The sequence below is a fragment of the Silene latifolia genome, chromosome 5 (genome assembly GCF_048544455.1).
Source record: "Silene latifolia isolate original U9 population chromosome 5, ASM4854445v1, whole genome shotgun sequence".
NCBI lineage: Eukaryota > Viridiplantae > Streptophyta > Magnoliopsida > Caryophyllales > Caryophyllaceae > Silene > Silene latifolia.
Genome location: NC_133530.1, coordinates 70,287,630 through 70,359,718, shown reverse-complemented (window position 1 = coordinate 70,359,718; position 72,089 = coordinate 70,287,630). Strand labels below are relative to the sequence as shown.

Genomic DNA, 72,089 nt, shown 5'->3' with positions numbered 1-72,089 from the left:
CTAGGCTCACCTCTTGATATTCCAAATTCTCAAACTTGGTCACTATCTACAAATCCACGTCGCGACATAACTCTATCTGAGTTCACTATATACCCCTCTTCTCCATCCCTCTAAAGCAACCTTTCATTACATATATCCTTAAGCAACACAATGCTAACCGTCTCCCTCCATAAGTCCTTACACATCCCGAAATGTCACTATTCGTATCCCTCATCCCAATCTTTCATTCTCACGTTTCTTTAAACTTACATTACTTTTGCCCATATATACTTACTTTTATATTACTCAACACACGACTATATCACTCACCATATCTCACAAAACATGCTATTTACCTAGACTAGCTCATCATTCTTCCCTTTCCCTTTTTCCACTATTTCTCACAACCACATCAACATATGTCTTCCTTATCCAACACTTATCTCTCATAACCCGGCATTCTCCCTATCATAACATTTGGTAACTTACGTATCATGACCGTCGCATATAAAAGAATACTTTAAGACCCAAAACATACATGTATACATACCTTACGACTCAAAACAACCGTAAGAACATAACTACCGACTCAAATTGACCGCCCATCGAAGTACTCGATCGAGTACATGGCATACTGTCGAGTATAGGGTACTCGGTCGAGTAACTATATTACTCGGTCGAGTTTGCGACTCCAGAAGCAAACTCAACTGTCACAGAAGGATTACTCGGTCGAGTATTAGGAATACTCGGCCGAGTAGACCTTACTCGGTCGAGTATGAGACTACTCGGCCGAGTTCACGACTCCAGACGCTAAACAGTATTATCACAGAGATATTACTCGGCCGAATATGGAATACTCGGTCGAGTATAAAAGATACTCGGCCGAGTAGGGACTACTTGGTCGAGTATCGGCACAGTTCTCAGCACCGTCCAGTTTTCGTAAAATAGTCATATCTCACTCGTTACTTGGTCATTTTGGGCGTGTGACCTATCGTTAGAATCGTAAGAGGACAAGCTATCACCTCAACCTGGAATAACAGCAATATCAGTTCCAGAACTCGACTTATTACAGTTTTAAGACAACCCTTCCAAAATCGGTTTGTATACGAATCAAAATTTCTTATCAAAACAACTTAAACATGCATAAAACAAACAATAACGATCCAATACTTCTAAAAACCAGTACATAGTTGAACATTTATCATATTCACATTAAAATTAAACACGACATTTACATATACAGACGCATGACCTTAATCACATGCTTCTACTAACAATCAAGCATTAAAATCATCATGTTCATATGCACATGTACCACTACCATACTTCATGCTCAACATTGTATTAAACAGATAACATGATCACATTCTTCATACTCAATATCAATCAGATACAAATTCACAATTCACTTTTCCTATTTTACCATGTTCCAACACTTAACATGCCAACATATTCCTTCCCAAAGTTTAACATGAACAATCCTCGATGCATCTTTCAACAACTATCACATTCCACTTCTTTCATCATTTCACCCAACCATGCACAAGATTCAAACTATAGATATCAAACTCTCATGACTCAAACATACAACAGTTTCCCCCCATGTGACCGGCTTGAGATCGTAAGGGCCTTAATGCGACTTCGGGACGTCTCCCAAGTCTTTGCGGCGGACTCAAACAACTCTCCCGGGTTCATTTTATTTAGACTCCCTAAGTTCATTGGGTTCATTTGTTTTAGGTGCCGGAATCGTCGGCTCTGATACCACTTTGTAACACCCCCTCATACCAAGGTACCTTACCAGGACTACCCCAGCATGAAAGGTTGTTACCATCTCGGTTGCCCGGGGTTAGTATATATCAAAAGCAACAGTCCAAACACATTTATTAATGTACGATAGTTATAAAAGTTACATAGTCTCCAAAATCTAATAAACGAATTATCCAAATGGCAACAACTACCAAAACAATAACTAAGGCTCGTGGTGGTGTCATCTAATCCAGCGTGGTGACTCTCCCATAACTGCCCCAAGCTCAATAAATGTATCACCTGTGTGTCAATCGCTCACCATCCCCGAATGGATCACCGCGGGTTTTACAAAACAACAACACAGGGTCAAGTACTACTCAATCAATATAAGACAGAGCAAACAATACAACCAGTGATCATCGATTTCACACACAGTAACCGACTACACACCGAAGTGTGTAGCCCTGCCAGATTACCCATCGCAACAGGTAATCCTCACCGCCAGTGGGTGACCGCAGCCCATCCCCACCTAGTCCAGCTCATCAACGAGCGACTAACAATCCCTGTCCCTTAATGTGCACATCCCCTCCCGTGACGGGTTCCACGGAGGGCGAACTAGGGTGTGAAGCCACTCCCACAAGTGACTCCACCACAATCACACAACACCACAACATCTAAGCTGTCACAACACCACTACCGTCACAACACAACCACATCACCACCGTCACCACATCACCCATACTCCGATGATCAGCAGATAGTAACAATTACAACACAAGAACAGTCTTAAATCAATTAACAGTAACTAAGTAGGGAAACCCTACCTTTTCGCAATCCGCTTACGCTGCAATCAACCATACAAATGCATAATAATTACCACATCGTCACCTACAACAACAATCATATAGTTCCAATCACTAACTGCAAAACCCCATTTCCCCCAATTCATGAACAAAGACAAACCCTATAATTAATCAGCAACAACATAGGGATAAAGACTTACCGGCGAAAGAAACAAAGGATGAATGCACTTGCTATGATCACACTCACACACACACATAAGGGGAGATTTGGAGAGGATTAGAGCGTCGTTTGAGTGATTAGGTTTTATGAAATGTAATAGAAAACTGTTTTGCGTTTATAAATAACTCCAATCCTTTCTAAATCAATCGCGGAAAATATAACTCGTCAGACCGGATACTCGGTCGAGTAAAGTGTATACTCGGCCGAGTATCCTCTACTCGGTCGAGTATTCACCATACTCGGCCGAGTATTCCTCGGCATAACCCAAACAAACTACACTCTTGGCACTACTCGGCCGAGTAAGCTTTACTCGGTCGAGTACTTAGCTTATAAAATCCGTAGAATTACACCACTTCCTTATATTGATCAGATGTTGGAAAGACGAGCTTGTCATAGTTATTTCTGTTACCTAGATGGCTACTCCGGTTTCTTTCAGATACCCATTCATCCTGACGATCAGGAAAAGACTACTTTCACATGTTCATATGGTGTATTTTCTTACAGGAGGATGCCTTTTGGTTTATGTAATGCCCCAGATACCTATCAGCGTTGTATGATGGCCATATTTTTTAATTACATAGAGTCTATTATGGAAGTCTTTATGCATAATTTCAGTGTTTATGGTATTGACTTTGATGTTTGTTTGAGAAACTTGACTAAGGTTTTGCAGCGCTGTGAGGAGAGCAATCTTGTGCTCAACTGGGAGAAGTGTCACTTCATGGTTACTGAAGGGGAAATACTTGGTCATTTGGTGTTAGGTAAAGGTATCCAAGTGGATAAATCTAAGGTTGAGGTAATTGAGCAACTCCCGTACCCGGTTAATGTTAAGAGTGTACGGAGTTTTCTTGGTCATATAGGATTCTATCGTCGCTTTATTAAGGATTTTTCAAAAATTGCTCAACCTCTAACCCAGCTGCTTCATAAGGATACACCTTTTGTGTTTACTGATGAATGTGTTAAGTCTTTTGACAGGACCAAGCTCTTATCTCAGATCCTATAATCCGATCTCCAGATTGGAGTCTACCTTTTGAGATTATGTGTGATGCTAGTGATTATGCAGTTGGAGCTGTGTTGGGGCAAAGAAAAGATAAATTGTTGCATGCTATTTACTATGCAAGTAAGACTCTTGATGATGCGCACATCAACTGTGCTACTATGGAGAAGGAGCTTCTTGCAGTTGTCTATGCTTTAGACAAATTTAGAGCTTATCTTGTCGGCTCTAAAGTTATTGTTCATACTGACCATGCAGCATTAAAGTATCTTTTAACTAAGAAGGAAGCTAAACCACGACTTACTATATGGATTTTATTATTGCAAGAATTTGATTTAAAAATTCGTTATAAGTCGGGTGCTGAGAATCATTTGTCTCGTTTGAGATTTGTAGGAAGAGAAACTTTGCCTATTGATGATTCTTTTCTAGATAACCATCTTCTAGCTATTACTAGGGGTACTCCGTGGGTTTTAGACTATGCCAATTACTTGGTTGGAGGTATTCTTCCTCCTGACTTGTCTTATAACCAGAAGAAGAGATTCATGCGTGATGTGAAGCGGTATTTCTGGGATGATCCATACTTGTTCCGGGAGTGCGCAGACTGTATTTATAGACCGTGTATTCCAGAAGGTGAGGTACATGCCATTCTCTCTCACTGTCACTCTTCTTCTTATGGTGGTCATCATGGTCCATCTAGGACTTTTGCTAAGGTAATACAATCAGGTTTCTTTTGGCAAACTACCTTGAAAGATGTTACTACTTTTATCCGTTCTTGTGATGCATGTCAAAGAACATGTAATATTTCGCAAAGGCACAAGATGCCTAAAACTAGGATCTCAGAGGTAGAGATTTTTGATGTTTGGGGTAGTGACTACCAAGGACCAGTCCCTACTTCTCATGGGAATCAATATATTTTAGTAGTTGTAGATTATGTTTCTAAATGGGTGGAGGCAATTGCCACCCCTACTTGTGATACTAAATCTGTTCTAAAGTTGTTTCAAAAAATCATCTTTCCACGGTTTATAGTGCCTCGCGCGGTGATTAGTGATGGAGGCAAGCATTTCAATGAACGTCATCTTAACTCTTTGTTGAAGAAATATGGCATTATACACCGCAGAGGATTGGCTTATCATCCTCAAACTAGTGGACAAGTGGAGGTTTGCAACAGAGAATTGAAACATATCTTGGAGAAGGTAGTGAGCAAGAATAGAAAAGACTGGAGTCGGAAGCTTGATGATACTTTATGGGATTACCGTACTGCATACAAGACCCCGATTGGAGCATCACCATATCATTTAATCTATGGCAAATCTTGCCATCTACCTGTGGAGCTTGAGTACGAGGCTATCTGGGCCATAAAAGAGCTAAATATGGATCCCTCACTGCCGGGTGAGAGAAGATTGATGCAGTTGAATGAGCTTCATGAGTTTCGACTGCATGCCTAAGATAGTGCTCAAGCATACAAGGAACGAACAAAGAAGTGGCATGACAAGCATATCTTGCAACGAGAATTCCATATTGGCGAAAAGGTATTGCTATTTAATTCTCGTTTGCGTTTGTTCCCAGATAAGCTAAGGAGTATATGGTCTGGACCGTTCACAGTTGCTGAGGTGAATAAATTTGGGTAAGTTACACTGTAAACTGACAAAGGTAAGCCATTTAAAGTGAATGAGCAACGTTTGAAAATCTACTATGAAGGTTCCCATGTTGGGGTGATAAAGGCCGTTGTCCTCTTCACCATTGATTCCTCTTACTGATTTGGTAATACGGTCGTGCAAAACCGCTTAAACCAGCGCTACCGAGAGGCAGCTCGGAGTTTGCAATATAATAATTTATAATTTAGGAATTTAGATTTCATTAATCGTATTTTAATTATGTTATTTCATATGTTTTGAGTGATGTGAGGGAGAGAGTTAGACGTATTTCAAAGTATTGTTACAGCTAAGACGGATTGCAAGATGGAAAGTTAACGTATTTGTGAGAAAAAGGACGGCCACAGGTACCTCGATCGAGTGCAAAGAGGCTCGATCGAGGAAATAGCATGCTCGATCGAGTGATAGTGAGGCTCGATCGAGGAACCAACTTAATGAATTAAAATACGCAATGTCGAGAGTTGGGGTTTTTGAAAACTGATGCCTCGATCGAGTAACGTCAGGTTCGATCGAGGAACCATACCTGGACCGGGTTTCGCGTTTTAAACCGGATTTTCCTTCTTTCTTTTCTCATATTATTACTTGCTTTGCTTGTTTAATTCCGTCACATTCTTCATTCATTCTCTCATACTATCTCACACCCCCTACTCATAATCTTCATATCATCATCAAATCTTCTTCTAAATTGTGCTAAATTGCTTGCTAGTGGATTAAATCACTCCTCTTTGCTTATTTGTGTGATTCATTGGTCCAATTTGTCAAGTAAGCGTCCCGAAATTTTGCCCCCTTTGGTCCGAAGTTCAATTTTTGTTACTCAAGTCGTGTGTTTATTGCCTTTAATCTTCCAATGATTATATACAATTGCTATTTCCTTACTTTTTAACCCTCTAATTGATGAATTAAAGGCCTAATTTCAAAAATTTGGGAATTAGGGTTCATAAATCCGGGTTGATTATTTGCATTAAATTGGTTAGAAATTGTGTTTATTTGCTTTGAATCTTCACTTTTTGTCGTATATATATGCAGTTCCCTTGCCTTTTACATGGTTTATGTGTGATTTTCGACATCAAAATCGAATTTTCCGACTTAAGTAGTCTTAAAAACGTGGCATGTTTTGTGTAATTAAATTTGTTTGTGATTATATGCTTGTCTTTTACAGGTATGTCGAGTAGAGGACAAGGTAACAAGAGGCCACGAGAGAGGCGCACTCCTGTTCGTCAGCCGATGGTAGTAGAGACTTCCAAGGAGGAGGAGGAAGAGCTTCTACCAATTGACGAATTTCCTTTTGTTGAGTTTCGTGATGGTGAAAAACGGGCTAAGTTTGTGGAATTGATGGAAAAGAAAGTCAGGTTTCCTACTAGGTGTGTGGATCGTAAAATATTGCGTACTTTGGGTATAGAGACGACCATGTATGATATGTTCTATCAAATTGGGTTACAAGGTATATTTCTTTTGCATGAACTTTCCTACCGAGCTTTGACACTTGAGTTTCTTAGCTCATTAATCTATCTCCCGCAAAACCACTTAACTCGATTTAGGTTGTTAAATGTTGAACGTTCTTTGACCTTTGACCAAATTTATGAGTACCTGGGCCTTGATAAGCATTCTGATGGTGATTTGTATAATGCAGCTAGTTTATCTGCTGTTAGATTCTTTCCTTTATTTACTGGGTTTGATGACGCATATGTTAGCTCTATGACCCTTCATGATATGCAAAATGTTTGCCTTAGGCTAATTTTGAGGTATTTGAGCTGGTTGTTATTTGGGAGGCACTATAAGAGTAAGGCTCAGTACTTAGAGGTGTTTATCTTAGCTAGCTACGTAAACCCTTTTCAGGAGGCCACCTTCCAGTTTAGTCCACCGGCTCTTATTTTCCAAGACATAGACCGTATGACTGGGAAGCTTGCGGATTTATATTGTGGGCTATTGTTACTAGGATTGCACGTCATTTGTGTGATTTTCAGGGTGAGGCTCCTTACGAGCCAATGCAGGATCATGAGCCCTTGGCAGATGACGACTACTTGCGCTATGGTGTCTCCTATCTTGATATTTTTGGGGGTATCGACAATTACTGGAGGGTGAGGAATAACTTTTATATGTTATTGTCTAATGCTAAGTTGCCATCTATTTCTGATTTCGAGGAGGATGAGTCTCGGGAGACACCTGCACCCCGTACTTACTTGATTCCTAATGAGCTCCTGGTCACTTTCCCTTCACCCAGTACCACCACTACCACTGGAGGGCGTCGTAGGCCGCGCCGTCGACCTCCTACCCACTTACCTGGTTCCTACCAGCCACAGCCTTTTGCTTCTTCTTTTGCCTCTACTTCCCATTACGGTTATCATTTTGACTCAGTTATTGAGAGGGAAGTGAGGATGCATGAGGGGATTAACACTGCCTTGACACAAAGGCGGTTGTGGGAGCAGATGGATGCTATTACTATTTCTGGGGGAGGTCAGTATGTACACTGGCATTATTCCGAGTTTATACTCTACTCCTCGAGATGAGAGTCAGTTTTTCATCTCTATGGTGTTACTCCTGCGGAGTATAGGCCATTCAGTCGGGAGTTTCGTGCTCTGGGTCGTCCATTTTATACTCCTATTCGGCCTAGTAAGCCTTCTAATGTGCTTCCCGAGGATGTTGGGGCCCCTCTTTCTCAGAGAGGGCAGTTTAGCCAGTTTGCAGCTTCTACTTCTGGGGCAGCTGTTCGTGCTAAAGGTGGATTTACTAGAGGTCATGGTCGATGCGGTGGTCGACGTGGAGGCTGTGGTGGCCGTGTTCTTAATCTAGAGTTGGATGCCATGTTCGAGGAGATTGATGGGTACAATGAGGCCATCCATGGTGGCAATCATGATGATGATGATGATGATGATGATGATGATGGAGATGCACAGTAGTGACAGCTGGTCACTACATCCCTCACTTTCTAGCTGGTTTGGGGGAGCTTTTGCTACACGGATGGTACTATCTTTCCTTGTATTTATTTTATTGAATTTCTTATTTCCTTATTCCCTTTGTTAGTAGTGTCCTTTAGGTTGTCGGATTTGTTGTGTGATTGCTCTATTGTAGGCGTCACAATGAGGACACTGTGATATTTAGGTTTGGGGGAGTATATTTATTTTTGTTATGTGATTTACTTTCAGTTGTGTGTTTTATTTATGTTGTATGTTTTAAAATCAAAAATCCATAAAAATTGAAAAAATTTATAAAATACAAAAACATGTTTTTCTTTATTTTAGGTCGAGTCTTGGTGAATTGTTTAGCAATGATGACAATTTGCTTTGTCTTTGCATTTGAATCCCATTTAAGTTGTCCATGTACATTATTTTGACATGTTATTTATGAAAACAAAGCTCTAACTCAAGTCTTGACCATAACAATATGCCTTATGCCAAGTAAATTTGACAATATTATGTTCGTAACCTGTGACACCCCGCGATAACGCGGAAAATATAACTAATAAATTAAAGCGGAAGTTTACGAGATTTTTAAAAACTTTTTATTACTAGCTAAAGATTAACACGCGGGTACCGAAAATGAAATGAAACAAGTACAACCATAGACAAATTTAGGATATTACAACCCAAGTCTAGAAAACGGGGAAAAGATATCCCACGAATAAACAGATAAGGGGATTTCTAAACTAGCAAACTAAGGTCATAGGGTTTAGTTCTCGCTAGCCCACACGTCTTCCCCACGTAAGCATCTTCACGACCTGTAATTCATGTAAACATGAACACCACAGTCAGTGGGGAGTAACTCAAGGTTCTCCCAGCCATAAAATGTCAAGACGAACATAACAAAGCACATAAACAGATAATCAGATTAAGATAAGATATGAATAAATGAAATTATAGCTAAACATATGATCTTACATATTTAAGAACACAAGTATAAGAAAAAAAATGCGATAGGCTAGTAGGCAAGACATAAGCAATGCTAAATAATAGAGAAGGAATGTACTTGGAGTAATATGAAGACCACTTAATCTGAGTACGTAATTCAAGGACATATGACCAATGTAACCATCCAAAATGCAAACATTTACTACTCTTAGATTATAATTTCCCCGGGTAGGACTACGATAATGATACGGTCCCAGTCTAAATCTGCAGATTCTCGGGTGTACATCCCGATTCGACGTGCGCCAGCACAGCACGCACCCAAGACTCGACTACTAATGGAGACCGAGTACCCCAATCGCCAGAACAGCACGAAAGTGGCGGAAAGACTAAGATAAAACTCACTTGCTAGCACAGCACAAGTGGCAAACCATACTTGCCAGAACAGCACAGTAGACCAAACCCGTACTTGCCAGAACAGCACAAGCAGGGCGTAAATGTAACCCAAGCATATATGATAGTGTCATGACATTTCTACAAGAATACGACTCTTACAAGTAATTATTTATAATCATCTTTTCATACTTGTAACATATAAAATAAACATTTCATTTTATAATTTATCGTGCCGGTTAAATAAAATATAACAAGTGATGATGAATAATTTAAGTTATATGAAATATACTGGATAAAATGTAACTAACAACAAGTGGGTCAATTATAAGTCTAAGCCTTAACCCAACAACATGGAGCATACAAGCCCAGCTCATAAGACAGGACAAGCCCAATTAGTAAGACATAGTAAGCCCAACTAAATACATAAGACAAGTTCAATTAAATAAATATGACAAGCTCAATAGATAGAACATGTTAAGCCCAATAAATAGAACATGTGAAAGAGCGATATTTAACGGATCACGTTATACAAAACACGAAAAGGGAATTAATAATATTTTAAATGAACCAACTAGTTCCAAACAACTTAATAAAACGACTCAAAGCTAGTTTGGCAGCCTCAAACTCGGCCTCACAACCAACCACACGCGTCCTCAACCCGTGACTAGCTAGGCCACTGCCTAGGCCACGGCCAGGCCACTGCAAGGCCACAGCCAAGCCATTGCCAGGTCACTGCCAGGCCACAGCCAGGTCACTGCCAGGCCACAGCCAAGCCATTGCCAGGCTACAGCCAAGCCACTGCCAGGCCACTAATAAAACTGAGTAACAACAACCAAAACGAGACGAGCATAAGACGGTTACATACTTACGCATGTATACGCTCATTCCCATACGGAACTAAACAACCTTCACTACTCTCTCTCTCGTCCCAAGGCAGAGGCCAAACTAGTCTATGTTGCGGTTCTAAGGCTGGGTTCAGCAGCCCCATACAGCTCAAATTCAAGACAGAATTAAAGCAAGTTGAGACGGAAGTAAGCACGACTAAAACATGGTTAACCACCACAAATCTTACCATAGCCACGCTCAATAAAACCCAGACAAACGCAGCTGTAAACACCCGTCCTTTTGAGAAGAAAACAGCACTCAGATCAACAACCCCAAACCCATCTGTCACGGTTCCAACACAACACCCAAATAGTCCATTTCAGACGCTAACATAAGACGAGAATTTACCATATACATGAGACAAGTAAAGAACCAATCTTTATCAGAAAAGAACATACAAAACGACCCATAAGACGGAAATTTTGACAATTGTCGAGTAACCTATCACCGTTACCTCAGAAACGCTTTAAATCCTCAAGCAAACCTTTTACTAAACACGGGTCTTCGAAACCTTCATTACAGGGCAAGAAAACGAGATAAAGAGGCTGGAAAACGAATACTTTCATAAGACGGCGACTTTCGAAACTACTACAAAATCAAGACTTTCTTACCTTAAAAGAATGAGGAAAGAACGAGGAAGAGAACGGTGTAAAGATTATGAAATTTGGTTGAGAAATGAGGGAGGAAACGGAGGTTGAAGGTCGGAAAAAATGGTGTGGTACGGTTCTCTGTGTTTGTGTTGTTGTTGTTGCTGCTTTGTTGTTGCAGGAAGAAAGGACGAAGGGAGGAGTAAGGAATAAGGGGGGTGGGTTACGGTTCTATTACAACAACAATATAATAACAATAGTACATAATAATAATATATAATAATAATAATAATGATAATAATATATAATAATAATATGTAAGATATTTAAAGGTAGAGTGTAAGACACTACAAAAAAACGCGGAAAACTGACGGTACATGTGACGGAATTTGAAGTCCGTCAGATATCTAAAACTATTGACGGTATTGTGACGGAAAATCCGTCAGCAGTCAGTTACCGACGGAATATCCGTCACATTACGTCAGACAATACTAGCGCGTTAAAAATCCAAAGGCGCCATTAGGTTTTGACGAAAAAGCCGTCACTAATTACTAAACTCCTGACGGATAATCCGTCACATTGCTCAAAAAATAAGAACATCGGACGGAATTTCCGTCAGACGTGTTCCTCAATTATTAGCCTAACAGGCAATAATTTGAAATAAGCATGTGACGGATATTCCGTCAGGAAATCCTCGAACCTGACGGAATTTCCGTCAGGAATGTCAAACAGTGTTTGACATTCCTGACGGAAATTCCGTCAGAATCTTCCAAAAACACGGATTCCTGACGGAATTTCCGTCAGGATTTTTATTAATACCGCGACAGCCTCGTTCATATCGTCATTTGTTCTTTCTCCCCCAAATCGATTTTTTCCCTAAAACCACCCCAAATCCGACACCACCACACCACCACCACCACCCTCTCCTTTCGCCGACCACCACCACCACTCCAGGTTTGTCATTTATCTCTTGTTTTTCCTTTTCCTTTTACTTTTTCCTTTTTTTTGTCTTTATTTATTGTATTTGTATAGGTTAACGCGCCGTCCCACCACTAGGTCACCGCGCCACCGGGTCCATCCACCCTCCACCTTCTTTCTCATCCTTCCTTTTTACTTATTAGTAAAATTAATTAGGTATTTATAATCTCTTTTTAATTAATTTTTTTGTTAATTAGTTTAATTATCTTAATTAGTATAGTTGGTGTTGATGCATGTTGAATTAGGATAGAAGCCATTTTGTTGTAAGTTTTTGTGAATTGTTAAATTTTGTGTAGTAGTTAGTAGTAGCTTAATTAGTTTAATTAGTAATAGTTAGTAGTAGTTTTGTAAAGTGTTAAATTTTGTGTAATGTTAATGTTTTTAAAATGATAATTTGAATTAATGTTAATTAGATTAGATATTTAAAACGAGAAATTAGTCATGTTACTTAGTTTTTGTTAATTGACATTATTAAGTAAGTAGTCATTGTTGTATGTTTTGTTTTTAATATTATTGAAATTAATGTTCACATTGACTTAGTACCCGTTCAAAAATTACTCATTAGGAGTAATTTTTGAATAGTCCCGTTTTGAAGCTGTCTTTATGCGTTTCAAGTCACTTAGGTAGTAAACATGTATTTGTGATTTGTTAATGAGGAAAGAGCTCGGTGACAATTCCTTTAATGTTCTCTGAATGCATATGTGGAGTAATTATTTATTCTACATTGTGTATTTGGAGAACTAAGGGAATTCTTTCGAAATTTTTTCTCATTAATAAATCACAAGTGTGTGATTGCTAGTGACTTGAAACGTACATTGATGGGTTTAGGTTGGAGTGATAAGGACCCAATTCAAAAAAAAAGACTACTTGTTGACAATAGTTATTTGTTGGTGATAATGTTTATTGAGTATTATTTTTGGTTGTTATTGTGTTTTTATGACATATATACAAACAAATTGAATTGTAGATATATATAAACATGAAAAGATTAGAACGACAATGGATGTATGAAAGATTAGACGAAAAAAAGAAACCGAAGCGTGGATTTGCAAAGGGGGTGAAAGAGTTTATTAACTTCGTGGAACAAAGTAGTATGTATAAGAATTTTGGTGAAATAAGATGTCCGTGTAAGAAATGCAACAACAGAGCTTTTAAAGGGAAAAAAGTAGTTGAAGATCATCTTTGGTCGAATGGTTTTGCCGATAATTACTATGTATGGACGTATCACGGTGAGGAAATGCCTACCGAAGGAAGTTCAAGTAGTATCGTAGTTAGTGAAAATCCTTACCGTGAGCTCGTGGAAAATGCATTACGTGATAATGTTGAACAAATATTGGAGGAGCAACTGAATCCCGACGACCTTAGCGATGAAGAAGTGCGTTATGAAACCCCAAACCCCAAAGTTTCTTCCTTTTATAAAATGCTAGAAAAAGCCGAACAACCAGTGTATGAGGGAAGTAATATGAGTTTGTTGCAAGCGGCAGCTAGGTTGGTAACACTCAAATGTGAGAATAACATATCTCTTAAATGCGCGAATGGGTTTGTGTCGTTCGTAGGTGACATTATTCCAAAGAATAATGACATGGCGCGCAATTTTAATGAGATTAAGAATGTGCTTAAGGGACTCCAACTACCCCACGGGAAGATTGATGCATGTCCTCTTTGGATGCATGCTTTTTTGGGAGGAAAATGCTAATCTTGAGGAATGTACAAAGTGTCATGCATCTCGGTATAAAAGTACAAAAAATTCAAGTGGGAGGCGAATTCCTTGTACACCGTTAACTTATTTCCCGATTGCGCCAAGGTTACAACGATTATATGCAACCAAGCAGATAGCAGGTGAGATGAGTTGGCATCATAGAAACTCTCGATTAAGATAAAGGGGGACAATGGCACACCCAAGTGATGGAGAAGCGTGGAAACATTTTGATAGAGAGCATCCAGAATTTGCAAGTGAGCCTCGTAATGTTCGGCTTGGTTTGTGTACAGATGGATTTAATCCTTATGGGCAATTTGGGAGGAATTACTCATGTTGGCCTGTGATTGTCACTCCATACAACTTACCTCCTTGGTTATGTATGAAGCGACAATTTATGTTCTTATCTCTGCTCATTCCAAGTCTTAAGAACCCTAAGACAAATTTGGATGTGTACCTGGAACCGTTGATTAAAGAGTTGGAAGAACTTTGGGAAACCGGCGTGTACACTTACGATGTTTCTAAGAAACAAAATTTCCAATTAAAGGCTGCATTAATGTGGACGATCAATGATTTCAAGCATATGGCATGCTTTTAGGTTGGTCCACAAGTGGGTACCGTGCTTGTCCTTATTGTCAAGAAAAAGAACATAGATCTTTTTGGCTTAAAAATAGCAAAAAGGTTTGTTGGTTCGATTGTCACCGTGAGTTCTTAAGACCTGATCATCCTTTCTGCAACAATTGTAAGCATTTTCTAAAGAACAGAAAAACTGAGAATCGCATAGCCGCGTCGAAATTAACAGGTGATGAAGTGTGGGATTCCGTTAAGGATTTGCCAAAAATAGTTGATGCTTCTGATCAAGAATTGAAAAGATTGAAAGACAAGAATGAAGGTTGGTGGAAACAAATCATACTTTGGGAACTTCCTTACTGGAAAACGTTGTTAATTCGACACAACCTAGACGTTATGCACATTGAGAAAAACTTCTTCGAACAACTTATCAACACGATGATGGATGTACCAGGTAAAACTAAATTTGGCCCTAAGGAAAAACTAGACTTTAATGAACTTTGTTATAAAAGGCCAATATCATCTAGGTTTGTTTTAGAAACTGCGGAGAAAAAGGCTCTATGTGAATGGGTTGCTAAATTGAAATTCCCGGATGGTTATGCTTCATATTTGAGTCGGTGTGTTGACCATAAAAATAAGGTGTTGCATTCCATGAAAAGTCATGACTGTCATGTCTTTATGGAACGGCTACTCCATGTTGCCTTGAGAGAGTTGCTCCCAACTAATTCTTGGAATGCAATAACTGAGATCAACCAATTTTTTAGAGACCTGTGTACTTCTACGATTAGAGTTGATTCTATGGAACATCTAGAGAATCACATTGCGGAGATAATATGCAAGTTAGAGAAGATATTTCCCCCATCTTTCTTCAATTCCATGAAGCATTTGCCAATTCACTTACCTCATGAAGCGAAGGTTGGAGGACATGTTCAATATCGATGGATGTATCCATTTGAGAGATTTCTTAATCATATAAAAAGAAAAATTGGCAACAAAGCTCGGGTGGAGGGTTCCATATGCAATTCTTTTTTGTTAGAGGAAATTGCAAACTTCTATTCCCTATATTTTGAAAGTCACATTGACACAAAAGCGAAAGATTTAGATGTTGGTGTGAATTCCAATGACGACATAGATTCAATGAAATTACCAGAGTTATTCAATGTTGACATGGGTACTACAACTGGGAAATGTATTCAGAGGCACTTGAGTCAGAAAGAGTATGAAGATTCTCATTTTTATGTGCTACGGAATTGTGGGAAATTATTAGAGTCTTATGAAAAGTAAGTTATTATTTCGTCATTACTCAATACATTTTTAATTATCAAATAAGATCAAAATTATAGGTAATAGATAATTAAAACATTTTCCTGCTATATATAGGGAATTTGAGACACATATCAAACTCACATTTCCTGATGTCATGTCCTCTGATGATGTTTGGAGCAAACATGACAAAAGTTATCCGAAATGGTTCCGAAATGAAGTAAGTAATACGTTTCATACTATCATATACCAATCCATTTATTCTGTTTGTCCATATCATTAGTTATGGAGATTATTAATATATATAACACATTAATTAACATATTGTTTTATTGATAGTCTTATAGATTAAAGGACCCTTTAATAGTAGCTCTAGCATTAGGTCCTAGTAGCAAGGTGAAGACATGGAGACGATATTCTATCAATGGCTATAAATTTCGAGCTTATAAGGAGGGAGTTGATCTTTCGAAAGCTACCTCAAGTAATGGGGTTTGTGTGAATTCTACAGAAGGTTTGGACTACTATGGAACCCTAAATGAAGTAATTGAGCTTGGTTATTATACCGAGCAAAGGGTTTATAGGGTGATATTGTTTAAATGTGATTGGTTTGATAATTCTTAACTAGGACTTAATATCCATAAGGCATACGGACTTGTAGATGTAAATGAGAAAAAGAAGTTTCGTGGACATAACCCATTCGTGGCAGCTTTTCAAGTCGATCAAGTTTGTTATGCTCCTTATCCAACCACTAAGAAAGGTAATAAGCAATGGTCCGCGGTTTTTAAAATCAAGGCAAGATCACATGTTGATGCTTTTGTTGACGAAATTGTCTTCCAAGAGGATGTGGTTGTCAATGATCACGCAACTTCACCAATTTTGGTGGAAGAGTCAGAAACTGAAGATGAATATGAAGTGGTTGTGGAAATGGGTGAAAGGGAATATGACGGGGATGTCGGAGAAGAAGAAGATAATGAAGTTGAAATTGAAGAAAATAGAATAGAGGAAAATGGGGAAGAAGATGAAGAAGTCGGAATGCTTTTTTCAGATGATGATGAACCTCTTTTGATTCATAGTGATAGTGATAGTGATGAGTGATGGGAGTTATTGTAATTCTACTATATTAATGTATGAATTTTAATGAAATCATTTTTATGTATGAATTTTAATCATTGAATCAAATTGAAGCATTTTAATCATGACACTTCATTTTTGTTTTCATTTTAGTTGGACTACCAATTTGCGGTGTTAATTATTTATTTATTATATTGTTCATGACACTCCAATTTGTACTAACGATTTTTATTCAACTGACAATTTCTGTTGTTTATGATTAGTATATGGCAGGTATCATTCGAAAGATAATAGGGAGCGATGAGTGGGGGAAGTCGCGTAACGAGGAGAACGATGAGATTGATAATGATGATGACGAGGGTGTTCGGACATTTAATCCAGGAAACGGATAATATGCGAATAATTCTATCACAAAACAAACCAGATGGTAAATGGTAAGTGTTCTAAAATTTATTTTTAGCTTTATGAAATATATATCATTCAAATCATTTTATTTAAATTTTCAATATATATTTGTTTTAATTTTCAGGTGGAGTGACAAGTGCATAAAAAAATATGTCAGTTGGTCATTCACAAATAACATTTCAGATGAAGAGTACTTCACCAAATGGAGTGAGGCGAGCCAAGCGCAGCGTTTGAATATGTGGAATTGGTTTAGGGTAATTTAAAAGTTACCTATTATTTACTTTACGTTAATAATTTTTATTTTATTTTTATTAATTAAAGTCATCTTCTATTACTAATTAAATACTTGTTTTTGAAATAGAAACATGTGAAGTCCGTCGATAAAGAGTATAACCCTAAGCCCGATTGGCAAAAGGAGGTCATGAGGCGGATTACCAAGCTTATTAATGGACTCAAGTATCTAAATAACAAACCCGATTGGGTACCGCTCTCTTGGTTGGTGAATCTGAAGGAAAGAGAAGAAAAAGACCCTGAATTTGCCAAAAGTTCTAAGACAAATAAGGCAAATAGAATGTCGGGTGCTAAGGACGGGAAAGCACTAGGCACTTATACTCTAGGCCGTAAGAGTTGCTCCGATGCTTTCAAGGAATTGGTAAGTATTATACTCCCTCCAAATTTATTATTTTTCACAAATTGGTTACAAGTATTGATTGCCGAATATAATCAATTTACATTTTTATGCTACTTTCAGGGTGAGTCGGCCACACCATACAAGTTGTTTACAAAGACCAAGAAAAACAAGAAGGGGGAGTGGGTTAATCCTCGAGCCGCTAAGACCGACGTAAGTTAATATTTATTGTATTTCTCTAATTCATAAAGTTAATAGTTATTATATTTTCCTCATTTTTAAATATAACATCATTTTTTCCTTATTTGTTTTTCTTTTAGGCCATTTATCAAGAAGAGATGAGTCGACCAACGCCCCCCGGAGAGGCTCCAGACGAGTATCGTTCGTTCTACAAAGCGGTCGATGGTTTTGACAATCGTGGAAGATTTTTCGGGAATGGTGATGTAGCGGCCGAACAATGGTATGAACGTCCGTGTAACAAAGGTACTCGTCGATCATTCTCTTACATTCCTACCCAGTATACTCAATTTGCCACCCAACTAAACAATGAGCGAGCCGCACAACAAAGTCTTGAGGAAACAGTCCGTCTCCAAGCTCAGGAAATGGCAGAAATAAAACAAGCAATGGCTCAGATGCGCGCATCTCAACCCCTTCCCTCGTGCTCCGGTTTCGCCCGCCCTTTCCATAGAGAAGAGAATGAGGATGGCGGGCATGGCTTTGGTAGTGACTTTATTGAGCCTCTAGGTAATTATTAGTACCGTCGTCTATGTTCTTATGTTGGTAGTTTAGTTAAGGCTACTTTAGGACACTTATGATTATGGATTTTAGTAGTTTAGTTGGTATGTAAAAGACATTATTTTATGAGACATGTAAAAATTTGACCTTTAGCTTTTATGTAATAACTTCGGTCTTCCAATCGTGTTTGGTTTTCTTTCGATGCTTTCGTTGTCTACTCTTGATTCCCGCTCATGCGGTCGTTATGATAATGGATTCTCACTTGGCGGTCGACGGTTGTATTTGGTTTTTGCAGGTTTGGTGCGTAAAAACAATGCAAAATCCGCATTGTGGTGGCGAAAATTTTTTGTTTTCCATCGCCCGAGATATGTCCTGACGGAAAAACCGTCACAGAAGTCAATATTTTGTTGACCATTCCTGACGGAAAAACTGTCAGTATAGGGCCATTCCTGACGGAAATTCCGTCAGAGAAGTCAAACAATTTGTTGACTAATGTGACGGAATTTCCGTCAGAAGTGCCTCATTTCTGACGGTTTTTCCGTCAGGATTGGTCAACATTTTGTTGACTTGCTACGTCACCCTAAATGTGACATTTTGACGGAATAACCGTCAGGAGTGGAGTCTGTGACGGAAATACCGTCAGATATCTATTTTCTGTGACCATTTGTAGTGACGCTTCAATCGACGGCGGAAAAGCCGTCGGGAATGGCGATCTGACGGAAAAGAGGTCAGATCGACGGTTTTTTCCGTCAGTTTTCCGCGTTTATTTTGTAGTGAGAGGTAGGTGAGCGTGTTGTCGATTTTCGATTGGTCCGTGTTTAGAGTAGGTACAAAGTGGAATGTGACTGTCTAAAGTTAGACGGAAATTAAGACGGGAATTATTATTATTACCGTCACTATTATTGTCCGACCAAAAATATGTATACATAAATTCTTATATAAATTATGCCTCAAAATATAATTTAATAGTACGTATTTTTATATAAATGAGCTTTTATATATATTACTTTTATAAAAATCGTGTTTGACATAAAATTAATTAAATTGAATAATTCAAAAAAATATATAATAAAGTAATTAATCGGTTTAATAAATTTTAAATGTCAAAATGGGAAATTCGCGGGTGTTACATAACCACTTAAATTTCTGAGGTCTATAGAGCTTCCTAGGTCAGGAACATTAATAAACTGGTGTCATTTGTCAATTAGGCTAAAGAGTGTGATCTTCTTGTGGAATGTGTAATATCAAACTGCATAAGCGTGATATTAGTTTCTTAACTTTTTCCGTGTTCATATGGTTAAGTAGATGAGGAAAGGCGGTTCTTACCGTTCAAATAAGTCATACACTCACCTGTTTTGTTAGCCCATTTGAACCTTGGTGAATTGTTTAGCAATGATGATAATTTGCTTTGTCTTTGCATTTGAATCCTATTTAAGTTGTCCATGTACATTGTTTTGACATGTTATTTATGAAAACAAAGCTCATAACTCAAGCCTTGACTATAACAATATGCCTTATGCCAAGTAAATTTGACAATATTATGTTGGTAAACCACTTAAATTTTTGTGGTCTATAGAGCTTCCTAGGCCAGGAACGTTAATAAACTGGTGTCATTTGTCAATTAGGCTAAAGAGTGTGGTCTTCTTGTGGAATGTGTAATATCAAACTGCATAAGTGTGACATTAGTTTCTTAACTTTTTGCGCGTTCATATGATTAAGTACATGACGAAAGGCGGTTCTTACCGTTCAAATAAGTCATACATTACCCTATTTTGTTTAGCCTGTTTGAACCTTGTAGCCATTTCATATCCTATTTTCATAACTACAATCTAGAATTTGCCTACCTTTTCGGGAAAGTCGCAGTTGCTTGAGTCTCATGTTATTTTAGCTACTTTGGTTGGGATTTGGACTTTTATGTCATGTGGGTAGTAGCTTTAATTTTGTAAGCAATTGTGTTGATCTCTTATGTTGGAAAAAAAAAATTATGAAGCAAAGAAAGAAAAGAAAAGAAACAAAAAAAAGAAAAAAAAAAAGTAGAAAAAGTGACCGGAAAAAAAGAGGAGAAAAAGAAAGGAAAAGAAAAAGAATTACTTCATTCGGTTTTGTTAGGAGATTATAAGTGGTGTATACTAGAGTCTAATGCATTTTTGGAGAGTCTTTCATATTCTCTCATATGTTGTCAAAGTGGAGATGATTTCTCTAGTCGGGATGGTTTATGTTTATTATTATTAGAATTGATTATTGGTTTAGCGCTGCGACTACCGTCTTAGCCTCACATATCTATACGTGTTTCAGCACAAACCACTTCTATACCCTTGCTCATTTGCCACCCTATTGTCCTTGAATACCTTGATACATGTACTTTAATCTTTATTGTGAATGCCTATTAGTTGGAAAAATTTCTATTAAATTAGATTGCATGCATGTTTCATAAGTTGAGTTATTGTCTTAATTCTTTCTATCTTACATATATTTTACCCCTTATGAGTGCATGAGTGAATCCGCGAGAATCCAAATGATTTGTCTTGCAAGATTGAAAAGTATTTGACTAAGTCACGGTATCATGTCACATCTTGAGTTGAGCTGCGTTCTTCTATTACCCGTGCCTTTGAATTTGTTTTATTGGCAAAGTTTTTGGTCATTATTTTGTTATAGATATGGATTGCTTGGCATTTGTATGTGCTTCGACATTAGCTCTGAGTTATTCATTCACCATTTGTATGTTTGTCTTTTTTATGGTGTGATTGCTTTGCTTAGGGACAAGCAAAGGTTTGGTTTGGAGGAGTTTGATGTATCACTTTTATACACACTTTTATAACTCCTTTCATGTTGGTATTGATACCGTTTCCGTGTTTATTATGTTATTTATATGCCTTTTATAGTGAAATATCGATATTGCCGCTACTTTATGTTTTAATGCAGAAATTACGCATTATGAGGTGAATCAAGTAAAGATGAGCATTGCGGATATGGCAAAGGAAATACACGAGGCATGGCTTAGGATGCGGAAGAGGCTATGAGGGAGCGGTATCCGTCTCTTTTTGATCAGGTATGTGTGGTTACGGGACGTAACCATGTTTCTTTTAGGAGGGTAGGAGATGATCGCATAAGGTTTTGGTATGGTTTTATGTTAGTTTTTGTACAGTTAGTGGTTGTTTTGAGTCGGTTTGAGTTGTGGTTGGGGTTTTGTTTTGAGTTTTTGTTGCGTTGTTGTGTCATGGTTGAGTTAGTATGTTTGTTTTTAAGTATGGGTTTGAACTTAGGGGACGAATTTCATTTTTGAGGATGGAAGACTGTAATACTACGGTTTTATATACATTTGGGTACTCTATCAAGTAAGGCTTACTCTGTCGAGAAGTGAGTTTTGGTTACGAAACAGTGTACTGTCTGATAGGTACTCAATCGAGTAGGTGTCACTCGATCGAGTAGGGGGCACTTACTCGATTGAGTAAGTCGGTTTTACGGGTTGTTTTTTACGGGTTTTGTTAGAAATGCGAGAAAGATATATAAACTTAATCTGTCAGTTCTTTTCACTTTTTACCCTATTGTAACTTTCATAAAGATTAAAACAAAGTACCTTGCTTCTCTCTTTCGCATTGCCATTCAATTCCAAGGTTTGTGCCGTCGGATTTCTAAGTTCTTTACGCCATTGAGACCGTTGCATTGTGGGTAAGATTCTAGTATGATTTTTATGTCGTTTCATGGATTTTGGTTGAAACCCTAATTGGGTATTTTTGGGGTTTTAGGAGTATTGTGATTGCTAGATAGTAATTGTATGATTGTGTAATTATAGGAGGTGATTTCTAGAAGAACGGTTTTGATTAGCTGATTGTGATGATCTTGGTGATTGCTTTTCCAGGTAGGGTTTCCCTACTCAGTTATTTTTTTTTTTTTAAGAAAACACCCCTAAGGGTATTAATTCATTAACGATAAATCATACTCTGCTGCAGAATTCGCAACAGAAGGTAACACAGACGGCCAAACAGTTTTGCCACCTACCCTAGGTAAAACATGAGCTAAAGCATGAGCTACAGAGTTGTTAATACGACTAGTATGAGACCAAACAACTAAATCAAAAGAAATGCATAAAGATAAAATGTCATCAATTAAAAGAGAAAACGAGTTGCGTCCTTTGCGTTTCTCCAAAAGCGCATCGATCACTTGAAGGCAGTCACTTTCCAAAACCACCCGCCTGTGTCCACGTGTTTGAGCTTCTTGCAACCCGTCTAGCACCGCTACAGCTTCTGCAAAACGTGGTTCCCACTCCACATCCCGCCTTATCGTGAGACCCCACTTCACCCCTCCACGGTTGTCACGACACACCACCCCCGTACTAACCTCTTCCTCATCCTTTACCCCGGCATCCACATTTATTTAAACAGCCCCTACCGGTGCCGGTACCCACCCTTCTGGTTCCTTCTCACCAGCGCACTCCATCCTTCCTCGCCTTCCACCCCCAGCATGCCCCACCTTTCCATCCCCTTCCTGCAAAATATCCATAACACGCTGAACCACTCTGTCCGGCTCCACCCGCACCCCTTCAAAAACCACCTTATTCCTGTGTTCCCAGATAGCCCAACATCCGACCATAAACTTCCCGTAATCCTCCGCTATAAAGACGCTCCACCTATCCTCTATCCATCCCCGCACATCTCCCTCCACCCCCCTCGCAACGTCCTCTCCCTCCCTACTCAGTTATTGGTTACATTGTATTAGATGATTAGTTGATTGTTGATGGTTGTTTAATGTTGTTGATCTATATCGTTTTGGAATCGGTAATTGGTAATTGTTGATGTATAGTTGGTTGGTTGTGTTTGTCTGTGGTTCGCGAGGTGCGTCCTCGGCTGACTGGAGTCACTTGCGGGAGTGGCTTCATGCCCTTGATTCACCCTTTGTGGAACCGCCACAAAGGGGATGTGCACATTAAGGAACTTGGGTTTGCGCTCGGTATTGATGAGCGGGGTTTAGATGGGAACGGCTGCGGTCCCCCACTGGCGGTGAGGATTACTCGTTGCGGCCGTAATCTGGCAGGACTAGACTTCAGGCTAGTCAGGTGATTGAAGATGTGACAGAGTTGGGTGATTGTATGTATTGTTGATATTGCTTTATCTTATATTGTGTAATCAGTAACTGACCCCGTTTAATTGTTTTAAAAACTGTGGTGATCCATTCGGGGATGGTGAGCATTTCTTGAGCATGTATGAGATGGAACTGCATGGGATAGCTATGATTGAGTCACCACGTGTCACTTAGAGTCTTCCGATGTGTCGTTGAACTTAGATTTCTTTTAGGTTATTTTGATTTTGTATCAGTTGTATCATTTTACAGTTTTGGTATTTTGTTATGTATTCGCTTAAACTTATTTAATAAAGCACGTTCTTTTATGGTCCTTTTGATATACATTGCCTCGGGTAACCGAGATGGTAGCACTTCCATGCATTGGGTGGTCTTGATAAGGCACCTTGGTGTATAGGGGCGTTACAAGAAAGATATAGAACTCAAGTTGAAGCAAGGAAGGCTAAGAAACAGCATGATGCTGAGGTAATTGCCAGAGTTACTGGAGGCAGCCAACCTAACCTCAGCCAACCAAGTAAGGAGCAAAGCCAACCTAATCTCGCTCAACCAAGTCAGCAGCAAACTCAACCTCAAAGCCAGACACTAAGGCAGAGGAAGGTCATCAAGAAGAAGGTCAACAAGAATTAGACAAGTTCTAATCCTTTAGTTCTGATCATTTAGATTTCTTACCATGTAATTTCATTTAGTTTGGTAATTTACATTTCTAGTATGGATCAATGTTTGTGAAACAGCCTTTTAATTTAGTTTGGTAGTTGGACAAATCAATGGCTAGTTTGACTCACTTGTCCTGGTGTTCATACTTTTCCATTAATTGAAAACGAATTGATTGAAATAGCCTTTTCCATTACTTGAAAAAAAAACCTTACACAAAATGGCTCATGAGTACATACCATTCATGAGCTACACCTTACACCTTACATGAGAAACTAACTAATACTTAAACAACTTAACCAACAATATAGAAAAAATCACTAACAAATAATTGAAACTATCCTACAAAAGGAACTTTTTCCTTTTTGCTCATACAACATGAAAATTAAATCTCTTTCTAAATCCTTGATTTTGGACCTTACTAATCCATTTTCAGCCTTAAAGGTTTCAACCTTCTCCACCAAGTGTTGATTCTCAGATTTCAACATGTCTTTCTCACTTTGCAAGCGTTTTTTATGCAACATAAATAACATTCTTCTGCCATTCACTTTGACTTTCATCTACACAATGCCAAAACTGATAATGACGAAACTTGCAAACCATGAATCTTCTTCTAGGATTTTCACAAGTCCATGATTTCAGTATAGCAAAAGGTCCACGACAATGGCATTTCAGGTTTTGGGGAAGATCCATAACCTACTTCAATCAATAGGAGAGGAATGAATTACAGTTTAATGGTGTAAGTAATCGAGCAAAATAAATTCAGGGAAAAAAAGAGCATAAGGGAATAAGATGGACATAGAAGAAAAGAAGAGTAAAACAGAAGGCCACAAAAAAATTGGGAGAGTAATAAAGATACTCACCTTAAATGGTGAAAAGAGAGGAGGAAATTATAATACCTCGTATATTATGGAGCTAGTACAACGGTCGAGTGGCCGAGTACTCGACCGAGTGAGGGACCGAGTGAGTCTGCAATTTATTAAAAACTCCTGATCATAGGTCACTCTACCGAGTGGAGCTTCGTTCGATCGAGTGAACCGAACACTTGGCCGAGTGCTGCGGGAACCGCTGAGTTTTCATGCGTGGTATTTTCTATTGATGGGCCTTGACATATATATACCCTATTTTTTTTATTTCTCCCATTTCCAAACCCTATTTCCTTCTCTCTAAAACCCTCATACCTCTCTCTACAATCCCTCCTTCTCTAAATCCTATATCTACAACTATGTGTGAAGATTTTGGAAGATTCATTCACATATTCTTGTTCCTTGTCACTTGGTAAGTATTATACCACCTTTTTCCCTTTAATTTGGATAATTCGTTTTAAGACTAAAGCCCTAGAATTTGGGGTTTTTAATGGGTATTGTTAATTAGTGTTTTAACTAGTATAGATTGCGCGTAAATGCGCGGTTTTTTAGATAGAGATTTTAGATAATTTAACTATTATACTATTGGTATTTAATAGTGTAGATCCCGCACATTTGCAGTATATATAGAGGTTTTGTTTTTATTTATTATTTAAATATTTTAAATTGATACATTATTAATTTGTCATATACCACATCGTATCTCGATATGAGAAAAAAATGAACTATAAACTAATTAAGAGAATTTAGAAAAGTTATAAAATATGTTTAATAATTTTTATTTTTTTTAACATAAAACTAGTGGTTAAAAATAATATTTTTTTCTCAAATAATGTTAGTGATTTTCTTGTTATTTTTTTTTTTTGTGATGAAGCTAATTATATCAGTTTAATGGTTTGTTTTATAAAAATGTATCAATTATAGTGAATTTATCTTATATTAATTAAAATACTATAATTTAGATTTTAAAGAAAATACTATTATTTGATTAAAAGTTTATATTTTGATGAAGTGATTTAAAGAAAGAAGTATTTTTGTTTCCTTATTTAGCTTGATACCTTTTGGAGGGAAAACTTTAGAGAGTTTTATTGTCTTAGTATGTAGGAAGATTAGTATTAGGAGTAATTAATGGGTAATAATGAAGGGTTAATTAGTAATATTAGTTGTTGTAGGATGTTTTGTGATAGTTGTTATGGAATTATGTAGGATGAGACGGTTTTATGATATGGATACTTGGTGGTTTCGGATTTGCTTACGAAGAATGCTAAAAGGTAAGTTAATCCTACTCGGTTTCAATAATGTGGTCTTTACAGTTGTGGTTAATGTTGTAGTTAGTGTCTTATAATTAGAGTAATTGCATTATAACATGTTTAGTGGATAATAGCATCATTAAGGAGATAAGTATGTTGGTTGGATTGCAATATAACATGATATTGTTTAAGACAACTTGATGAGTCGGTAATTAGCATATTGTGTGGTATCTTGTATTATTGTATTTGTCATGTATATTGGATAATATGACGGTTGTGATGGTTTAGTTATTGTCAAGGAGACGAAAGGCGGTTGGGAGACCGTCTTTCGCTTGGGTCGCCTCTTGGAGCTTCCCACTCCAAGAGGGATGTGCACATTAATGACTTGAGTTTGAAGGGACACGTGTGGTTGAGACACGACTTCTGGCAGGGGATCCGGTTGGCTTTCAGACCCGGTACGTCTGCACGTATCCCGGTACCTATTTGTGGTTGTTAGTATGTCTGGGGTGTCCCAGTACCAGTGTGGTTGTCAGTATGTCTGGGCGTGTCCCGGTACCGTGGTGGTGGTTGTTTGATAGCGTCTCATTCATATCATATTCATGTTGCATATTCACACACTTGTGTCGTGTCACACTTTATTTATTGAAACTAACGTTTGTGTGTATGTGTAATTGTCACCTATTTCCGGGGTGTCCTGTGTCCATTCATATGATATTTCCGATCATATGGGGAGCAGGTTAAGTACAGGTTTACTTATTGACGTGATCGGGATTTGGGTCGCGCCTTGAACTCGGAGTCAAGTAGTGTAGCATGGATGACATAGTCATAGACGAGTTGTATTTCATTTATTCATTAGTTATGGTTTGTAATAACTAAACTTGTTATTTATAATAAATGTTTCTTGATTGTATCTCCGATTTACCTCCTCGGGAAACCGAGATGGTAACATCTCTCATTTACCTTTGCTGGATAAGAGGGGGGTGTTACAAAGTGGTATCAGAACGACTATTTTGGAACCTAAACCAATGAACCAAAATGAATCTAGGAGTGTCTAATAAAATGAACCCGATATGAGTACAATAGGAGGTCGGTTTTGGGTGAGAAGGATCCATCATTTCAAAACTAGATCCTACTATTTTGGTTGGTCACTATGTGGGTGGTTATGAGTGGGGAAACGTGAAGCGAAATGTTGCATGATTGTATGTGTGTTATGATTTTGTTGAACATCTTGCATGATTTAATCACTCAAATGAAATGTGACCATGTAACACCTCCATCTACCAAGGAGCCTTAACAAGACCTTCCCTAACAGATACGGGCATTACCATCTCGGTTTCCTGAGGAAAAGTATATCATAACGGCAATAAAAGAACTATTACAATTGTTTACATACTTTAAACATAGCATAAAAGAAAGATACAATTGAGGAATAACAACTACGGTGATACTATCCATGCCAAGACTCAGTGATAGACTCGTCCGTCCAACGCACCCAGCTAAGCTTCACATATCAACACCTGCTAAAACTGACTGCTCACCATAATGGATCACGATAGACACATAACAAGAAAGAAAGACAAACAACACCACACAAGGTCAGTAACTGATGAAGAATAACAGACAACACAAAACACAATTTCTAAGGTATACTTAGAACTCGTCACTAATTATTTCAATATTATTACTATCGATTAACATTACCTTGCATATAACACAATTACCGCAATCAAACATTACAATTTCTATTCTACTACATTTCAAACAACATATGATTCGATTCTGCCATTACGTACTTCAATTCACATATCTAATCATAAGAACAACGATATTCTACTCATACATGTGCATATCAAATTCTACTACACAACATGTTCATACAATTTTATCAACAATTAAAACCTGTAAATAAATTATCACGTACATGTCACCAGTCACCACATAACCTTATGTATACTTGCATTACATTCTACTTTTCTGTTCATATACTCTCACACATTTACGAGAACAATTACATATCACACATATGCTATCCTCTCCACACACAAGACATCACTTCTAAACATATACATATATATTGTATATTACACACACATGCACACACAATTCCCGACGCGACATCCCCATCCGAAGTGGCTGGCTTAAGCGTATTGGGGACGGGTTTTTGTATTTAATTATTTTATAGGATAACAATCGAATATTCTACATCACGTTTCAAACCAAACAATTGTTGTGACTAATCACATACTGCAAATCTGTCTAAATCTTGAAATAGGACGAATTTGTCTTAGCAATGTAAATCAAAATACTTAATGAATGCACAACATCTTCCATATTGGCTTGTTCAATTACATATTCTATATGTACTACCTGCATTTCAACAAAAAAAATACATGTAAGCAAATTAATCACCTTATAAGCAGATTACAAATACTAATCACGTGATTTAGAGATTAGCAAGGAAGGAACCACAGTTGGTTATTTGACTTCATAACTATGAAGTTGAACTTTTTTATTTTACGCAGAATTTAAATATATATATATTTTTTAAATTTTGTAGCTTTATGGTACGAAAACTATGAACAATCAGAAGAAATCAACATGCAAATAAACTAAAAAGTTTAAACTTTAGTTGCAATGTAGCGCCTTTGAGATCCAAAATTTATATGAAATTGAACCATTGATTTTCAAAGTACAATAAAATAGGGGAGGATGGAATGTTTGTCTGACCCATGGAGAATTAAGGATGAGTGATTTAAAATGTGTTTTGACTTTAGAGAGTTACAATATTGATTTTGTAGTTACTTGGTTCTCTTATTTCTCTATGAGGAGGTATTTATACAAACTCATTGAGCAACTGAAAAGTCACCACTAATACAGTTAATTATGCAAATTCATTGTATCATAATTTTACTAATAAACTTAATTATGATAATTCATTGTGTCATAATTTATACATATCAACTCATAGTCTCTTACTATTCCTAATAAAATGCAAAGGAAAATAACATAAAATGTGGAACTTAAAATTGCTTGACATGGCATACGTCAAATAATAAACTACTCATCTTGCCTTTTTATTATATTGTATAGATACTAATAGTTAAGTCATTTACAATACTAAATTTCAAAAAAAAAAACAATTAATTTGAAATAAATTTTAAAGGATAATTAAACAATAAAAATGGAATGGAGAAGGTCTTATTTAAATTCATCATAAACACACAATTATAAATATAATTATTTTAGTTTTACTTACTAATTATATTGCTTAACAATGCAATTTGTTTTTTTTTTTTTTGACAAAACCTTATCTTTTAGGTAAATAATTTCATGAACTAAATACATGGTATTACTACCCTTTTAAAAATCTATTATTAGTGTTTAATTTACGTAAGTATTTATAGAATTTGTTTGTAAATTATTTAAATTAAATTAATATTTTCTTTTTCATATATTTTATATTTTCCAAAACCCTACCCTTTACGTGAAATAATTTCATGAACTAAATACACGGTATTACTACCCTTTTAAATTTCTATTATTAGTGTTTAATTTCACTTAAGTATTTACAGAATTTTTATGAAAATTATTTAAATTAAATAAATATTTTCTTTTCCATATATTTTATATTTTCCTAAGAAAATATTTTATATGATCTTTAATACTCATTTGTCGATTAATTAGGTCAGTAAAACATCTTTTATATACAACAAAGTTATAGAAACAACAATAGTGAATTAGTGCCTTTAAAAAAAAGTAGTGAATTAGTGTCAATGCATTTTTTTTTCAACTTCATTTATTCTTCTTCGTTCTTAATTTCTTATGCATTCAGTTTTTTTAATTTCAAATACATATAATAATACTCCATATGAAATATCTTAAAATTATTAACTTATAGTTAGTGCATATTTTTTTATTGTACTTTTTTTTAGTTAATTACTAAGTTTAAAGTTATTGGAATATTGATAGATTTTTAAAGGAAATAAGTGATATAATAGTAAATTGATAATCCATGTCATATTAGTTTGCCAAGTCACATTGTTATTGTGTACGTGGCTTTTTTTCATCCCATGTGGCATTGTCTACATGGCATTTTTAGGCTAGACTTTTAATAATATTGTATAAATGTGGAAATATAATATAGAATTGTGAGAAGAAATGGACAAGAAATGGAGAGTAGGAAATGGAGAGGATCCCTGCTCCTAGGGATGGTAGTGGGTTGGGGACCCAACCCAGACCCTTCGGGTTGGAGCCTAATGGGTCGGGTCTGGATCTGGATTTTTGAGACCCGAACGGTTATAGATCTTAGTCAAATGTTTTGGGTCGGGTCTGGGTCTAATTTATGGGACCCGGACCCGACCCTAGACCCGTACAATTTAAAAAAAAAAAAAAAATCCAACAAACATTCAACTAAGCTATCACCCGTTCTATGTGAATATTATTTCATTTCATTCTCAATTCTTGTTTCAACTTTCAACCCTAAAGCCTAAACTCACCTCAAACTCTCAAAGGGTCTAACCCTAATTACACACCTAGTCACATCTACCCTGTAACGATCTTCAGGGATCAAGAATCCGGAAAGAGAGTTACGAATCAGCAATTCAATCACAGGAGCTTCGAATTGATGAAGAACAAAGCTCGGATGTTGAATTAATGGCTTCTTTTATTATCAATGAAAGATTACAATTGTCAAAGATTACAAATTATAAACTATTCAATGAATTGTAGAAAATTACAGAGAATTGTAGAAAGATGATGAAGTTTGTTGTAACAGAATTTGTAAAAATGAATGGATGAATATGAATTAGTTACAATTGCTTTATTTATAGTAACTAACTCTCTAATCATTGACTTCTTCAAATAACTTTGACTTTGCTGGAAATTAGTTGAGTGGCGTGGCATAACAAACTCAAAGTTTGTTATAATCCTTCCTCCTTCAATAAAACTTGACCTCAAGTTTGGTTCAAATTGAAATCAGGGAATTTCTTAACAAAAGCATCAAATTCTTCCCAAGTAGCATCCTCCTTAGTACCATTAGACCACTGTACTAGCAAGTGTACTTCATATCCCATCCCTTTCCTGGACATCTTTCTTTCCAAGATCACACAGTTTGAGAGAGTCAGTAAATTGTCATCCACCATAGGAAGGGTTACTGCTACAGGATCAGGTCCATGATGTCTTCTCAGTTGTGAAACATGAAACACAGGATGGATTTTAGCATGAGTAGGTAGCTCCAATTTATAGGCCACTTCTCCAACTTTTGCTGTGATTTTGAAAGGTCCAAAGTACTTAGGTGCAAGTTTGTTGCAGATTTACGTAAACCATGATTGCTGTCTGTAAGGCCGCAATTTAACATAGACCAACTCCTCCTTTCGCTAGCCGCACCTCGACTGTCTTTGGTCACTTTGGTTCTTCATTCTAACTTGTGCTCTCTGTAAATGGAACTTGAGCATTTTGATACACTCTTCCCTGGCTTGTAAGCTCCTGTCAACTGCAGCTACCACACTATCTCCAGTAATGTAGGGCACATGCAAATGAGGGGGCTGTCCAAACACCACTTCATATGGAGTAGTCCCAATAGATGAATGGAAATTACTATTGTACCACCATTGAGCTAAGGGAATCCATTGAGCCCACTGTTTTGGATATTCTCCAGTCATGCACCTCAAATATGTTTCCACACATTTGTTCACTGCCTCAGTTTGACCGTCTGACTGTGGGTGATAAGCAGTGGACATACACAGTTCTACTTGCTTTGGCATTTGAACGACTCTTTCCAAAAATTGCTTAGAAAGATTTTGTCTCATCTTGACTATAGTTTTAGGAGTCCCATGTATTTTAAACACTGCTCAAAGTAAATCTTGGCCACAGTTTTAGCACCAAAAGGATGGCTCAGAAGCAGGAAATGAGCATACTTGCTAAGCCTATCCACCACTACCAGAATAGTGTCATTCCCTTGAGATTTTGGTAATCCCTCAACAAAATCCATAGAAATATCCAACCAAATTCTGCAGAATTGGCAAATGTTGTAATAACCTTTGGAGCCCTTAAGAGAGGCTTATTCTTTCGACATGTTCCACATTGCCTTACCAAATTTCTCACATCTTTCTTAAGATTCTTCGGAAAAAATTCTTTGAAATTCTCTTGTAAGTCACATGAGCACCGAGAATGTCCTCCTATAGAAGATTCATGCATGATGACAGGATCTCCTTTCTCGGCTCTTCATTAGGTCCCACTACTAATTTCCTTTTCGCTCAACTCGATCACCTTCCCATCTCGAACTTGGGAGAATTAGGCCGATCTCGTGAGTGATTGGATCGTTCTTGGCATTCCTGTTCTCGCCAATCATAGACTTTCGTAATAAGTCCGCCCGATCTCGTGAGACAGTTAAAGCCAGTAATTCTCCCCCAGTGATTCTAGAAAGGGAGTCTGCCACAGTGTTTTCTTTCCCTTTCCTGTATACCACTTCATAGTCCAGCCCTAGTAACTTTGGTAAACACTTGCTTTGGAATGCAGTAGTTATCTTTTGTTCCAATAAGTACTTCAAGCTAAAATGGTCTGTTCTTATTATAAAGTGTCTGCCAATAAGGTAAGGCCTCCATTTTTCCACAGCTAAAATCACTGCTAGTAATTCTTTCTCATATGTAGACAACCCCAAATGCTTCTCAGATAAGGACTTGCTTAAGAATGCAATTGGGTGACCCTTTTGAGACAACACAGCACCAATTCCCTTATCACAAGCATCTGTCTCCACTTCAAAAACTTCCTAAAAATCAGGCAATGCCAGAACAGGTGCCTGACTCATGGCTGTCTGTAACTCTCTAAAAGCTGTAGTGGCTCCCTCATTCCACATAAAACCATTTTTCTTAAGCAAGTTGGTCAATGGTTTGCTGATAATTCCATATCCCTTAATAAATTTCCTATAATATCCAGTCAGACCTAAAAAACCTCTCAATTCTTTTATGGTTTTTGGTAAGGGCCAACTCATCATGGCCTGAACTTTGGAGGGGTCAGTGGCCACTCCTTTTCGAAAATTATATGCCCTAGATAATCCACTTTGTACCCCAAAAAGTACATTTGCTCTTTTTAGCAAATAATTGGTGATGTCTCAAAATTTGTAATGCAAGCCTCAAATGTTTCTTATGTGATGCTAGGTCAGGGCTATAAATGAGAATGTCATCAAAAAACACCAGGATAAATTTCCTCAAATATGGACTAAAAATGGAATTCATCAGACTTTGGAAGGTTGAGGGGGCATTTGTTAGTCCAAATGGCATTACCAAAAATTCATAATGCCCTTCATGTGTTCTAAAAGCAGTTTTGGCAATGTCTTGAGTGCTCATTCTGATTTGCCAATAACCAGCCCTTAAATCAATTTTAGAAAAAGTTGAAGAACCATGTAATTCATCAAGCAGTTCATCAATGACAGGAATGGGGAATTTATCCTTGACTGTTTGTTTATTAAGTTCTCTATAGTCTACACATAGTCTCCAAGTACCATCTTTTTTCTTGACTAATACCACAGGTGAAGAAAATGGGCTCGACTGTGTCTTTGTACCACCCCACTCTCCAACATTTCCTTGGTGATTTGTTCAATGGCATCCTTCTGTATCACTGGGTATCTATAAGGCCTGACATTTATGGGGGTTGTGCCAGGTATCAAATGAATCTGATGGTCATGTGTTCTGTGAGGGGGTAAGGTGGTTGGTTCAGCAAAGACATCCTGGAATTCCTCCAACACCTCTGTTACCTCACTAGCATTCCTCTCTTTACTCACACCAAGGTGCTTGTCCCCTACAGATTGTATTTGCAAAGCAAACATCTGTCCATTCATGCACCCTTTCTTCAATTTTTCTCCATTTAACCAATAACAATTCCCTCCTTTTATTCCCCTCAGCACCACTTTCTTTTCTTTATAAACAAAATCCATCCTTAATTCCTTAAAATCCCAACTAACAGGACCTAAAGAGGCTAACCATTGTATTCCCAACACCATTTTCACATCCTCCTAAAGGTACTATCATCACATCAGCTGCAAACTCCACACCATGCAACTGCCAGTTAAACTTTTTACAGATTTTAGTGGTTACAATTTTATCACCATTTGCCACAGACACTTCCAAGGGATAAGTACTAGATATCCTACATCCAAGTTTCCTAGCCACTGCTTCATCCAAAAAATTGTGGGTGCTTCCAGAGTCAATTAATATATGCACACTTTGAGTCCTCACTTTCCCTGTCACCCTCATGGTCTGAAATGAGTTATGACCAGCCATAGCATTAAGAGAAATCAAGGGTTGCTCTTCCACTCCTTCCTCCCTACTGCTATGTACTGGATTAATTTCACACTCCTCTTCCATCTCCTCACTTTCTCCCTCAGTACCATCACTTTCCTCAATTGGAACCACCTGAATTTTGTACAACTTCCCTTTACACACATGTCCTGCAGTGTACTGTTCATCACAATAAAAACAAAGGTTCTTCCTCCTTCTTTCCTCCACATCTACAGGCAGAGGGGGTCTGTTTCTGTAGTTAGGTCTATAGGGAGTCATATTGGTATTATTTTTTGGTAGTTTTGGCCTGTAGGGTTAGTCTTAGTGTCATTTTTCTGGTATGGTGATGGTCCTGGCCTGTACTGGGTCTGATAATTTGTGTAATTAGGTCTGGTTTGAGGTGGTTTATCAAGCAAGGGTTTGTTAATCTTTGTTGCAGAAATGGTTTCTTCCTGCAACCTTGCATACTCCACTGCTTCAGATAATGTCTCAGGTTTAAAGGCTTTAACAAAGGGTTTAACAGCAGGCTTTAGTCCTCCAACAAAACTGTCTAAGAAGTACTGATCAGGTAACAATCTATTTCTTTGTAGCATTAAACCTTTAAGATGTTCAAATGAATCTAGATAATCCTCTAAAGAACCAGTTTGTGACAATTTATTGAATTCTTCAACCACATTACTATCAATAGCTTCTTTAAATCGAATACACAAATCCATGGCAAAATCATTCCAATCCACATTTGCTCTAATTGACATATAAGATTGAACCCAAGGTTCAGCCTTCCCAATCACATACAAGGAAGCTAGGTCCGCTTTTTCCGGTTATTTGGTACTTTACACAGATCAAAATATCTATTGCATTTCTTAATCCAATTCCTAGCATTTCTACCATCAAATTGGGGAAATTCAATCTTAGGGTTAAAATTGAAATTTCTAGGGTTTGGATGTATACCTTCACGATTTCCAGGTTCCTCATTGATTCTATTGTTAATTGCATTAGTCTGAAAATCCTGAAGAAGCTGCTCAATCCTCTGATTTTGTTCCCTCATCATACCCATGGAATCCTCAATCAACTTCATTCGTTCCTCCATTTGTGCTTGTAGTTGAACAATTGTTAATTTTGCCAGCTTTAATCTTGTTCTTTAATGGCGACAATGGCGGAAGATAAACAGAGGGCAGGATGAACTGTCTCTGATACCAATTGTAACGATCTTCAGGGATCAAGAATCCGGAAAGAGAGTTACGAATCAGCAATTCAATCACATGAGCTTCGAATTGATGAAGAACAAAGCTCGGATGTTGAATTAATGGCTTCTTTTATTATCAATGAAAGATTACAATTGTCAAAGATTACAAATGTAAACTATTCAATGAATTGTAGAAAATTACAGAGAATTGTAGAAAGATGATGAAGTTTGTTGTAACAGAATTTGTAAAAATGAATGGATGAATATGAATTAGTTACAATTGCTTTATTTATAGTAACTAACTCTCTAATCATTGACTTCTTCAACTAACTTTGACTTTGCTGGAAATTAGTTGAGTGACGTGGCATAACAAATTCAAAGTTTGTTACATACCCCTTACCTGAGACCGGCGAGGACGACGACGGCCAACGGCGAGTAGCAGCAACAACAACTTTACCTCTTTGACTCTCTCTATCTTTCCAACTTCTACCTACACAAAACCTGACCCTAATAAACAAATCCTATACTTCGGCCAAAGCATCGGCGACCGGCAACCGACGACCAGCGAGGACAAGGACGGTGTTGCGTCTTTACTGATTCATCCCTCTTTTTTAAGGTTTGTTTGTTGATTTCGATTGATGTACTAATTTCAATTTGTGAGAAAATTAATAGTTTCCTGTTTGTATTACGCATTGCGTCCTTACTGTTATTAATAGTTTGCAAAATGATGGGTTGAATGCTACCTTATTGTTATTAATGGAGTAGTATGCACAGTAATCTGTTGAATGCTAAAATTGGGCATAAGTGTGTTATACAAATCAAATCAAATCAAATGGGAAGATTAAAAGTGTGTTGATGTCTCCATTTTACTGTCGGACCCGCGGGTAGACCCGGACACGACTCAGACCCAATGGGTCTGGGTATGGATCCATTAATTTTAGACCCTATAGGATCTGGGTCGGGTCCGGGTCCAAGGTGTGAGGGACGGGTCTGGGTCCGAGTCTTACTGAACCCGACCCATTGTCATTCCTACTTGCTCTGAAAGGAAAGAAAATAGTGAGGTTTACCATTTTGGCGGCACATTCTGACAAATCTAGTAAAACTTGCGGAGTATTTGACCTGTATGCATTCAGACGTCAGAACTCCCTTCATACATTCAGAAATCAGAACCCATAAATGCATGACTTCAGTGTAGGCCGCGAAATTTGACTAACCGATTCAAATAGCTCAGCGCACCTCACATCATTTTGAACGCCAAATATGACCCATATTTACCCAGTAAAGTAAACAACAAGGATCCAAACTTTACAAAAGCAATCGGTCTCATTATAGACGGACCTTTACCGACCTCGAACCAAAACTTTAACATATCCCCTTGCTTTCATCTCTTTTTTTTATTCCCCATTTTCCCCAAATCCCCAACAGCAGTGCTACAACGGCTATCCTCCGGTTCCATCAGTCCAGATTTGCCGTAAGTTTAGATTTTTAATTTCGTAATTCCCTGTATCCATTTCTAATTCAAATTTGAGACTAGTTTAGATTCTTAATTTCAACTTGTTTTTGATTAATTAGGGTTTTCGCAACCAACAATCATGTTATTCTGTGCGTTTCGTCGTACTGCCTCATTATCTACTTGGATTAGATTCACTGCTCGCTCATATTGCACACATAATGCTGCTGCTGCTGCTGATGCTGTTGGTAATTCCAAACTCAAGATTTTTGATCGTGATCTTAAACGTGCACAGGTCCATCAATTCTCTATTGAACAACTTATACTGCTTTATAAATTTCTTATTTTATTAGTGAAATCAATTAAATTGCTCTTATATTCTTTGTTGGACGATTAACTTCTGATCAACCCATTTTTTCAACATTTTATGTAATTTCATCACCTAACCGTAACAAATGATTTCTTTAGTATAATGGCATGTTTGGGAAACTAGAATTTAAATTGAATCCCGTGATTGAGACATTTCAAGAGGTTGGGAAATTTTAGAATTTGGAATTGGAAATGGTCTCAATTCTAATTCCAACCCGTTTAAAATTTGAGTCTCTCAAATTCCTACCCCAGAGTATTATTAAGTTCCATCACTATCCAATCTCTAATCTTAGACTTGTCAAATAATCCCTCTGTCGCGGTCAATTGGTTTACCTTTGGTTCTGGGCCACAAAGACCACTGAAAGAGGAGGGGGCAATTATTAGATGATAATTGAACTAAATTGAGCTTAAAGGCATTCCTAAAATAGAAAGGAAAATGATTGACCGAGACACCTTAAAATGAAATAGGTGAACAAATGACCGGGACGGATGGAGTAGTTCATTTTTATTTAGGATTTTAACTAAAAAAATTTGACTAACATTATTTCATATTTTATTTTAATATTGATGCTCACTATTTTTATTTTCTCAAAAAAATACATATTTCACCCGAACTGGACGACATGCCCAATTCCAATTCCATGGCCAAACATCTTTGACGAGATTGAAATCTGGAACTGAATTCCGCGTGATCTTCGTACAAGTTTATGAAATTGGATCTGGAATTGCATATAAAAAATTTAATTTCCGCATTTAAAATCATTCCACGTTTCCAAACATTACATAGGGTTTGATGGTTCGTTTGGATTGAGGGCAATTGTTACGGGTTAATGAACTTCAAAACAAAGAACACAAATATTAGGAATGGTAAAGGGAGGTTGTAGGGGTGGTGGGGAAATTACTACCGTGATACGAGGACAATGTATTAGGGCCACATGAGAGCCATAGCTATTACCCCTTTAGTGAGCTAGTTACTATTGCTTCCTGCTTTCGTATCCTTAATACAAGTATGCTTTGTAAGGAAGTCATTTGGTTTTTCGTGTTTTTGTTTTTTGTTTTCTTTTGTATTTACGTGTGAGTGACGAGTCATGTTGTCAGACCCTAATTGTTCTAGGAAAGACTTCTCGGTCGTCGTCGTATCAAAGTGTTTTGAGCAACCTGGCATGGTTATGGTGATTATATATTGGTTGTGTGTGATTGAAAGAACTCGATGTAGGGAAAAATCGTATTTTTTGTATGCACTAATTGGTTCTTGATGGATTATATGTAATCATTGTGATGTTCTTTCAACAATCAGGTCTTTGATTATGAAATTAACTATTATTGCACAGCGTGATCGAGCTGCTTGGTTGACTCGTTCAGATGATTCCTTTGTTAACTGTCATTTGAAAATCTTTTGGATCGACTTGAGGTGAGTTTCTTAGGTTTTTCTAAAGCTATATGTAGATTATGTGATGAAAATTGGAGTTATCTGACTCTTAAACAAGGTTTCCTATTGGTACGCCTCTTCCACGATGTTATAAGCTTTGCTATCTCGTGACTATTGTGTGATTGTGTCTTCTTCAAATTGCCTCATACTACCAATTACTTTAGGTGAATCATTTACTTAGCCTCTAGACTGGCAAAAAGGAGGCTTTTAGGGATATATTGTCACATTTTGATAACAAAGTTGGACAGTTTTCACTTAGCGGTGCTACAAATTTATCTTATCTTCGGTCTACGGGTTTTCCTCTTTTATTGGTACATTATTTTCCTTTTGTAAAAAGAGGATGATACAACACCTAATTTTGTCCCCTTCAAGTTCTCATTATATATGATTTGATAGTTCTTGATGTTATCGGTAGGATTGCAAAAAGGACTTTCCCACAGCTCTGTGTCTTGGAGGGTCTCTCGAAGGCGATAAGGCATTTACTTCGTGAAAGGGGTAAGAGTGTAAAATTTGTATTATCGTGTCATGTTTCTTTCAAGTGGGACATTTTTGCTTCTTTTCAAAAAAAAAAAAAATAACTTAAGTTGGAAGTTATAATGTAGTGACTTGTTTTTTTTTTTTTTTTTTTTTTTTTTTTTTTTTTATTGTGAAGCATTAGTCATTAAATACAATTTCATTTTGGGGTATGGGGAGGATTGCTTCAACCTTGAATCACGGGTTGCTCTGTTTACATCTTCTTGTCAACATTTTCACCTCAACCTTCCTTTTCTTTGTTTGGCGGCATTTGTAGAAACGAATGGTCCTTATGGCAATCGATAAATGCTTTCATGGATTTTATGTTTGCAGAGCCTCAACTACATAAGTAGTTGTAAGGAACTAGTCTAAATCCCGAGATCTGCGCAATGAATGCGCGATATATATAGACTTTTTACATTTTTATTGTATTACTTATAGATTTTAGATTAATATCTCATTAATTTTCCTATTTCATCTCATTGAATTGTAGTATTTTGATTTTAAAAAAAGATTAATCTCAAAATTAATCAAGAGAATTGAGTAATTAGTGAAATGTGTATATTTAATGAAAATAATTTAATTGCCTCATTTGAAATAATTTTATTGAATTTTTCCGTCACGAAGTCAATAATAACAGTTTATGGTCATGTATAGTTAATAGTTTTATATTTTAATGATGAAAAGATTAGAGGTTGATGAAAATATTATTATTTTTTATATGAAAGATTAGTTTAATGAAAGCAAATGTAATTTGTTTCCATGTTTAAGTTAGAGCATTTTGGAGGGGAAACATTTTGAGAATTCTTATTCTCTTAGTAGATAGGAGATTATATTACTCCTCATATCCGCCACAATTTAACATAGAAACAAAGAACCGAATCTTAATACTTTTGGCGTGATTTAACGACCCTTGGAATTATTTATCCATCTTCATGTAAATTGGATATCTTATATTTCCTTGTGGAGACGGTGAAGCGGTGATCCCTGTTGTTTTTCATGCTTGATAGGAGTAATTACATTCGCAGAGTAGGGTGAGATCTATGAGACATACGATAAAAGAATTGTCTCCTAGCTATATTCGGGGACTTCCATCTTTATATTATACTCCCTCTATGAAGTGTAAGAAAGACTTCTTTTTGTTAATAATCTCTTTATGGTTGGATGTAAAGATGGATTTTAGTTCTTTGTTTCGGTCAAGTTTAACTTGAGCGGGGTTGATTACAGCCTGTTTTAATGACTTTGCTTGTAAGGGCTCAGGGATAGTAGTGGTGTTTTATTACTATTGCCATAGATTCACCAATCTCTAGAATTGTCCTCAAGATTATTTATTAATTAGTTTGAAACTAAATCATAGGTGAAGATTTCGATAAATAAGGCAATCGGGATTATCTAGCATCGCCTATTTTTCATTGTTACCTATTAAAAGTATTCTTACATTTCATTAATCTATAGAATTGTTGTCGAGATTATCTTTTGGTTTAGGAAAAATTACAAATAACCACCATATATTTGCGTATTTTTACAAATTACCACCATGTATTTGCATTTTTACAAATAACCCCTAACTTTCACCGTATATTCTCAAATCACCACTGTATTTTTGTCCCGAGCAACATTTTGTTTATTTCCCGACTTGTTATGTAACGATTTACGCGAAATTCCCAAATTACCCTCATTTACCTATACCAACCTTTTTACCATTTTACCCAAATAACATGAGCAACTTCTTCTCGATTTCCTTAAATCCCCCAATTAATTCCTAAATCTTAAATCCCTAAATTAATCGATCAATTTTTCTCAATCTCTATCTTACTTCCCCCGATTCGTTTTTACAAATGAATGAATTTAAAGTTCAAGGTGTGTTCATCTTGGTTCGCTCCTGTTGGCTCTGCAAGTGACTAGCCACTATTGTCAAAGTGGGCTATTTACGAAGAGGCATTAATGTAATAATGTTGCAAATGAGGAAATCCTATTGGAGTTTAATTCTTGTGGCTATGACATTTCATTGACTTATTGTGGGCCACCTTTATTGGCTTTACATAGCTAACTATGTTGTTCAACAATCTACTGGGTAAGTTACTTCTTGACCATTTTTCTATGGATGAAGATGATTATGAATCAAATTTGTTCAATTCGATTATTTTGAAGATTGGGGAAGTAAGGGGTTTTGGGATTGAAGGAGATTGATCGATTGATCTGGGAATTAAAGGATTTGGGGATTTAGGGTTTTGGAATAAATTGGGAAATTTAGGAAATTCGAGAAGGAAGTTGCTCATGTTATTTGGGTAAAATGGTGATAGTGTTGGTATAAGTAATTGAGGGTAATTTGGGAATTTCGCGTAAATCGTCACTTAATAAGTCGGGAAATAAGAAAAATGATGCTCGGGGTAAAATACGGTGGTGATTGGGGAATATACGGTTAAGTTTGGGGGTTATTTGTAAAAACGCAAATACATGGTGGTAATTTGTAAAAATACGCAAATACGTGGTGGTTATTTGTAATTTTTCCGGTGGTTTATTTGAAACTAAATCATGAGTGAAGTTTCTTAATAGATAAGGCAGTATGCATGGTGTAACTACAAATTTTCTTTGTTGATACCTTCTAAAAGTATTCTTATATAATATAGGCACTTGCATGGTTTTGTTTGATAATAATAGATATAGGCTGCTAAAATCTTGTTCCTGATGCCATGCTACTTCGTTTACATCCCAGTTGGTTGTTGTGTGTACGTGTATTGACTATGGGGCTTGAATTAAATGCTCATTATCATTGATGAATTCCATCCTCGCTGCAGGTGGAATCGAAAAGCTCATTATGATGGATATGTCATCTGATATGGTGAAGTTATGTAAAGATGCTGAGAAAGATATGCCCAACCAAGATATTGAAACATCCTTTATCATTGGTGATGAAGAGTTTCTGCCTGTGAAAGAAAGGTGCGAATAATGATGTGTAGTGATCCTTCTCTATATTCCCTTTGTCTTTCACATGTTCCTTTCGCCACCAAGTGTCTCAGCTAGTTTTGGTTCACATACTTGGATAATTGTATTAAGCACGGTCTAAGTCTTCCATATGTTTTGTATATCATGTACTACAACTTTTGGTTTTTCTTAATCGTAAGGAAGAATTTTGAAACTTCGCTTTACTTATTATTACTTGCTATCTTTGACGCTTTAGTTCAGTGGACCTGGTTGTCAGCTGCTTAGGATTGCATTGGACAAATGATCTTCCGGGTGCTATGATACAGGTATGTGCTTATTTGCATAATATACTCATGTGACCATTCTCTCCACAAATTAGTAATTTCACAGTGTTTAAAACATTCATCTAACTGTTTTCTTTTCCCGCATTTTTCCCCTTGACTGGAGATTAATGAGATCAGAGAAGAAGCTAAATGAAATGGGTATCCGTTTTTTCTTCATTCTGACCATTGTAGACGTTTGTCCACGGCAGTGCAGATTGGCATTGAAGCCTGATGGCCTATTTTTAGCTGCTATTCTTGGTGGCGAATCGTTGAAGTTTGTATTCGAACCCTTTTTAATACTACTTGTTGCTTTGCTAGAAGTATTTTACTGTTTTTGGTAGCTGAGGCCTGAGACTCCGAGGATTTCTCGTCTTATTATCTTTTCTTGTGGCTAGAGAATTGAGGATAGCATGTACTGTAGCTCAAATGGAACGTGAAGGTGGCATTAGCCCACGTTTGTCTCCCCTGGCACAGGTACTTTTTTTGCTCTTTCTCCAGCTAGCTATAGTTATCAGTTGGTTTTGGTATCACGAGCTAAATTCATTGATATTGGGATCTTGAAAATATGATAACTTGGTGCGGGGATTGAAGGTAGAGGACTGTCGCTGAAACTATAAGAAAGTGACAAGAGAAAGTGACAAGCTAACTCCAGGACAGTCAAAATATCGCACCAAAGGAAACTTGGTATATACTATACAAATAACTCCTGCAAAGCATTATTATTAGTATTGTAGTTCCTGCAAACATGCTCGTTGTCCATCTATGAACGGAACCAATGAAACGACAAGCAGATCCATCTTTGTAATGCCATCCTCCCCTCATTCTCTAAGAGAGTCAAATTAACAACTCTCTTAATTCACTTGGATTTACTACATAGTCCTGTTGACCTGTCCATGTCATTCAAAGCAACTTACCATATTTCCATATTGGGATAGATTTTGGCTTACAACGACAAATATATCCTTTGAATTTTGTGGGCTCCACCGCTTATCCACTTATTTTTAGACTAGCCCATTTGTTAAATTTGTGTCGTTTGGACATCTAGTACATCTAAATGTAGTAGCTTGTAAATATTGTCAGATAAAAGGAACATATAGTGACTACCTTTTTCCTTGTGAAACTAAGATAGCAAACTAGCTGAAAGTCTGAAAGCAGATGATGAAGAATAGGAAGAGAGTGTTCCGACTATGTTAGCAGCTTATTCAAAAAATATTCTCCCTAGGACAATGATAGTACGCGTGTACATAGCCAGTCCCTGTAAATAACTTTCACATCTGCAAACTGGAAAAAAATGCACCTATTTGTTTGCCAATCCTGCATTTTATCAAGAGTTCACTTTGGAGCCCCTCTGAATGAGGTCATCCTCTTAGAATTCTTCAACTTCTTCAAAAATTTGGATTTTCTAACAAAACTGGCTAAGAGGGTAACACATGTTCACAGTGTTTGAGTAAAATTTGTTCAAAGGGTGTAAGAAAATCAGAGGATCTCCAGACCATGCACTATCCCCTTTAGAGTGAGAGAGAGACCTTGATTGTGGAATTGTGGAACGCAGCAACTCTGATGATTTACCAAATTCCTATTGTGTCTGATGTTTCTAATGTTGCTGCCTAATGTTGATTCTCTCCCCTCCCGTCAATAGGTTTGGAGACATTCCTTGCATGAAATATGGTAGTATTTCCTGTTTTTTTGCGTTATATTAGGTTTTATTTTGTTGCTGTTTCTTCTTACTTAAATATCCATGTATTTTCAGCTGGGCATCAAAATCCCGCAGTGACACTATTGGCACCGATAACGGTTAAATTGCATGTATCCTCTGCAACCAGTAGGATTTCATACTGTGATACGATGAAGGGTCACTATGACCCCCAAATGTGCCCTTCAGTAGTACCTGTTAAGGCATTTGTTTGATGCCTTTAACAGCGTGATTTATATTTTAGTTTTATTTAGTTATTTTGAATTCAATTACAGAATGTGTCATAAGGACATTTAACATTGAGCTGCCTCTGCATGTCAACACCTCGCCAGTCGCCACTCACCACTCACCACTCACCACTATTTGAGATTCTGATTTTGTTGTCATCGACCCTTCAAAATTTTGATTTTTTTTATTCTTCATTGACCTTCTGCCTTGTGATCTTTTCGCTTTCCTTTTCACTAGTTACTACCTTTCATTAGTGTTCTTTTACTCTAATTTAATATCTTAAAGTTTAAGTGTCTATTGGATATATAGGTAAGAGATGCAGGAAACCTTTTGACAAGGGCAGGCTTCACTCTTCCAGGCGTTGATGTAGATGAATATACTGTTAAGTATGAAAATGGCAAGTGCTATGTTGTACCTGAATATGTTATTCTCCTGCTTCTTCTGTCTTCTTTTTTGGGAGAGGGAGAGTTATGATGACTGAGTTTTTTTTTTTTTTTTGGCGGTTTAAATTTATTTCCATGGTGAGGGAGAGGGACAGGGACAGGGACAGGGACAGGGACAGGGAGTATGATGACTGAGTTTTTGTGTTTGCGGTTACTTTATTTCGGAGTATGATGACTGAGTTTTTGTGTTTGCGGTTACTTAATTTCCATGATTTCTTTGACATTAGTTTTCATCTGCCAGCTTTGCAGTTGATTGAACATCTTCGTGCAATGGGTGAAACAAATGCTCTCTTGCAGAGGAATAACGTAAGATACTGTTAATTTTGTCTTTCTTATTGTTTGTGCATGTGTAATGAGGCATTGACAATGTCTTAACTACGTCAGATATTAAATAAAGAGACAGCTTTGGCGACGGCTGCTGTTTATCAGTCGATGTTTGGAGCTGAAGATGGCACAGTTCCCGCGACTTTCCAGGTAACAGTTTACTCTCATTGCTCGGAATTAAATTGTTTAGAAATATGATGTTTGGCATCCGTATCTTTTTTTATGTTGGAAGCAAAATAATTTGGCATGTACGAGTGAAAATTGATCATTTTATTTCCTTCCTCTTCAACAACGGAGCTTACTATCTAAACAAGGGACTTTTATCTCTTCCCCTTTTCTCCCCTGGATCTCCCTCTATCCCTCACCAGACAAGGGGCTACGTGTGAACCATTTAGAACTTGAGGTCCTACAACGTGAATTTTAATATGCTACTAGTTGGAAATATTTCATCAACTATTTCCTAGGACTTGACTCCCATGTCGTTATTGCTCCAACTCGGTCCCCTATTGAACTAGCAGACTACAATGTGATGAGCTTTGTAGTCTAATAACTTTGAGACAGTATCAGGCTTCTCGAGTTCAGTTACAGGTGAATCAGATGATATTACCTTAGCTGGAATTAGGGATGTGATTGGTACAGGGTGGGGGGTGAATATAGGCTTCCTGCATCTGCACCCACCTAGCAAAACCTCTACACCATACTGGCTCGGCTACGCCAGTGCCCACTGCAGGTAAGTTTCCCACAACCTCTTCTGCTCCAAACGGGAGAAGATCTACAACCATACTGCTTTACTTACTTGCTAGTTGCTACCATCTATAGAAGTGGTGTGTCTCATCCCCAAACATGTTGCACTCATACCCACTTTGACGAGGACGGGTACAATGTAGTATTTGCTTCTACCCAGTACCCACCTCATTGATATCCCTTTGGAATGTAAAAGGCTACAATTGATCTTGGCAGTCCACATTGCTCAAAGTTAAGATTTAATCGGTTGTCAATCCATTGCTGGTCTACTTGACCCTATTAATTTAATCTTTATTTATGCTGTATTCAAGACTAAATGGATTCGAATGATGATTCATGTTAGTCGACCCCATATCATGTCGGGGTTAGGGTTAATGCTCTGTTGTTGTTATGGACAGGTGATTTTTATGACGGGGTGGAAAGAACATCAGTCTCAGCAAAAGGCAAAAAGGCGAGGATCTGCCACTGTATCCTTTCAAGACCTCCAAAAGCAGTTTGGAAGTGAAAATTAGGCTTGTCATACCAGTCGGTATTACTAGCCTTATAGTTTTCTTGAAATATGTTACGACAATTAAGGGTGTGTGTGGAGTATAGAACAGGGGTGAAGGGAAGGGAGGGGGTGGAGGGAACTGGGAAGGAGGATTATGAGAATTTTCCCATCAAGTCATTCCTTCGTTGTAGAGATTTTAGTTTGCCTTATGGGGGAGGAAACGAAGATTTTAATCCAATCCTCCCCTCCCCTCCCCTCCAAATTCCTCTAATCTCATTTCGCTAGCCAAATAAAGCAAATTGCCCCTTCCCTTTCATTTCTTTCATCCAAGCAAATGTGTAAGAGGTTGGTTGTACGAGTATATTTTTACTATTATTTATGGGTAGTGAGAAATCTCATATTGGTTTTTGTGCATACATTTGGAGAAAAAAAACATACATCGGATGTATTACTTTTTTTTTTTTTTTTAAGCATATATGTATTTTTTCTTGAGTTTATTACCTCAAACTTTATTTGTTTTTGAGCATGTGTATTTTTTCTTGAGCTTATTAAACTTTATACTCCCTCCTAATCTAATTGTTGGTTCCCTTTCTTTTGGTCACCTTAAGGAAATGAATTTGGACTACACAAAATACCCTATCCTATATAGAATTGAATTTGGATCACACGAAATTTAACAAAGAGGAAAGGGTACCACACCCGACTAGCATTGAAAAGGAAAGAGGAACCAACAATTAGACTAGGAGAGTACTAAACTTATATGTAATGTTTTTGAGTTTTAATTTTTTAGAGCTTAATGTTTAACTGAATAAATTCAGAAACTCTATAGTAAAACACATAATTTTTAAAATATAACTCCAAAAACTTTATTATAATGCTCAGAAATTATAGAATATGTGATAGTATATCAGTAATCAGTGGCGGAGCTAGGATTTGAACTTAGTGGGGCGAACGACTAATTTTATAAGGTACATTCGAATTTTTTTTGGAAATTTAACTAAAAACTTCGAAAATTTCATCCGCCACCACTGTGTATAATCCACTTAGTGATACAGTTGAGGAAAAATACACCATTTCCAGTATATCGGATGTATAATCCACTTACTGCGCGTCTTTATGAGGTTATTATATTAAAAAGATTTGAGTTTCAAATAATGGTAGATTGGTAGTGCATGAATCGGATATTGAATTTTGAGTGCTTGTTTGGATTTGAAATTATATTCAAAATTTCTAAATTAGATATCCATATTCGAACGAAAAAAATCAAAATTAGACGTGGTTAACTTTCTAATATCCATATTTTGACATTTTAATAAGAGTTTTTTTGTCAAAAACTACCTAAAATTTACCTCATTTTCATAAATACTACCTAAAGTTTTTAATTTTGCGAGAAACATGTTATTTTTTTGTCAAAAACTACCTAAAGTTTTTTTTTTTTTTTTTTTTGGTAAAATTAGAGGGTACCATGTGAATTTTCCATTTTAGTTTGCTTTTGCTTCCTCATTCAATTGAATTCGGCTCAACATGTGTTATTTTACCTCGTTTTGTGACTTTGTCAAGTATGGTTCGAGAGAATCAGGGGGATGAGAAATAATAAAAAAATAATAAAATATAAAAAACACATTCAACAAAATCTTCCCCGTAGATCCTAGCATTAATGCTCTATACCTCCTCCCAGCTCAAACACATCGGTTTAATCCTTGATCGAATCGAATTAGCATTAAAAGGTGTATTACCATACTAATTTTTTAATCATAAGGGAGCATATACAAAAACATGCAGCAGAAATTCAAGAACTACATTTAGCAGCTTAACCTTCACAATTGACATGGCTACGAAGTTAGGAATGTAAATTCACACTACAAAAATAATACTCTAATTAACTCCTCTACAGTCCTTCCCAAAATGGACTGCTCGGCTAGGTTTTCATCAAAATCTCAAATTTTGTTGCTCAAAACTTCTGCTAACTGATACTACCTCTACCCCTGTATTAGTCCAACATCACTGCATTAGGACCTGTTCTTAACTTATCGATCCCTATCACACAAAAGAGATTGGTAACGTATGGAGATTGTAATAAACAAGACGTATAGAGCAAGGATGGCAGCCCTACTGTGACACATAAGTGTAATTATAAGGCGGTGGGCGGCACCAGGAGCACCAAAACGGAGGAACGCAGTTGCAGGTTGCAGGAGTAGCTCCATGTGGCCAGGCAGGATACTGTTGAAAGGGCACAGAGTTTGGTGGGGGTCCGTACAATGCACCTGTAGGATTATAAGGCATGAACATTTGAGATGCATCTAATGGATCTACCCGCTTATCTTCTCCTGGAAATTCCATAGATGTTGCACTGCCCTTCCTCCTGTCTATCAAGTCTGATTGCATATCTGAAAGATGAGAAGAAGTTAGAATGCACGGCACAAACTTCCCTAAGACTGATACTACTTTCACCTTACTCATATTGTCTTAATTTGACATTGGTGGTTAACCGGTGTCAACTTAGAGCAACAGTATCTCAAAACGTATGTAAGAGATACAATGCAAAGTATGTCTGATTTGATTCAGCTAAACTGATATTAGCAGATCATTTTAAAAATGGTGTATGAGAAAATATGATCAAAATTGACATCATTTCTGCACCTCAGTAACAGTGCCCGCAACAGAGATTTTTCCCAATAGATTTCTCATAAGAACAAGCATCATACAAACTGAACTCAATCAGAGGTATACGTTTTCGATTCATCAGGTGATGCTGCTCAGATACAAGTTACAGAAAACATACGATAAGACAGCAACATAGCATTGCTGACCAAAATAGACATTTGATAACATTTCTGCATTTACAGTGGTCTATAGAAGAGTTTGAGAGCACACATAATACATGTCAGTATCCGCAATATAACATGCTTTAAAGGTAAAAGTCCGGAGACTCCTAACGTATTTAGAGCTAACATAGCACAACCAGGCGTGACTAAGAATCATCACAAATTTAACTTGCTTTACTTTTAGTACTACTTTTTCCTTAATTTACTCTATGATGCTAAGTTTAACCATTTAAACATCAGGATGTTCCTTCTACGATGGGAGTTCAAGCAGGCATGAACTTTTGAGGGGGGTGATGTACGCGAATCTGATTCTATCCAGAAACATTTAAACAAGGCGTTTGAGGCGTGTAAATACACTGCAGCTATACCTATAAAAGGCAGCCCTCAGGGTATACCTTAAATGTAAACAAAATATATCTCCTAAACTCTCTCTACTAACTCGATCTCCAAGGGAATTAATAGGAAAGATCATCTTCCAGCAGAGTTATCTAATGATTGTATTGAAAGTAAATCAAGACAGCATGAACAAAAAAAAAAAAAGTAAATCAAAACAGTAAGCATGTGAGTCATTCATATAACAGCAACAACATCATCCGAGTGCATTTGTTAAGCCTCTCTGGTTTAAAGCCATCCATACATTAGAAAGTGTAGAATATGAAATGAAAACAAATAGAAGGTGAAAAAGATAAAAGGGTAAAGGCTCACCATTCTTTGGTTTTGACAAGCCAAGCCTAACACCAATATCTGAAGCCAGCCTATGGTGATAAATCATCTCATAGAATCCCTGAAGTTCAGTCGCCTCATAGTTGGATCCCAAGTTGTACGCTGCTAATAACAGCAAAAACCCGAGTACAACAATGCTAGTAATTCCTTCGGCCACCATTCCATGCCTCCATCGCCTTGCCACCCAGATAGCCTCATTCTTCACAGCTTCACTGACACAGGCATTCATGTTCATCAAGTACTCGAGCAACAACACACAGCTAGTCCTTACAGCTCTTGTATCAAATCCGGAACTACCTGGCCTTTCAAGATGTGGTGGGTAAAACCCGTAAATAGCAGACAGTACCAATTTTGCTGGGTCATTTGACTGTTTAAGTGCATTACAGAGTTTTTCCATCATTGACTGGTGCTCCATAAACCTGTCATTCAACAACATTTGTAAGTTTCTCCCACTCATTGCTTTGCAAAGTATAAGAATTTGGTCGGCATCCTCAACATCGTTGTTGGCTTTAGACTCCATAGCCTTAAGTTTTTCCGTCAATGCTTTCTCAACCACTACTTTTGCTTCATGAAGCGATCTCAGTTCTTTCTCTTGCAGCTTCAAACCCATGTAGCGTTGATCAAGTTCCTGCAGTTTCAGTTCTATCTTGTTGGATTTCTCATCAATTTCCTTCTCCTTAGAGGCCTGAGCTTTGCAATGTTCTTTAAACTTGGCTTCCCTCGTTTCTAAAACCCTCATAAGCTTACTAACCACCTTCTCTCTAGTCCCCACTTTTTGCTTACGCGCATTGATCTCACTCTCATATAGCTCCATCTCTTTACGCCTCTCAGCTACTTTGGCGTCAATAGCATCAAGACCTTGATTCAATTGCTTCTCTCTTAACTCCACCAATTGGTAACGCTCTTTCAACTTCTCTTCCCTCATTTCTAAATCCCTCATAAGCCTATTAACATTCTTCTCCTTCATCCCTACATCTTGGCAACGAACATTCATCTCTTTAATCCTTTCATCTACTTCCTTTGCTTTCGCGTCAATAGCATCTAGACCTTGATTCAATTGCTTCTCGCTTAACTCCATCGCTTGACAATGTTTCCTTTCTAATTCGTCGCGGTATTCCTCCAATTTCTTAACTTTCAATTCAAGTGCACCAAGATTATCATTCATTTCCTTTTCTGCAAACTTAATCCTTTTCCTATTCTCATCTATCACCCTTTCTTCGTCCTCCCTCGCTCGACAATTTCCCCTCGTCTCCTTGTTTTCGCTTCCCGCCTCTATCAACTCATTTATTTTGGCCTCTCTCATTTCTAACAACTTCAAACAAACACTCATCTCCTTCTCCTCCAACTCTAAGTCACTCATTCGACATCGTCCCACTTCCAAATCCAATCCCACCTCCTCCAAAACCCGCTTCTTTTTCGACACAAAACCTTTCTTTCCCTTCCGTTTCAAAATTAGTTCTTTCGACTTCAATGTTTCGAAACCCTCCTTAATCTTCTTCTCTTTGGACTCCAAATCCTCCCATTTCTTACTCAATTCATCCAATTCCAACTCCAATTGTTTACCTTGCGCTCGACGAGACTCAACCAATTCCTCCTTCTTCAACCTCAACTGTTCACAACAAGCCATATACTCCTCCTCAACTCGCTTCTCTCTTAAAACCAGCTTTCGACAAGACTCGTTCAATCTCGTCTCTCTCAACACAAGTTCTCTCTCACGCACCCTCATTTCTTTACACTTCTCACAAAATCCACCCTCTTCCACTTCCGTCATAGCCAAGGAGCTCTGTAAACTGTCCAGTTGTTCGGAAAGCGATAAAACCGGCAAAGCGCGAGAGTGAAACTCCTCTAAAGTTTCGCCGAGTTTGTTAAGAACTAACTTGGCTATGTCTGTGTCTGAAGAAGAAGGTGGAGGTTCGTCCTCCGCCATTGTTGTAAGCTTTCTGAGAACAAATTTGAGGGACATGGGAATACAATATATGTAAAGGAAGATGAAAACCCTAGAAAATAAGGAAAAGAAAGGAAATGATTGAGAAAAGACAAAAGTTGGAAACTTGCTAAAAATGGAAATCAGTAAAGCTTAGTTGTAGGGGAGGTGGGGGTGATGGTGATGGAAGTGGTAGTGGAAGAGTTGAACAACATTTTTTGAGGTACAGGATGCTAAAAGCCTAAAACGAATCTTTCTTTACATGTACTGCTGTTTTTAACTTTTTATGTATTGGCTTTTATTATTATTATTATTATTATTATTATTATTATTATTAGGATTATTTCACAGGAATAATCCATCCTATTGCTGCCCCACCTATATTAATCCATCCTTTACATTATCTCATATTAATCCTACCTATTCCACCACTTTCTTTGTTTGCACTTAACCACTTAAGTGACCTGCTAATTCCGGTCCATATTTTTTTTTTTGCCTTTATATTTTGCCTTTCTTCTTCTTCTTATTCATTTACTTCATCCCCTACATACTCCTCCTGTCCTCCATTGCCAACTACTAAACACAACCACCAAGCTACTGAACCCGCCACACTATCAGCAATACCAACACCCACAAACACCAAGAACCATCGCCAAACAACCATCCCGAAACACCTTATAGCAGCACCATCACCGGACACCAAACACAAAGAATTACCATACAACCGTCATTTTTAACCTTATCAAATTGGACTAATATTTCAGAGATTTGGTAACCATTTTTATTACATTTCATTGGGTTTTTGGTGCGAGAAAAGCCGTCGAAAATTCCCTTCAACACTGAAATTACCTAAAAAAACCCAATTATAATTGACAAAACCCTAACTTGATTGTGAAATTGGCGATGTACTGAAGATGGAGGAACTCGTAACGAAATCTGAAGAAAACAACAAATTGATGAAGGTTTTGTGGGTTTTAATCAATTTCGAATCAATTTGCTATTAATGGTGAATTTTTCTGGGTTTCATCAATTTCGGATTTCCCAAATTCGCCAAAAAAGTTAAGGGTTTTTGGTGAAGAATTAAAATTTTGTTAATGAAATGATAAAATGTATATTGTATTATATATGTTAATGAATGATGAAGAATGAAGAATATGTTAATGGAATGTTGTGTTTAATGAATGATGAAGAATGAATGAAGATGACATTAACGGCAGAGGGGGAGGTGAGAGAGATGAAGGTAAGAAAATGAAATTTTAGTTCATTTAAGAAGGGTTTACCTGTTTAACAGGTAGCCCTTCACTTAGGTGTAAAACGGGAAGGTCGTTAAATAGGTAGGATTAACGTGAGATAATGTAAAGGATGGATTAATATAGGTGGGACAGCAATAGGATGGATTATTCATGTGAAATAATCCTTATTATTATTATTATTAATGATGATAATAATAAATGTGATTTTTCTTGGAAAAAGGACAATTTCATGGTGCAACAAAGATCCTCTCCATTTTTTTTTCTCTTCATTTCCTCTCACAAACCCATTTAATAATACTATCTCATCTAACTCTATTAAACCTTTATTTTTATGTATAAATCGTGAACCGTTCGATGTTGACACGATACAATCTTAGCCGTTGATAGGTAATGACCTCTCCATTTCTTTTTAGGAAATGGAGAGAATTTTGGCTCCTCATGGTGGAAGACCGTATACACAGAAAAGTCATCTACTTCGTCCTCTCCATTCTAAATTATTCATGAGGTCATTAATCAAATTTTAACTCTTGCGGAAGGTGAGTTTGTGTTAGGCATAATGGATACTTTACAAAATTGATTAAAGCATAATTTGGTCGTTTATATGACGTTTTATGTAATACATAATATGATAGTAAGAACTTTTATACATATTATGGTCACTGAAATTGGAATGGTAGTTAAGTTTGGATTTGTCCAAAATGGAAAGTGGGTAGGTTGAAATATTGAATTAATATAGGAGTAGAAAGCTGAACTACCTCCTTACTCAGGGGCTACTCTCCAATATATCTTAGTACTCGACATAAAGGCTCGACAAGTCTTTTAATTATAATTCAGATATTGATACCTAATAATCTATCCAAATAAATTACAATTAACTTACTACATACAATATGAAAAAGTAGGAGCCAAAACATAAATACTGCAAAGTATTAATATTTTCTGTTATCTTAAATATGAATGCAAATGTATTTTATCATTCTTGATAATCACCATTTTGAAGTGGTTTCTATGTTTGTTTGTCACAACCAAGCAATTGCAGGTGCAACCCTTAATTCCCTTCTCTCGCACCCTTTGTTCAATTAGCCCTAACAAATACACTCCCATTTAGGACTGATCTAATACTTCGAATAAAAAGCTGGAGATCAGAGAAGTACATGTACATTATATAATCTCAATCAAAAGGACATTGTACCTTATATATGCAAAATATACATAACCAAAGTATCATATTACTCAATTGATCACCTTGTGTCAAAATAAAACCCAAAACTTCAAATAGCATCATCTCCTAACACATTATCTAAATTTATCCAATAAAACCAGAATGTTTAATCAATCGTCACTATAGCAAAAAAAACATAGTTTTTTTTCTAGAAAAACAATAAGAGGACACAAATTCAAAATTTGATACTCACTCGAGCAAGTCGAGAAGTTAATATTTTTTATATGTATTGATTTTGCGCAAAATTAGTTAGTAAGCTCTAACTATATTTGGTTAGAAGCAAATTAAGGGTTTGAAACAGTTTAATTCGAGAAGAACAAAATACTACAAGAGAAGCATAACTATTACTCGTAAAAGCCTACTAAATCAGGCAGGTAATAGTTGCTTTCGTAGTACGTGTATCATCAACCTGTTATCTTAGGGTTTTGATCAAACATAAGCATAGTTAACTAAATCGTATGAAAAATAAAAGGAAACATAAGAAACGAAAGTGTCTAGTAATTGACAATAATAAACATGTAATGTGATACAACCCTATTTACATTTACCATATTACCAATAGAATTCACCACGTCAAATCTATAAAAACAATAAAATTAAACACTTAATTAGTTACAAATCAATCAAACAAAAATTTTCAATAACTATTGCAAACGAAATAAATCATAAAACTCAATTATAATTTGGAAACTAATAAACGACAAACCGAGAAATTACCACTGGAAAATTATGAAAATATAAATTACAAGATTAATAGAAAAAAAAACACACTATTTTTGAAACTTTTTCTATGAAGATGGTGTGTATTTATAAAAAAGAGAGACACAACAATCAAACATTAAAGTTCCCTCAATTAATATGTGACTATCCAAATTCATTATCAATAGTTCTTCGTCTACTCTATTTAATAAAAACACAATAGAATTAATTTTGCAATTAAGGGCAATGAACGTTCGTGATTTTAGTGGTAAATTTTCTTAAATTGAGGTAGATAATTAGAAATAATTAGGTAGCTGATGTGGCAGCCTTAAGAAGCTTATTTTGTAACATATGAATAGATTAGGTTTGTACTCAATCTTGCCTTTTTAAAGTATTTATAGATTAGTCCGTCAGAAGCTGAAGACGAACCGAATCAATACTATATTAGCTGATATGGATAGTAGCGGGCCATTTGTTGGTATTATTATATGATAAACGTATAACACCCCCATATACCAACGTGCTTTATCAAGGACCACCCTAGCATGAGAGACTGTTACCATCTCGGTTGCCCGATGATAGTATATCAAAAGAAACTATTCCACATTTATTAAAGTATATATATAAGAGGTTAACGATTACATTATCTCAAACCAACTCAGAAGAAAAGAATAAAGATCTCAATACAACTGAAATCAAAACAGCTAAACTCGTAACAGCAGAAGCTAGACTCGAAGTGATGACATCCCATCTCGTCCCCGTAGCTAAAGACAACCGTCACATGTCACAATATGCTCACCATTTCCGAATGGATCACCACAGGTTTACAAAACAATAATAACGGGGTCAATTAACTGCATAATTAAAATAAGCCAAATGTAACAAAGATAAAATAGTTGTTCCACCATCAATCTCCAACTCCCAATCACATCTCACAACTGACTACAAACTAAAGTGTGTAGCCCTGCCAGATTACCCATCGCAACAGATAATCGTCACCGCCAGTGGGGGACCGCAGCCTTGCCACCTAAGCCCCGCTCATCACACGAGCGAAAACCCATCTTCATTAATGTCTACATTCCCTCATGTGGCGGGATCCACAGAGGGCGAATCAAGGGCGTGAAGCCACTCCCGCAAGTGACATCACTCAGCCGAGGGCGCACCTCGTAAACATCATCAACCATCTCAACTCCAACACCCATACTCTAATCCACCAACAACAATCAGTCAACAATATCAATCGTATCAATCAATTACAACACACATCTTAAATCAATTAAACAATAAACTGAGTAGGGAAACCCTACCTTAGCACAAATCCGATACGAGTCAATCAAGAAATCTTGAACGACTCCTCTACGAAATCTCCACCTAACAATAATCATACAATCGAATCATAATCATGCACAAAACCCTTTTTCCCCCAAATCACCAAACTAGAGCCCTAAAAGACAAACTGACAAAACTCATAGGACTAGTGGCTTACCGACACAATCGACGCAAGAGAGGAATGAACAAGACTCACGAGCAATCCACAAACTTGAGAGAGATTAGAGGTTATTAGAGTTACGTTTGAAGGTTTAGGTTTTGGTAAAAAGTAATTATGAAACTATAAATCCCGTTTTATAACTCTAATCCTCTCTAAATCAAACCGTGGAAATAATCACCGTCAGACCGGATACTTGGTCGAGTATAGAGTATACTCGGTCTATTACCATATTTGGCCGAGTATTCCTGGACAGTAGCCTGACCAGAAACACACGACGCATTACTCGGCCGAGTAACAGGACTTAGAAAAACGTAGCATTACAGTCTTCCCTCTTTAAAAATGAACTTCGTCCCTGAAGTTCAAGCCCAAGCTATAAAACATGAACACTTAACACTAACTCCACCCACCATGCTTACTTCCACAACACGGCTCACGATATCGTGTCAACTATAGCATATCCTCTCGATACTAACTCCATAATATTATTGAATACAAACAACATAAGTGTTGCCAACTCTGTCTTACTTTCATAACGCTCACTAGCAAACTCAATACCAAGACAATCCATCAAACAATATCAACCACCAAAACGGAATGTTACATTCTACCATCCTTCAAACGAACTTCGTCCTCGAAGTTTACTCATACACATAAACATCATACTATTACAAGGACTGCCATTACCTGAAATAAAATCGACCACAACGCAAATCCATCCTTATTCCACACCAACACTCAAACTTCCAATTATACTACAACAGTACAACCATCAAACTCTCTTTGTCGCATCCTACTCCTCTTAAGATAAATGTTATCTCCTCGTAACTCACTAATACTAGATCCTTAGTTGTATTCTTCCTCTTATCCTCATCTTATATCACTTATCACCGACTATAACTTCAACACCGACAGCCATCTCATATCCAAGGCTCTCTCTCCCTAACAGCTCTCGTGCCTCCAATTATTCTGCACTTCATCTAACCTATATCATAAAATCCTCAGCATAACCACTACTTCATCTCTTCAACATTACCGCCAAATGACATACTTCTTTATACATGCACTTATTTCCACAATCATAACTAATGATCCACAATTGTTACACATACTCACACTAGATCCTCGAGTTATCCTGTTTATTGCCGTAAAACGCATCCATACTTTAACATAATACTAGGTCCAAACACTCTATACTCACTTTTCCAATAATGATTACGAACCACTTGCCGCTTCCAGCTCAGCGAAACACATTCTACAAACCCTTGCCACAACTATGTCAACCAATGCCTCATCGAAAACAAGATCGAAAGTACTCTAACAACTTCTCACAACTGTGTCCCATTATCAGAATATCACTATAACATGACAACAACGGAAACAAACACAACTTTATTTCCATATCATGCTCCACCCTCACTCCCAAGCCAGAACAGGTAAGAAACATTAATAAACAAAACAACAATCTATATGCCTCGACCGACACTGACAGGAAACAGGAAACAGCAGTAAACAAACAAAAATTGTAATACTACGGTTTTATGAGTCTGTGGGTAATCTATCGAGTGGGGCTTACTCTGTCGATTAAGTATGTTTGGTTTACGAAACAAGAGTCTGCCTTTAGGGTACTCGATCGAGTAGCCTTGGCACTCGATCGAGTAAGTGGCACTCGATCGAGTACGAGACTTACTCGATCGAGTAAGTCGGTTATCGGGTGTTATTTGACGGGTTTTGTTAATAATGCGGATTAATATATATTATACTCCGTTATCTTTCCTAAACATTTTTTACAAACCTAATACACAAAAAGAGAGATTTCATACTACGTTGTTCAATTCATTCGCATTAATGGCAAATCCCGGAGCTAGAGAAGTCGGATTTCGTTGTTCTTTATATCATTGTGATCCTTGCATCAAGGGTAAGTTCTTCGTACTGTTTTTATAGTATTTGGTTGACTTTGGTTAAACCCTAATTTGGGGATTGGGGGTTTTTATGATTATATTGTTGTGGTAGTGATTGTATGATTATGTGTATAGGAGGAGGATTCGTAGAAGAGAGGTTTTGAGACAGTTGCTAGATCGTCTGACTTTGTAGTTGCTTTTCATGTAGGGTTTCCCTACTCGGTATTAATTACATGATTGTGGTGATTGTGTTGTAGTTAGTGATTGTTGTTTGTTTCAGACGGTTGTGATTTCATATTGTTGATTGTTTCAGACGGTTGTTGAGGTTGTATTGTGATTACTGTTTATCTGTCTGTGTTCTTCGGGGTGCGTCCCTGGCTGAGTGGAGTCACTTGCGGGAGTGGCTTCACGCCCTAGATTCACCTTCTGTGGAATCCGTCACGGGGAGGATGTGCACATTAATGAACATGGGTTTATCGCTTGAGGGAGATGAGCGGGGCTTAGGTGGGAACAGATGCGGTCCCCCACTGGCGGTGTGGAGTACCTGTTGCGATGGGTATTCTGGCAGGACTACACACTTTAGTGTGTAGTCAGTTATGAGGAGATTGATTATGGAGTTGGGGATTGATTGTGACGATTGAGTTGTTTGACATTTGTCTTATTGTGTTTGTATTGTGTAATTAGTATTGACCCCGTTTAAATATTTTAAAAACTATGGTGATCCATTCGGGGATGGTGAACAGTTGTTGAGCAGGTTTGATTCGATGCATTTGGGATAGCTGGGAGGAGTCACCACGAGGCAGTTTAGAGTCTTCCGCTGTTATACTTTAGTTGTTGAGACATTTGGATTTTAAGAACATGTATCGTACTTTTACTAGTTTTGGTTTTGGATATGTAATCACTTTAAACCTTATTGCTATTTAAATTATGTTTCTTCATTGTCATTTGATTATCGTTGCCTCGGAAAACCGAGATGGTGACGTTTTTATACCTGAGTGGTCCTGGTAAGGCATTTGGAGTATGGGGGTGTCACAACAATCTAGATAACTGATCTATACTTTCGAAAGTTCATCTCACCAGCATCCCATCTACTTCACCACAACCGATGACGGCATCGCAACACCACCACCAACAGCCGCACCGCAGCGTGAAAATACTCTTATCACAACACGAAGTACCGTGCCCGGATCGCCACCCGAGGCACAACAACCACATCGATAGTCATCGCAACTTATACAAGCCCATAAACACGGACTCAGTACACCTTCCTTGACCAGAAGAATTCCTTAAAACCACTTTACTAGATCACAACGTAACATATTACACGGAATAACATATAATAACCTTATGAATATCATCCATACTATTACTCATGAGGCCGGAACCTCACACTATTACTTGCAGATATCATACATACACATACAAGTATAACTAGCCATTCCAGATCATCCAAATTACCACTTTTGAATATCATCTTATTAGGATACCGTACACAACATATGACGCGGAACACTCATATAACGACTTATAACTATCACACCATACCATTACTCGTGAGGTCATAACTTCACACAAACATTTGCACACATCATGGACCCATAATCGAATCTAACTAGCCAATCCTGATCATGTAAGTTACCACTTGGTAATAGATATCTTCACCCAAGCTTAACTCACATGCCTTTCATAACATGTCTTCCCATCCGCACAATTATCACCACCCGACAAACGTAACCATATCATAAGTACCCAACTACTAGCAAACACCCCCTATATCTGTATTTTATACTCCCTCACATACATACATACCATCAGGCCTCCACAAAATCAACCTCTTTAGAATGGCTAACTTCCCTATTTAAGATCATCCTTAACCGCTAGTGACAACACTACGACACTACCATCTTTCATGCAACCACTTTCTTACTATCACTTCTAAATATAACAATTCATTTCCCCTGTTGGGTTATCATCCCGAATAACGAACATCAAATCCATTAACAAAATTTACCTCAACATTCTTTGCAATTCTAACTTTAATTATATCGTCATCTAACTCTCCACCAAGTTCTCATATCATGCAAACACTCTACCAGCTTCTTACTCCCTTAATACCTCGAAACGCACGGCTAACATATCGCCCTGAACTCCTATATAACCATTAACTCACACCCTCTTATGATGCTATCGTACATTTCCATGATTCCTCACTTTCATGTTCCATAACTTTGGTCAACTTTCTCCTAGCTTACTTCCATCATTCTTTTAATACCAATTAATAATTCGTCTCCTTCCTTCTTCTACCTCGCTCTTTAGTAATCCGGTTACCTTCTTGTTGCTCCACAACTCAAATTCCATTAATTCATATCAATATCTTCTCATTCTTTCTTATCACTGATCCCCTTCCATCATACTACTTACTCACACTTGTCACCATCAAGTCCACACAACTAACGGTTACTCTTCAATTAGTTGTAACTCCCTTTCGTATCCCTAAAAAACTAAAAATTCACCTCATACCGTTAATTGCCCAAAGAATTATACACTAGGCTCACATCTTGATAATCCAAATTCCCAAACTCGACCACTATCTACACATCGCGGCATAACTCGATCTCACTATACACCATTCGTTTTCATCCCTCTATAACGACCTTCTATCACATATATTTTCTTAACCAACACAATCCTAACCGTCTCCCCCCATAAGTCCTTACACATTCCAATTTGTTACTATTGCATCCCTCATCTCAATCTTTGCATTCTCACGTTTTTTTTACACTTACATCACCCTTGCCCATATACACTTACTTTTATATTACTCAACACGCGACTATATCACTCACCACATCTCACAAAACATACTCCCTGCCTCGATAAGCCCATCAATCTTCCCTTTCATTTTCCACTATCCCTCACAACCACATATTACTCTACTCCAAGTGCCTTACCAGGACCACTCAGGTATAAGCTGTCACCATCTCGATTTCCCGAGGCAATGATAATCAAAAGACAATAAAGAAACAACATTTAAATAGTATAAAGTTTAAGTGAATACAATCCAAAACCAACTGCCAAAATACGGATTACATGCTCTCAAACAACTGTCTAAAAACTATCAAAACTACAGCGGAAGAATCTATCATCTGATGACGACACATCCCAGCTATTCCATGTATCTCGACTCATACCTGCTCAACAACTGTTCACCATCCCCGAATGGATCACCACAGTTTTTAAAACAATTAAACGGGGTCAGTACTAATCACACAATTTATATAACTCAATAAAACAACACACAACACATTCAATCAATCGCGCATTTTCCCGAACTCCATAACCAACTCCACAATACTTACTACACACTAAAGTGTGTAGCCCCGCTGAGTACCCATCGCAACAAGGTTACTCCTCGCCGCCGATGGGGACCTGACCATTCCCACCTAAGCCCCGCTCATCTCCGTCGAGCGATAAACCCAAATCCATTAATGTGCACATCCCTTCTGTGGCGGGTTCCACAGAAGGCGAATCATGTGTATGAAGCCACTCCCGCAAGTGACTCCACTCAGCCAGAGACGCACCCCGAAGAACACAGACAGATACAATCAATCACAACTGTCACAATACTCGTACGATACAACTCAACAATCACAAAGTACAACCAACACATCATGTGACTAATACTGAGTAGGGAAACCCTACCTGGAATGCAATACAATCAGACGGTCTCAACAGCTGTATCAAAACTCCTCTTCTACGAATCCTGCTCCTAACATATAATCATACAATTACTAACAATCACAAAACTAACAAAAACCCCCAATCCTCCAAATTAGGGTTTAAACAAACTTAATAAAATACTATAAAATTGGTACATAGATCTTACCCTCGACGCAATGATCACAAGAAAGTAAAGGATGATGAATTCCGACCTCTCAAGCTCCGGGATTTGTCAATAATGCGAAAGATGCGAAGAACGTAGTTTGAAATCTCTTTTGAAGTGATTAGGTTTAATAAAAGTGTTTAATGATGATGACGGAAAGTTATATATACCTATTCGCATTATTAACAAAACCCGACAAAACATTACCCGTAAACCGAGCCACTCGATCGAGTAGCTGACGTACTCGATCGAGTGCCCCTACTCGATCGAGTACCAAGGCTACTCGATCGAGTACCCTCTGACGGACTCTTTGTTTTAAAACCAAAACACCCTTACTCGACAGAGTAAGGCCCACTCGATAGAGTACCCAGAGGCTCATAAAACCGTAGTATTACATGTCCTCCCTACCCAACATATATCCCTCATAAGCCGACATTCTCCACATCATAAAGATCATCGGTAACCAGTATCAAGTCTGTCACATATGTAAAAGAATGCTTTAAGAACCTACACATACATGTGCACATAACCTACGACTCAAAACATATGTAAGAACGTAGCCGTCGACTCAAAACAACCGCCCAAAGAGGTACTCGGTCGAGTACATAACATACTCGGCCGAGTACAGGACACTCGGTCGAATAATGAGACTACTCGGCCCAGTTCTCACTCCACAAGCCGAACAAAATTATCACAGAAATATTACTCGGTCGAATATGGGTTACTCGGCCGAGTATGAAAGACACTCGGCCGAGTAGGCCCTACTCGGCCGAGTTCCGGCACAGTTCTTAGCAACGTCCAGTTTTCGTAAAATAGTCATATCTCACTCGTTGCTTGGTCATTTTGGGTGTGTGACCTATCGTTAGAATCGTAAGAAGACAAGCTATCACCTCAAATTGGAATCATGGCAATATCATTTCTAGAACTCGACTTATTACAGTTTTAGGACAGCCCTTCCATAATCGGTCTTCATACAAATCAATTTTCCTTAACAAAACAACTTAAACATGAATAAGGCAAATAATAACAACTCAATACTTCTAAAAACCAGTACATAGGTGAACTTTTATCATATGCACATGTAAATTAAACATAACATTCATATATACATATATATATATATATATATATATATATATATATATATATATATATATATATATATATATATATATATATATATATAGGTAAGATCCGTTGAGTTTGACACTTTTCGTGAGTTTCCCCCGCGTATATAAGCAATTGAGTTGACAAAACCCAATTATCAAAATTTCAGACGTCATAAAATTCCCAGCTCTTTCTCTCTCTTTCTCCCCCTTTCTCTCTCTACTGATCAATCACTCTGTTCATCAAAAATTCACGCGAAATTTGTTTCATCAGTTCTTCAAAATTTGATCAACAAATTTGATCAACAAATTCATCAGTTATTCAAATTTTGATCAACAATTCATTCATTATTTTGATTTTTTCAATTAAAACTATCAATTTGTTCATCAATTTTTCTCCGAAAACCCTAATTCTTCAAATTCGACTGAAGGTATTGATATTTTGTTCCGATTTCTGATTTAATAATCGAATAACTTCAGTAATTGAATCAAATAACAAATTCTGACTTGATTTTCGTGTTTTTTCCATAATTTTCAGCTTCAACGATGCTGAATTCAGACGATCAAACTCTTACTCTGCTTGATAATATTGCTGATAATCAAACAACGATGAATTCAGGTATAAATTTGTGACATAATGCTGATATAATAACTGTTGTTATTAGGTTGATAAGTTTTTTGTTAAAATTACTGATTGCATGTAGATTGTTTTCATATTGTTACTCATTTTGTCGTTATAATAACAACTACATAATATCACAGTAATTGCATGTAGGTTTTCATTCATGATATCATTCAATATCTAGTATTTGAATAACTGAATTACAATAATACAATAACTGACTTAAAGTATTAAAATAACTTTGATATTACATTAAAATAACTGTGATGCATTGTGCTGGACTAGGCTACCAATCTCAATAGAAAACCTCCCCCTCTCTGATAGAATAATTGTATTTGTATAATACAATAACTGCATTATAACGTTAAAATAACTGTTCTAGCAGAAATTGTTTTTTTTTCATAATAAATACTATTTTATAGGATCTGACAAAAAAATCCTTACAATAACTACTCTTTAATAATGAAATAACATTAATATTACATTAAAATAACCGTGTGTGCGTTGTAGTGGACTAGGCTACCAATCTCAATAAAACCCTCCCCCTCTCTGATAGAATAATTGGATTTGTATAATACAATAACTGCATTACAACGTTAAAATAACTGTTGTAGCAGAAATTGTTTTTTTTTCATAATAAATACTATTTTATAGGATCTGGCAAAAAAAATCCTTACACTAACTGCTCTTTAAAAATGAAATAACTTTATTACATTAAAATAACTGTGTGTGCATTATGGTGGACTAGGCTACCAATCTCACTAAAACCCTCCCATCTCTGATAGAATAATTGGATTTGTATAATACAATAACTGCATTACAACGTTAAAATAACTGTTGTAGCAGAAATTGTTTTTTCATAATAAATACTATTTTATAGGATCTGACAAAAAATTCCTTACAATAACTGCTCTTTAATAATGAAATAACTTTAATAGTACATTAAAATAACTGTGTGTGCATTGTGGTGGACTAGGCTACCAATCTCATTAAAACCCTCCCCTCTCTGATAGAATAATTGGATTTGTATAATACAATAACTGCATTATAACGTTAAAATAACTGTTGTAGCAGAGATTGTATTGTTTTGTTTTGTGTAGAATCTAAGATATTGAAATTAATAATACCATAACAGTTCTCCTGTTTTAATGTTTCCATGCATTGAAATTAATACTACCAATGCAACAACTTTGTCTACACCTACTGTTGCGTCTGAAATAGGAGAAAATACTATCCATAATCTGGGATTGAGATATAATCCAGGTGGCAGTGAGGAGTGGAATAGGATGGTAGAAAATGGTTTCAAACCTGCTCTGGGGTTAATGTTTGTAAAGCTGGAGGTGGCAATAGAGTTTTACAATTTATATGCTGTGGCTTGTGGTTTCATACCAAGAAAGTACACACAAACAAGATTCCGTGATGGTTTGATAGACAAAAAATCAATGGTCTGCAACAGACATGAATTCAAAGAGGATTGCAAAAAACTCAAACCTGTTGTTGAATTTGAAAACACAGAAGAGAATAAGAAGAGGAAAAAATCTGTAGAGCCAAAGAAAACAAAAATAACAAGATTTGGTTGCAAGGCAAAAATACGATTTTGTGCTGTATTCAATGACCTTAAGGAGCTAATAGGGTATGCTATTGATACGTTTTATGAAGGTCATAATCACAGACTCTGCTCACTCAAAGAACGGGAATTCCAGAAAAACGTAAGAACACTTAACCTTTACATGAAGCAGACAATTGTTAACAATTGTAAACTCAACATCGGGGCTACCAAGACATTTACAATTCTGGCGGAACAATCAAATGGGTATGAAAATATTGGTGCATCTCTCACAGAATTCAAGAACTTCAAAAGAAATATTAAATGTTATATAGGTGACAAGGATGCTGACATGATTCTCGATTATTTAAAGGCGCTTTCTGAATCACAAGATGGCTTTTACTATGCTTATCAAGTTGATGAGGATAATTGTTTGGCTAAAATCTTTTGGGCAGATGCACAAGCAAGAATGAATTATTCCTTGTTTGGGGACACCATCACCTTTGATCCTACTTACGGTACTAACAAGTACCACATGGCCTTCACCCCATTCACTGGTGTTGACAACCACAAAAAATCGGTGACTTTTGCTGCTGCACTTATCGATCATGAGAACGATGGTCATTCATTTGGGTGTTTAAGATGTTCCTTGATTGTATGGGCAACAAGGAACCTCAGTGCATTCTTACTGATCAAGATCCGACAATTAAACTCGGGGTGCGTTCTGTATTCAAGAAAGCAAGACATCGCTACTGCATGTGACATATAATGAAAAAACTTACCGATAAAGTTGAGTCACAGATTTGTCAGGAGACTGACTTTGTTGAGCGGATATGTGGAGTTGTTTGGGATAGTGACTTGGAACCCATTGAGTTTGAAGAAAAATGGACTCAAGTGATTAATGACTTTGAGTTGAATGATAATACTTGGTTGACATACATGTATGGCAAAAGGCGCAAATGGATACCTGCTTACTTTAGGGATTTGCCTTTAGGCTGCCTTTTGAAAACTACACAAAGATCAGAGAGTCAAAACAGTTATTTTAAAAGATTTGAGAGCATAGATGGCACACTTGTAGAATTTTGGTTGCGTTTTCAGAGTGCAATGTAACAAAAACGCTATAATCAGAGATTTCTTGATGCTGCAAGTGACAGCACATTGCCACAGGTTTCTTCTAAGACAATGATTGAGAAACATGCCTCTAAAATCTACACACACACACACACACACTGTTTTCTATGAGTTCCAAGAGCAAGTGCATGGCTCCCTGTTCGTGTGCCGTTAGGGGGTTTTCTGAGCAAGGAAACATGCACATTATAAATGTTGAAGATGCCTACAGGAAGCATAGAATATTTCAGGTTATTCAATTTTATAAACATAATTGTCTTTTTACTTTAACATACAATAACTATAATAAAAGAATACAATAACCGTGTTTTACCATTTAAAAAACTGAAGGACTTCTACCTTGGTGTTCATTGCTAGTCTGCATAAAATAATTCATGTTGAACTATATAATAACTATGTTTGCTTTTTAAAATTACTACACTGTAATGCAGGTTGCTCACAATAACGAATCAAAGGAAACAACATGTACGTGCAAGATGTTTGAGAGGAAAGGAATCCTTTGTAAACACATTATATGGATTATATCAGGAAAAGGACTGCAAAGCATACCGGAGCAGTACATCGAAATCAGATGGACGAAGAAATCATATAGAAAGCCTTTGTATGGACTGGATGGAAAGTTATTGCAAGACTACGATCCCACTGATTTGAAAAAGTTGGAATTATCAAGGGTATGGTCAGAGTTTTATGCAACAATAAGTGTTCTTAACTCGATGCCTGAAAATCAAATCAAGGAGCTAAGTTTGATGCTTTTATAATTCCGTAAGAAAATAAATCCAACAAAAGAGAGCTTGACAAAGGAACAAGAACTGGAAATGCTCTTAGATTGTTCAGCAAAATCAAATATTACTGTTCTTCCACCAAAGATTGCAAAAACCAAAAGAAGCGGCAAGAGAATGAAATCAAACAAGGATAGGCAATTGAGAAGGCGAGCAAACCGAAGAGGCTATGTAACAACTGCAAACAAATGGGACACCATGACAAGAGAAACTGTCCAAATCCGTTTGTTGAGCATGCTTTGGAGGAAGAAGATGAAGAGGAAAATGAAATGGAAGATGAAGATGAAGAAGAAGAATGAAAAATGCATTACGCTTTAAAATAATCAAGATTACGTTTTAAAATAATCCATATTATGCTTTACAATAACCGCAAGATTGCAAAGTAATTGTGTTAGACATTTTTACAAATAATCAGGGGTATATTTTACAATAAGTGTGTTAGACTTTTACAATAATCAAAGTTATGCTTTACATTAATTGATGTTGATTTTTTTTGCAATTGTTCTGATTTTGTTCATTTAATAATACCTTGCGCTATTACAATAATCATGTGAAAACTATACAATAATCACAATTATGCTTTATAATAATTGATGTTGAGTTTATTTTCAATTATTCTGATTTTTTTCCATAAATATATTAATTTGATAATGCTTTACAGTAATTGATAATGCTTTACACTTGCCAATTTGTTACAATAATCAAAGATATGCTTTAAAATAATTGGGGAAGAGCTTTACAATAATCAGATACATGAGAGCTTTAAAATAATCAGAGGTATGCTTTAAAATAATTGGGCAAACGCTTTACAATAATCAGCTACATAAAAGCTTTAAAATAACTGCATTTGATCATTTGAATAACTGAATAATCATGTGAAAACTATACAATAATTACAATTATGCTTTATAATAATTGATGTTGAGTTTATTTGCAATTGTTCTGATTTTTTTCCATAAATATATTAATTTGATAATGCTTTACAGTAATTGATAATGCTTTACAGTAATTGATAATGCTTTACAATAATCAAAGATATGCTTTAAAATAATTGAGGAAGAGCTTTACAATAATCAGATAAATGAGAGCTTTAAAATAATCAGAGGTATGCTTTAAAATAATTGGGCAAACGCTTTACAATAATCAGCTACATGAAAGCTTTAAAATAATTGCATTTGATCATTTGAATAACTGTCTGGAGATATTACAATAACAGCTTATAGGCATTACAAAAACACTTTCTGAAAAAATTTGTTCAATCAACCAATAACAGCTATCTAAACATTAGATTATCCGACAAAATCCATCTAGAATTGTTTGCTAAATCCATCTAGAATCAAACAATTGTTCTTTTATGTGTTTCAACGAGAAGGACCATTAATGGCTGTTGTTTTAACCCTTTTCCTCCCTAATCTTCTGACTTTTAGGGGCCGTTTGGTTCAGACAGTTGGAATGGAATGGAATGGATTCTAATACCAAGGAGGTATGGAGTTAGAACCCATACTTTTTATGGGGTGTTTGGTTGGCTCTCTTGGTATTAGAATACCTGACGTACATATGCCTTAATCAAAGCAAATAAAAACGAAAATTGAAGGCAAATTAAGCATACCTGACAATGAAGTTTCAAGGAATATCAATGGAGAAGTACCATTTTTTTTCTATAGCTCTAGGGTTCGGATGGGGTGGAGTGGATTTAGAATCTTGAGATGAGACTTGGGTATGGGATTCCAAGGGGTTGGAATGGATTTAGAACCCCTTGGGTATCAAACTCCATTCCAAAAGGGGCCAACCAAACACTTGATTGGATGGAATCCATTCCAATCCATTCCAAATGCCCCAACCAAACACCCCCTTAAAAGATCTTTCTCTACTTCCAATATATTCCCCCTCAAAATTTCCACTTGTTCCAAAAGAGACGCTCTTGACTCGTTGGCATCTGACATCAACAAAATAGCCACCATCTCAAGCCATATAGGAATCCTCTCAACTCTCTTCTTAACCGCATACAATCCCTTCTCGTGCTTCCCTTCATATGTGAGCATGTAAAACATGGTGAAAAATCCCGATTCCTTATCAGCCTTGACATTCGCTTTCCATTCAAAATCAACATTCATGAATGTAAATGTGTTAATGAGAACTCCTTCTTTTGCTGTTTTCCTTGTATCCAAAAAGCCAGAAAAACAATCAACCTACAGCATGTACAAACAAAAAAAGAATTACAAAGCACGAGTATACAATAACAAGTTTAAAACAATACAATAACTTTGTTACAAAGAATACGATGAATTACATTGAAAATAGAATTTGTATATGATCAGGAGTTAGAAAAACGTACTGCAATCTTTGCAAGTTTGTAAAAATCGGATTTTTCCCAATCTTTATGCGACGTATGGTCCAGCACATCAACCGTCTTGTTCATAAAGTTCACACAAACACAAAAGTACTACTTCTCTAAAGATAACGGGATGAAGACAAGGTCCACATCGATCTCAGAGTTTACAACATTTTCACCTAAATAATAGGACCAAAACTGCACAACCTTGTCTTTCTGGCTGTCACTTGCATCATCACTATCCCCTCCTTGCTCTAGCATGTCTTCAAAGATTCCGTATAAATACCATAAAAGTGTGAAGAAAATTGAAGATAAATGATTAAACATTCTACAGTAACTACACAATGAAAAACATATCATACCATATGTTGTGTCCCAAGGAACATCATCACTGGCGCTTCTTTCTCTTTAACCTCCATGAAGTTCAAGACAACTGACCAGGCAGTTATTATGCGCAACTCAGTGTAATTTTCGGGCTTCGTAGAAAGAATATCAGACCTATCCAAGATAGCATTGCCCGCAGAAAACAAAAGTTCACTGCAAAGGAGTAAAAAAAAGCTTAGTAATATTTTAAAACAATATTTAAAAAATAACTACCAGCTACAATAACTGAGTTTTTCATAATACAATAACTATGTTAATGTAATACAATAATCGATTATTGTATTACATTAACATAGTTATTGTATTATGAAAACTCAGTTATTGTAATTTGTAGATAGAATAATTGAACTTGTAGAATACAATAACTGCAATACAGTATTAGAATAATCACACAAACTTGTTTCTCATTGAGTTTGGAGAAAAAAGAACATACTCATTTGCAAGATTGTAATCATCCAAGAAACAATAATCAACAACTTGTTTCTTCTTGCTTGGCATAGCACGTGTATATCTCTTTGTTAGCCCTCATAACTTTTGAAACAACAACAAGATTTGTATCTCGCCTTGCCACGCGATTTATTGAGCAACCAAGATCATCAGAGTTCGGTCTACTACCTCGGCCTGATCTAATCATCCCAGCGCTCATAGGTGTATCAGGCATACTCTTTTTCCCAGGCCCCGGAGTACCTACACCATCATCCGGTTCCTCTGCCATAACCCTAGCAGCTTCCAAAGCATCTGCTTCAGCCCTTGCCGCTTCCAACTAAGGTAGCTTACGCTTCGCAAGCAAAACAGGCAGCAAAGGTGCCTTTGCCTTTGTAAAATCATCAACCAAATCCAACAACTGTTTCCTAATTTTGTTGATATCGGCTAAAACCAAGATGGCAGCTATCTCAGCTCTATATATAGTCCTTTTCAATGGGTCATGCAACTCTGATTTGAACAACTTCCCAACACAAAACATCATATGAATCATGACAAAAACACCACAATCCAAATTCTAGGACCCTTCCGATTTCCACCCAAAAGCCACATTTACAAATTTGAAATTGCAGATCTCACTGTCTCTTTCAAAACCTTTCTCGACAAGAAAACTACCAAATATTTCAACCTGGTTACATTTTTAAATCAAAATTCATCACTCAAGAACAAAAAACATAACTAAAAGAAGTATATGAAAACAAAAATTTATAATAAGGTACATACAATAGAGTTGGTAGCCAACACCTAGATACTATCTTCAAAATCATCATATACACGATTGTCAAGATAGTCCACAGTCTTCCCCACAAAATTAACAACAACACAGAAAAAATGATCTCCAAAATGAACAGGGATAAAAACCTGGCATGATAAAACAGGCGTACATAAACCTTTGTTGTTCTCAACGATAAAATAATCAACAGAAGAAAGAAAGAAGAGAAAGGATTGGAAAAATTACCAAATCGGCACCAATGTCAAGAGAACCTTGGCTGTTCTCAATGACAGTGTCCCAAGCATTACAAATTTCCTTTCTGTATAAATCTTTCTCATCATCAGCAGCTTTGATAAGCTTAATCAAAGAAGCCTATGAAAAATATTACCACACTATAAGAG

The 72,089-nt window shown here is 36.9% G+C and overlaps 3 protein-coding genes and 1 pseudogene across 3 annotated transcripts; 2 read left to right on the top strand and 2 right to left on the bottom strand.

Moving 5' to 3' along the window:
- Positions 1-31,242: 31,242 nt before the first annotated feature.
- LOC141655514 (uncharacterized) lies at positions 31,243-34,842 on the bottom strand. Its single transcript, XM_074462591.1, has 6 exons — positions 34,248-34,842; positions 33,811-34,084; positions 33,571-33,655; positions 32,558-33,056; positions 31,695-32,135; positions 31,243-31,553 (listed from the first exon to the last, which is right to left on the bottom strand). Exons 1-6 carry the CDS (start codon positions 34,840-34,842, stop codon positions 31,243-31,245), a joined length of 2,205 nt encoding a protein of 734 aa, XP_074318692.1.
- A 2,255-nt stretch (positions 34,843-37,097) lies between these two features.
- LOC141657510 (putative methyltransferase At1g22800, mitochondrial) lies at positions 37,098-47,138 on the top strand (annotated as a pseudogene).
- Positions 47,139-48,459: 1,321 nt separating this feature from the next.
- On the bottom strand, positions 48,460-52,391 carry LOC141657509 (uncharacterized). The gene is made up of 2 exons (XM_074464771.1): positions 50,211-52,391; positions 48,460-49,067 (listed from the first exon to the last, which is right to left on the bottom strand). Exons 1-2 carry the CDS (start codon positions 52,189-52,191, stop codon positions 48,790-48,792), a joined length of 2,259 nt encoding a protein of 752 aa, XP_074320872.1. The 5' UTR covers positions 52,192-52,391; the 3' UTR covers positions 48,460-48,789.
- An 11,857-nt stretch (positions 52,392-64,248) lies between these two features.
- Positions 64,249-66,639, top strand: LOC141655513 (protein FAR1-RELATED SEQUENCE 5-like). Its single transcript, XM_074462589.1, has 2 exons — positions 64,249-64,321; positions 65,546-66,639. The coding sequence occupies exons 1-2, from the start codon at positions 64,249-64,251 to the stop codon at positions 66,637-66,639; spliced, it is 1,167 nt and encodes a 388-aa protein (XP_074318690.1).
- Positions 66,640-72,089: the final 5,450 nt, after the last annotated feature.

Excerpts from the sequence above, each read along its gene's own strand:
- LOC141655514 (XM_074462591.1), bottom strand. The coding sequence starts at position 34,842 with ATGACTCCCTATAGACCTAACTACAGAAACAGACCCCCTCTGCCTGTA. Across the intron at positions 32,136-32,557 it reads CCCAAGTTCGAGATGGGAAG|TGTTTAAAATACATGGGACT; the intron begins GTGATCGAGTTG and ends TACTTTGAGCAG. Across the intron at positions 31,554-31,694 it reads AGTTAGAATGAAGAACCAAA|CAAAAGTTGGAGAAGTGGCC; the intron begins GTGACCAAAGAC and ends TCAAAATCACAG.
- LOC141657509 (XM_074464771.1), bottom strand. The coding sequence starts at position 52,191 with ATGTCCCTCAAATTTGTTCTCAGAAAGCTTACAACAATGGCGGAGGAC. Across the intron at positions 49,068-50,210 it reads CTTGTCAAAACCAAAGAATG|ATATGCAATCAGACTTGATA; the intron begins GTGAGCCTTTAC and ends CTCATCTTTCAG.
- LOC141655513 (XM_074462589.1), top strand. The coding sequence starts at position 64,249 with ATGCTGAATTCAGACGATCAAACTCTTACTCTGCTTGATAATATTGCT. Across the intron at positions 64,322-65,545 it reads TCAAACAACGATGAATTCAG|GAGAAAATACTATCCATAAT; the intron begins GTATAAATTTGT and ends CGTCTGAAATAG.